Source organism: Pagrus major, chromosome 6 (genome assembly GCF_040436345.1).
Source record: "Pagrus major chromosome 6, Pma_NU_1.0".
Classification (NCBI taxonomy): Eukaryota; Metazoa; Chordata; class Actinopteri; order Spariformes; family Sparidae; genus Pagrus; species Pagrus major.
This window is the reverse complement of record NC_133220.1, coordinates 2704070-2776158: the sequence shown is the minus strand read 5'-3', so window position 1 is coordinate 2776158 and position 72089 is coordinate 2704070. Positions and strand designations below refer to the sequence as shown.

Here is a 72089-nt window from a genome sequence, read left to right as displayed (position 1 = left end):
TATAAAAATGTATAAAAAAAAATGTATCAGTTATTTTTAAACTTGTAACAGCATCATGGCGCGCTTCAGATGAAGTCTGGTAGTTTTGTCTGAATGTAACAATATATCATCACATTGTCCCGACACACTCTGCTGTAAACACACGTCTGTAACAGGAACACTGTTCAACGAGTCGCACCAACAGTTCAGATTACACACAAAAACAAGATCTGTTAACACGTCAGGGTCACAGCTTCACATACATACATACCTACTGTGTGAAGCGTCCTTGGGTCTCCTGAAAGGTGCATTATAAATCCAAGCTATTATTATTATTATTATTATTATTGTTATTATTAAAAACAAAAAAGCCTAAAACAAACGTGATCTGTCAAAGGAATGATTTAGGCCTTAATGTTTAGTTCGGACTGTGACGTGCGATCTCATTACCTTTAGCTGCTGTTTGGTCAAAAGGATTTACATCTTTTAATGTAAATTTCTATTTAAGGATTTTTAACTTGCAGCACTTTGTCTTACTACGCTGAAACATTATGCACCAAAACACAAAGCTAAGTTTCTTGTATGTGAAAACCTCCCTGACAGTAAATTTGATTGTGAAACAGGTGAAAAGTAGTTTGTATATTAGAGATGTTAACTTTGTGACACATGGTGTCTGTTTTTCTACTTATCACCTTTCCATTATTTTATTCTTTAACCGCTATTCAAACAGGATCTTTGTGTAAAACATCACAATAAAGGAAACAGTAATGTCACAGTATCTCTGCAGCGATGCACAGGATTAACCTCCCCTCTCCTCTTCTAATGCAGGTCAACGACCCGCTATCAGCTTCATTTCAGTTTTGCAGAGTGGCGTTGAAGATGTGGCGTTGTTTCGTCGTGGGCTGTTGTTGGTTTCCTTATTGTCACAGGGCCATTGTTGGCTCCGGAGTTGAACCTGCAGCAAATAACACAAAATAATGATGAGAATCTGTGTTTTCTTTCAACGTGTTTCCAATCTAAACATTTACACTGATTTTTTTCCTCGTATAAGATTCTGAAGACACGACCTGCTACTGCATTACTATTGTTTGGTCTTGTAACGTCGCTTTGTGGGTTGAAGTCTGGGTCATTTCTCTCTTATTTGATGAGTGAAGGATCTGTTTAGTTGTCAGACTGAACGGCATCATACCGACACACTTCTGCCGGCTTCTCCATTCACACAGACGCCCTCTCGCCTCTGTTGCGGCTCTGTTACCACCTCCGCTGGCCAATCAGAGGCTGAAGGAAACTGTCCCCACTCTACACCTCTGTAACTTTCATTCATTCATTCATTCATTCCTGCCTAGAAAAGCAGCGTGAACGGGGCTTCTGCAGGTACAAGGTCTCAAGAAAAAGTCTTGGTACCAAAATAAAGGTAACACTTGTGAGATTTGTGCAGAGCTGTAAGCACCAGTGCAGATCTCACTGGGTCGGAGTAAAATGAAGCTGGAACACAGCATAAATAAAATATCTGAGTTCTGCCTGACAACTTTCAGCATTTGTAGAGTCACAGCTCAAAACATTTAGAAAACCACAGCACAACATCTGAACGATCCCTCTGACAGGACTGATGCTAATAAAGTGCAGCAGGGCAAAGTTACAGAGATTTCGTGTTGAGTCATCAGTCATCATGAAGGGTTTTGGTCTCTAACATGACTGAGTGCGTCCTGTTTGTTTGACAAAAACAGATTTAGCGATAACGACAAACTTTCATCAACGACTCGGTGAAAAGGAGGAATTGAGGCCCACTGCAGAGCTCTCTTTACAGGAACATAATCAACATTCACATCTTTATTTACATTTTATTTATTCATTATTAGACCCAGAAGCTTCTTATATAAATATATTGTCAGTGAATTTTCTATAAATCTAAACACCAAAGACAAACACTGTCGTAGACTCTGGAAATGACAGTCACAGTATCTTTTATATTGATGCCGGCACATTATGGATATATTGATTAAAAATATTCAAACTTACCTTCGTTTCTTCTTTTGATGTAGATATAAACGAGCACTATGAGCACTGTAACTGCCAAAATTACTCCAACAACTATAGGTATAATTACAAGGGCTTTGTGTTGTGTTTCCAGCTTGTTACCTGAAACAAAATGCAGAAAAAGCGAATGTAACACTCATGTACAGCAGACTGAACACAGAGTTAACACAGAGAACAGTTAATATGAAAACAACACACGTGAAAATCACAAAAACAGAGACTCACTACTTATAAATGCAAGGATCCCAGAAACAGACAGTTCACCAGTTTCTTCCAGTCTGGCTACACAGTGGTAGAGGCCGCTCTTGCTCACAGTAGTTTCAAGGACGATGGAGTAGCTGCCTTCTCCTTCTGTGACCTCTGTGGTCTTAACAGGGAGGATGTCTCCACTCAGGGTCTGCCACACTACTGTAGGCTTTGGGAAAGTACCTTGAACCTCACACTGCAGCAGCATCTTGTCTTCTTTTTGATCAAGTATTTTGACGTTTGGTTTTGGAGGTGCACCTGTGAACATATTAACAAGAGCTTTTTAAAAGCACCACGAGGAACTTTTAACTGGTCGTGAAACTCGTCTCTAGAGTCAAAGTCCTGGTCAGAGTCGCTGTAAATCACCTCTGTATCGTCTCCTCGGTCTTCAAACTGACCTCGGTCGGTCTCAGAGATTGCTGAGCCCAGCTGCCCGCGGTCCAGGCAAACTGTCAGCTAATGGGGCCACTAAGCTGTATGGCTAACTAAGCAAATAAGCCATCAGCAGCTAGTCGCTACAGCCGAAGATATCTACAGCAAAGACCAAAGTGAGCAGCAGTTAGCAAGTACTCTAGTGATTTCCTATTGGAGCTGCCTTCGACAGGTGCCCACATCTTACGTGTTACACCTTTAAGTGAAGGTGGTCATCAGTACGAGAGTTAATCAGTCCGGCCTCACCACCTTTCAGCAGGACATGACGTCAGTAAAGAGCCACTACCTGAGTGTAAGCTGCAGTATTAACATCGATAAGCATCCGAGAAACGAAGATAAAATAATGTTCAGTCTGAACAGAGAAGGGACGTCTGAACCAGTCACTGTTGAAGAGCTACAACATGGTGTGATAAATTAAATGCTGTACTCTGCAGCCACGCTAGCAGCTCTGAGAGGCTGTACTTAGAAGCTAACTGCTTTGAGCTAAATGCTAACATGCTCAGGAAGACAGATGTGTTCCAGCACAGATACTAAAGGTCCTTTTTGTAAGAAAAGTTTATGTGACATCTTCCAACTGGACGACACTTTGGGGTGACGACCATCCAACTTAACATGAAACTTATTTTTCATCATCTTTTTTTTTAGTAACTGGCAGGAGTGGGAACACTGTTTGAAGCTAGAAAGGTGGCAGGGTCCGCCACATATAAACAAAGTAAAACAGTATAAACTGTGTTGTCCTTTAAGGTCAGTTTGTTTATTCAGTCATGAAAACAAAGAGAGTTTGATTATTTAGTTTGTTTAGACAGAAAAATGAAGATCTTTCTCTTCTCATTAACATTTCTTCATCAAAACTACGGAGCGCTCCTTTAATCATCATGAAAAACTGAGAGGTGTGGCTGCTACCATTAGGTTTCATTTCACAGGAACACACACACACACACACACACACACACACACACACACACACACACACACACACACACATTACATCCAGCATGTTTCCACATTGTTCCGCTGTTCAGATGAAATTGTCAGGATGTCAATGTCAGGACAGAGTCACTCTCAAGCTTTCGACGACAAGACTCACTTGTTCAGACTTCACCTCGACCCCGCATAGCATGACATGACTCCCCCCCCCCAAATAAACAAATAAACAAATAAATAAAAATCATCATATGCACTTGTATGTTCCTAACTCTAGCACTTACATCGTAGCACTTATGAAAGGTATCCTTGTTAAATAGCAGCTACTTTGCTCAGAAGAGGCTTAAATATTGTTTCTATCTTTTCTACTTTATCAACGGTGACATGTTGTGTTTTCTTTCTTTTGACAAATGTACTTATTTGTAAGTCACTTTGGACAAAAGCGTCTGCCAAATGCCCTAAATGTAAATGTAAATATATATGAAATAAAGTTAAAACTATCAGTGAGTGATGATCAGTTTTCTTACCGTCTCCAGCAGCAGACGTTTCTCCAGAGCAGCTCAGCAGACAGAGACACACGAGAGGAAGAAGCTCCATAGTTGTGATGTCCTCTGAGGACTTCACCACACTGATGGTGTCTCTATATGACGGAGCTTCACACACTCCTCAACACCCTGACTGGTTCATCACAACCTGTTTCTGCTTCAGGCTGAGAAACAGAAACAAACACTTGAGACAGAAAGTTTTCAGGAACATCCTCTACACACCTGTAACTCTTGAAATCTGCAGTTTGTTTGTTAAAGTGAGAAACACTTTATAAAAAAAAGTATAAAAGTAAATATAAAAAAACAAACTGCAGCTCCTCAAACATTCACCTTTTCAGCAGAAACGAAACTTTGTCACCAGCTGAGACTTGTCTTTGTTGCAGGTCCTGACATGCCACAGCTTCATCAGGAACATCAGCAGCTAACGTTGTGAAATCAGGTGGCTGAAGTAGAAATAATCACATTTCATGAGAACAGAGCTCAGAAACAGAAGTAACAGCTCATTTGTTTCAGATATTGGATTATTGTACAAATAAACAAGGGGAAAAGGAAAACATGATGATGATTAATATATATTCCTCTGGTAAATCATAATTATGGGATTAAAACAATTTTAAACTCATTTTTTTAATCTCATAATTATGATTTAGGATGAGAATATTTTCTTCATCAAGCTGAATTATTTTATCTTTTCTTATCTCTTGCTGGCAGACGTGAGAAGAAATGAAACTTAACTTTCTCTGGTTTTTATTTAAATGCGGTCACTTAAGTAAAAGCCTGACAAACTTATTTCCACTTCATGAAGTTCATAACATTGTTTCTGTTGACAGTATCAGAAATGTGGAAATTCAGTTGTGTGTTTTTGACGTGAGGTCGCAGTCAAAGACGTGTTTTACTGGACAGATTATTAGAAACACCTCTGAATATGATGCATGTGATGAAAAACCTCTGACACATGTAATCTTTGTTTTGATTTAGTTTTTGTACTTACACTCTGTTTGGTCACTGCACTGTTCATGGAGAGGATGACAACAAAGTCTGCTTTATCTTTTACATTAGTATAAAAAGGATTTTCCCTTGTTCTATATTATGATCCTCAAAACGAAGATGCAGCCTCCTGAAGCCTCCCGTGCTGAGCAGCACTGCAAATTAAATGACTTGACTTGATATTGTTTAAATATATTTTTACTTTGTATACTCTGTCCCAACAGTCATCCTGCTTATCAGGCGTAAAATGTTATGAAACAACTTTAATATCATGAAAATCAAAGTTGTAGATTCAGTCATCAAACAGCTGAAGAGCAGAGAAACATGCTGACGGACTGAAGTCAACAGTCACAACACAGTCTGACATTTCTCCTGTTTTATTCAAACATTTGTACAGAAATAATGAAGCGCTGCCTGAGACCAGACATGTGCATCATCATCATCATCATCGTCAGTAAACAACAGTAATATACATTCAGTCAACAGCAGGACACAGTTCAGTTTATATACCTGACTCTCTTTGCACCTGCAGAACTGAAACGAAGCAACATGCCAACGCAAATATAAAAATAAAATAAAAAAATTAAGTCACATTATATTTTATTGCAGCAACAGAGTGTTCACATTCTTTGACAGCGTTAACAGCAGCCGTACTTTATGTTGTTTTTACGCCCGTGTGGAGCTCAGTAAGGACGTTACAAGCAGAATGATAACATTTGGTAAAAAGACATTATTTATTCAGCACTTTGGTTCTTCATTCATCCGTTCACACACTCATACAGAAACTGTTCGGGGTTGACATGTGGACATGAGAGCCGAGGATTAACAGATGACCTGCTCACGGGTATTATAACTTTTTAACCTGCTGCCTGGACTTTAAATTATCATTACAGAAGACAAACAGTCCATCTTCAGTCTCAGAATTTAAGATTTTGTTAATAATGTTTCATCACTATAAGGACAAAGTCAAGTCTGATTGATTGGTTGACTATCGAGGCTTTTTGGTCCAAACTCCTTAAAAATAAATCACTATAATCTTCTAAATTATTTCTTAAACCTCACTTCTATCAGATGCTGATATAAAGTCAGGTGAAGTCTCGTAGTCCACAAAACATTTCTGGAGCTTCGCAGTAAAACAGCATCGCAGCATTCTGCTAAACACCTGAAGCAGCTGGAGACTTGATTTAAAACAACCACAGAAACATAAAATGTCTTCATACAGCTCGTCTGCTGTGATCCAAGTCTCCAGAAGCCGAGCACGTACATTATAACAGACCAGTTGGTCGGATTTACAGCAACATTTATCAATTATCACCGTCCGTGACAAGATAAAGATACATTTAGAAAATAATAGAAACGAGCTCAGTGACTCCTCTCACATCAGCAATAAGACGATCCTGATTAAAACAACAAAACCCTGGACTATGTTCAGGAATGACTGTTTTAAACATTTAATACCAACATTTTAAAATGATTGTACGTGACAGATGCGGTTTGGTAAATGTAAAGTTAAAGTTAGAAGTACAGGAATGATTAATGCATGTTAATGTCAGACAAACTGTCTGCACCCTGTTTCACTGGAGTGTTTTATATTGTCTCTGATATAAAGGTCCTGAGAGCTGGACGCAGAAAAGATAAATGTAAAGTATTCATGCAGTTATTTTAACATCTGCTTCTCATTCACAGTCACACACTGGTGACAGGGAGCTGTCATGGAGGGTGACCTGACCATCAGGAGTTTAAAATGCTCAGTGTGTTGCTCAAGGGCACTTTGACAGGCTGACATGAGAAGACGAGGATCGAACCACCGACCCTGTGATCAGTGGACGACCTGCTCTACCTCCTGAGTCACAGACCTCCAGGAAAGTAATAAGAAGAAGGGGAGCGATGTACTGACAGCACTCCTGTCACAACTCTGACATAAAGAAGTTTCACAGATGGACTTTAAATACAGAGAGAGTTACATCTTGTTTGTCTTTGAGGACTTCATCCTGTCAGCTGACTGACTATATTGTATATTATTAGAAGAATAATGATTGCAATGGAAGTATAAAGCACTTGGTTTGGATCGGGGACAGATTGTGGTCGTGGTGATCAGAGGAGGAAACCTCTGGTCTGTGACACAACAGCAGAATCCTCTACACGCCCGTCTGCCAACACTGAAACTTGATTTTTTGTCTTTCTCTGATCACATCTACCAAAACCAAAGCCCAGTGCTAACTGTAAACCTGTAACAAGGTCTTATCTTTGAAGTGGCTCTTTTAAGAAGTCTACGCCAGAAGCTGAGACTCGGTTCCTGCAGTGTGGTCATGTTTGTCTTCTGTTGCGGCTGCAGGAGAGAAAACAAATGAACATGAATCAAAATCTGCAGTATTTAGAGCTGTCCAACACAATGGTTGTTTGGTGATGACTGGAGAGCTAATCTGTATAAAAAAGACAGAATCATGTTCTGCTATTTAGAAATTTGGTCACAAACCAGATGACTAAAATCCATTGTTTTAATTAAACAGAGGTCAAGATTATAACATCCTCCTCTCCTCTCTGCTCCACACACAGCTCTGTGACAGAAACACTGTACATTAAATATTACAAACAATCCCCAAAATCAACAAGACAACAATCATGAGTGAAATAAAAGATTACTGAAGGCAACCATCAGTTTTGCAGAAATACGGATGTTATGATGACAAAAACGTTCATTTGTTTAGATAATAAATTGGTTTTAAAGGTCAAATTCAAGTCCACTGCTTTCTAATATCACACACACTCGAAGGGAAAAATATTAAAGTAAATGATGTTCAGAGCTTCATGAATGTAATAGACAGTCTTGATAATGTATTTACAACTGTGCTTGAGGACTCATAGATAAATGAGGTCCTGGATCGTGTATTAGAGGTAAACAACAAGAATCTGGACACAAGAAGGTCATTGTTTGTTGTTGTTTTCTGGACATTATGGACATGTTAATACTTTATTTAAACTTACCATGATTAGTGCCGTTTGTAGCAGCGTTTGAACCTCAAGACCTCCGAGATTTTACACCAAAAATAATTCCACCAACTCCAATAATAGCTCCAATGATTCCAATTACAACTCCGACTGTGCTTGACCCTTTATCTGAAAAGCATTTTACAAAAAGAACATAACTGTTAACAGTTGTAGACTTAAATGGCTTGTGCATATGTGTTTGTTGTTTTTTTTGATCGAATGGCTTTTGTGATTTTGCCCTGCAAATTTTTTGTAGGGCAACTCTGAAGACGCCTCTCTTCACCTACCACCCGAGGGAGCCATGTGGCGCACCTGTTGGTGGTGAGTGGATGACACAGTTACTGTTTGTGAAATGTTAAAAAGACTCAACCCCGCAGCTGAATGACCTTTAAAGTCTGAGCTTTATAGTCCTGTGTGCTGAGTTCACAAAGTGAGAGCTGAATTAAAGGAGGATGCTGCACATCTACACACTCTGAGACAGAAGGTGGTGGTATGCACCTTAAAAGTTGGTTTGTGATCTGCCAATAAACACAAAAAAATATTATGTCAGGTTCACATATACTACAGAGAGGGAACTTATCTGTTATCTTCTTGGTATTGGCCAAGAGAGGCAGGTTATTATCAGTTTTCTGTATTGGCTAAAAATCTAGCAAAGACCTGAATCATTTTCTGGTTCCTGCTTCTTAAATATGAGGATTTGCTGCTTTTTTAGTAAAAGAATAATGAGTCTTTTTTGTTGGTTTTTGCACTGTTGGTTGGACAAAAGAAGCAATTTGAAGACGTCACTTTGGGCTCTGGGAAATTGTGATGAACATTTTTCACATCTTTTTTTTACAGTTTACCAGACAATTAATTGTGAAAATAAACGTCAGACTAATCAATAATGAACATAATTGTTAGTTGCAGCCTTTTGTTCAAAAGCTGCATGGTCACCAAACAGATGAAATAAAAAGTTAAAATCCTGCATTTTGGTGTTTATTTCTCTTACCTAGAGTTGGTTTGTGTTGAGTATTTTAGCTCTTCATTTGTTATCAATGTTTGCTATGTTAAGTTAAAGATCGGATCAGGGACAAACACAGAGAATCAACACAAGACGATTGTTTCTAAGGCACCATTCAGGCCCTGATCCAATCACAGTGAACAGCTCTACATGTTAAAATGACTTACTGGTCATTGTAATAATTCTTCATGTCCATACTGGACCTACAAAGTGGGGCTACACTGTAGATGAGGATGAATCCACAGCCGTTGCTCGGCCCAAAAATGAATTCTGCAGTTTATCTGAAGCTCATTTGGATCTTCAGCAGTTTGACTTCATCCAACACAGTATTATATTAAGACCCAATCAGTCTGAATGAGGAGCTGAAGGATGTTTCAGAGACAAAATCAGAGATCTATATAATCTTTTCAGCAGTGAAAGAATAGAAATGTGTTATAAAATGTAAAACATGTGTTCAGTTGTATCTAAACCACCTGTGACCTGAGAGACTGACCGAGACTGGACTTCTGAGATTTATAAATATTTGTAAGAGGGAAAATTTTTTTGATGAGGATCCTTTAGATCTGATTAATAAAAAGTGTGACTATATGTAATGAGAGGGACTTTTTACAGTGTAAAATGAGCCTGGTGCTGCCCTCTAGTGGACAAACTGTGTCATGAAGACTCTGATTCTCAGTCACAGTCAAACATCAGTAAATGTTGGAGGCGCTGAACATTTCTTCACTCCTGGTTTCAGGCTCAGACAGAAGAGGAAGACTCCTGCTCAGATGTATAAACCACAGTGTTACAGTTCATCTCATGTTTTCATCTTATTTTCACTTTAAGTCAAAACTTAATGCTGGATTTTAAGTTAATTCATCTTGTAATTAACCAACTCTGCTGCAGTTAATGAATAAAGTACCAGGAAGCTGTTTGTCATGTTGGACCTTCACTGCAACACAACGGTTATAATTACAAGTTTACATCGTCCAGTAAAAACTGCAGCTCCACAGCCTTTATGTTCAGTGTCATGAAGAAGTATCTGACTCCTTCCTGATTTATTCCATGTTTGTATATTTGTCACGTTTAATTGTTTCAGATGTTCAAACAGAATCAAATATGAGGCAGAGACAACCTGAGTTAACACAAAATACAGTTTCTAAATGATCAATTTAATTATTGAAGGTAAAAACCAGGACGACAAAGTCTTTTTTAAATTATTGAACACTAAGAATGATGTCACCATTAAGAGGCACATGGGTTTCAGCATGAATGAAGGTTTTCAGGCCCTAAATCACACCCTGCTTCTTCATCTATTTTACTGTCACTGGGACCATAACTGACTAAATGAACATCATGTTGAGCTGAAGAAGACTTGAAACTAGAGACTGAGGCCATGAACTCATCAGGAGACTGTTTACTGAGGGAATAAATCAGGTGAGAAGCAGCTTCCACACAATCACACCTCTTTCTGAGCCCAGTGGAGTCGCCCCCTGCTGGTCGGTAGAAAGACTGCAGGTTTAAGGCACTTTCACACCTGAAGGCTTCGACTATATTTTATACAGTCGATGATCGGGACTGTTTTAAGTTTAAAAAGCTTTAAGTTGATAAAAAAAAGATCACGACTCATTAAAAATTATCTTGAATTGACATCACATGAGATTTGTTGTCTGATATATTTTTTATTTCACTAAAGTCAGAGAAAAAATGTGTTTTAAAATATGAAACATTAAGTGTTTAAAAGCTTTTGTTTGAGTCTCTGACAACAACTCAGATTAACAAACATCCAGAGACAGACGGGTACAAGTACTCAAGTACTGAGCTTATAATTGTACTCTAATTTATGTAACTTTATACTTCTACTTCACTATATTTCAGAGGTAATATTGTACTTTTTACTCCACTACATTAATCAGACAGATAAAGTTACTAGTTACTTTGATCTAGACTCATAAAATATAATTTATGTAGAGTTAAAGTTTGCTCCTAGTTTTCAGTCTGAGTTCAGTTTGTAGTTGAGAAATAAAATAATAAAGTCATCAGTGAGTAAACTCTTCTCTTCCTGTCTGAGTGTCTTCATGGTGTTTGTTGTGTGATTCATGTGTAACTCGGCTGCTGTAACGCTGCAGTTTGTCATTGGGATTAATAAAGTCTCTCTCTAATCTCTCTAATCTGAACAGAGCTCACAGTGACGCCTCTCTGACGGCTTCACTCTGCTGTTGCTGGGCCTGTCTGGTGACATTGTCTTCAAATTATACTTGTCACGATCTATTAGTAAACTGAAATCAAGTATTTATTGACCACAGACTTTGTTAATTCTGTGAATCTAAAAAAAATTTACAATAGAGCTTTATCGATGAAATCACGACTAACCGGTGATGCTTATGTTTGGGTCGGTATCACAGGCTGGTAGACAGACTACATACACGGGTACATGGGCACCATTGAGAGCATCCTGTCAAGCTGTATCACTGTGTGGGGCGGGAGCTGCACTGACTGCAACAAAAAGCCCTGCAGCGGATAGTGAACACAGCTGGAAAGATCACTGGTGCCCCACTCCCTCCCTGCAAGACACATACACCACCCGCCTCACCCGCAAAGCACCATGATGGTGAGCGACGCCAGCCGCCCCGCACAGTCTGTTCAGCCTCCTGCCCTCTGGGAGAAGATACCGGAGCCTCCGTGCTTCATCCACCAGACCCACAACCAGCTTCATCCACCAGACTCACAAACAGCTTCATCCACCAGACTCACAAACAGCTTCATCCACCAGACTCACAAACAGCTTCATCCACCAGACTCACAACCAGCTTCATCCACCAGACTCACAACCAGCTTCATCCACCAGACTCACAACCAGCTTCATCCACCAGACTCACAAACAGCTTCATCCACCAGACTCACAAACAGCTTCATCCACCAGACTCACAAACAGCTTCATCCACCAGACTCACAAACAGCTTCATCCACCAGGCTGTCAGGAAGCTGAACTCTCTCCCACTCCCCAAAAACCTCTGGCCTCTGAACCTTCAGACTGACTGTCTTTTGCATTATTACAAATACATCACAGAAACTTTTTGCTGATTACTGACTGCCTTCTTTTGCACTACATATCATACAGAGACTGGACATACTGTACATACAGAAACAGTAGTTTTTTAATATATTTTATTGTCTATTTAATGTTAGTAAATGTCTTTATTTCTGTCGTGCACCTTATTGATACTTTAGTGTTGGGAAATGTCTTCATCTTGTTGTGCTTGTGCACTTTATTTCTCTCACCGTGGGACAGTGAGAAACGTCTTTTCCATTCCTCTGTATGTCTGCTACATGTGGAGAAATTGACAATAAAAACTTGAAACTTGAAACTAATAAAAACTTCAGTGTGTTTTGGTGAAATAATAATTCTTCAATTTAACAACATTTTTCTTTTGGAAGTTAGATGTGACAGAGTGTCAGGATCAGGCTGCAGCAGACATTTATAAATCTGTTACTGAGTTTGTGGGTGAAGATCAGACTGATCTCAACATCCTGAAGACTGAAAACTTATAAACCAACAAGAATTAAAATGATTGAAGTGTTAATACACTGCTTAGACTGATCTCACCATCAAGAGGCACATACGTCTCAGCATAAATCTTATGGTTGATTTCTTCCTGAGTGACGACACAGCGGAAGTTGTCGGTCTTTGTCAAAGCAGCTTGGAGGACAATGTCGTAGCTGTCTCCTCTTTCTGTGACCTTCACATCTTTAACAGGGAGGATGTTTCCAGAACTGTCCCTCCACTCAACTTTAGGTTTTGGAGAAGCACCTCGAACGACACACTGCAGCACCGTCCCATCATCTGTTTGAATTGTTGTGACAGACGGCTCAGAAGCTGCACCTGTGAAACAAAAGATGACATTAGATTTAATTTCAGCATCAGAAATGTAATATTGGGATGTTTTTTGTTCATCACATCTCTGCTTGTTGATTAGAGCTTAAGAGAGTTTAAGATGAAAGAAAAACACAAGAAAGTAATAAAAAGCATGATGAGGCTCAGTTACAGCTCCCAGCATTATTCAACAGAGGATCATATTTCAGACACATTTAACTTCTACAAAGAGTTTGTAACTATTTACAACTAAAACACTTTTTCTGACTCACATCATGACAGAAACACATCAACAGTGAAGACTTTACAGCAGCTCCTGAACTTTTACACATTTGTTGTGCTTAAAAAAAACATTAAAGGACGTCATGTGAACTTCGTTGTCTATTTACATTAAAGTAATAAAGAAAATGTGTTATGAAATGTGAAACACAGGGTCATTAAGAGCTTGTCCCCTTCTGTTAACAGGGCTCGGGTGTGGCCACTTTAATAGGAACACCTGTACAATCTAAAGCAGGGCTGAGCAACATATACAATATATACTGTTGTCATGATGTGAGACTATATATTGTCTTAGATATTTGATATTCTCACATGGTGATATATCATAACTGTTGTCTGTTCCAACACAACTGTTCTGACTTTAACTTCACTTCTATGATGAATTAATGTTCAGTTTGTGTCGACACTGTCATCGAGGTGTTAATGAAATAAAATCTTTATCACTGAGCTCGTAGTTAGTGACGTGTTGAACTGGACTGTATTATATTCAGACGTGTTTCTAATATTCTGACCCGTCATGTTTGTAAACAGGGAGGACAAAAAAACAGAAACACCTCTCAGTGTGATGTAGTTCAGTACAACACCACCTTTAACAATCCGTTTAACCAACGTTCTTTCGTTTTATCATTTCAAAACCAAATTAAAAAAACGGAAAAACAAGATTGTTGTTATTCTGTTTTAAAACAAAAACAGAATAACATGAAAATTAAGTTTTTGATTTTTATTGTTTTGTTATTTTGATATTCTGATAATTCGGGGAGTGCTGGGAGATGTTTGGGAGTCAGAGGAAGGAAGTGAGCGGGAACTGGTCTGGAGATAAAGCGTCTCTGCAATGGCAAACTGTGTCTTTGTCCGGGGAGTCGCGGCTCAGCCTGAAGCCTGAATGTGATCATTACTGATTAAAACACGTGATACTGAACAGTTACAAGGAGGAAAACAACAGAGGCGAAATAAAAAAGACGAGGAGGTCCGATCCGTTACCTGGCAACCAGAAGATCCTTTGTACCAACTACACGTCCGCTACACTAGCGGAAGACAACGCAACACATTTCTATTTCAAAATAAAAGCATTTGTTATTGTAACCTATTACTATAATTATTAATCCATTGTCAGAGAAAAATATTTACAACAATATGTAGGCTAATGTTTTCATACTATCACATTTATTTTTACCTGTATAGGCCTCAGGCAGCGATGAGGAAAATATATATGGCTGCACATCTGTCAGCTGCACTGTCAGCAGCTGCAGCTGCACCATGCAGACATGTCTCACACTTTATTTTGGAGGCTCAGGACGGACTAGATCATGACTGTATTCAGGCCCGGTTCTAGACTGTCTCGATTGGGGGGCAGTAAGAAATGTTGATGGTCACCAAATGCTACTGTGTTGATGCCATAGGGATTAGTGTTGTTAGTGTCTGATGTATGTAGTCTGTCTACCAGCCTGTGATACCGACCCAAACGTAAACATCACCGGTCACCTGTGATTTCATCGATAAAGCGATATTGACTAATGTTTTTTTTTTGGATTGACGGAAATAGCAAAGACTAATAAATGTCTGATTTCAACATAGTAACAGGTCGTGACAAGCATAATATAAAGACAATGTCACCAAAGAGGCAGTTCAGCACCACACGTGTTTGTTAAACATTAGGCAAGGATGTTTTACACGAACATTGATGAATGTCATTACCCGCTATATCCTGTTCGGCCATGGTGGCGCAATGTAAAACTTATATTTATGTTACTTAACACACACATCCTTAGAACACAACAGGACACAACCACAACACTCGGAACATGTACAGAAAGTAATAAAACGACACATATCTGAACAATAACAGCCTCACGAGTGTCTGACATCACACTCCCATGAGTCATTGCGCCACCTCGCCCTCACTGTCCGTAGCTGGTGCTGCTCCAGTCACTACAATGTTTTCTGTTTAAATGTGAAGCTACAATGTTGTTGGCATTGTAAATTTTAAATTTTAAATCACTAACGTGTGTTGTTTAAAGGGTTGAAGGTTGAAACCCGCTTCACAGCCGGTACGGAGCCTGCAGCTGTGAGTGTTGTATCCTTTGTTCATTATTATTTATTCAGAAATCATTATTTATTTATTTATGGATTCTATTTCATGATTTACATTCAGATAGCTTAAATATATCAGATAGATAATATTAAAATACAGAGTAAAAGTAAAGTTATTTCCACACATGATTTCAGTTGCGTTCAGTATGAGATGTTACACATTTAGACCACAAGGGGGCGCTCGGTCTGTTTAACGTCAGCTGAGAGGAGGTTAAAGTTCGAACCGTAGAAGAAGAAAAAGTCAGTTGGAAAACGTTGGAAGTCAGAGATTGTTTTACTGTTAGTCGTCGTTTTTATTGTACTGTGATCGTCTTTTTCATCAGTAAACACCCGAAAAGACATCGAGAAGTCCTGCTTCGTTTTTTTTTTCATAGAAGCTGCAACTAGTTCCCACAGTGAGGTCCCATGCGGCGGAGCGGGACAGAGACAAACTGCAGCAGCTGCCGATGGGACGATGCTACTACTAGCAGCTGCTAGCAGGCAGGCTAACAGCTGCTAGCAGGCAGGCTAACAGCTGCTAGCAGGCAGGCTAACAGCTAACTAGCAGGCAGCTAACAGCTAACTAGCCTGTGGCTAACAGCTAACTAGCCTGTGGCTAAAGCTGTGTGGAGGTCCCGTGGTATCTGATGTGATGCTAACAGAGAGAAGCTGCTACTGACTGTGTGCAGGGCGCAAGAGAGAGAGAGACCCCGGCTCTGATGGCAGAAGAGCCTGTGATCACTCTGAGCAGCGTTTATGGGAATAAATTACAATATAATATATTTGAATATACTTTTCTCTTTCTTCTGTTCTTCTCTGCATAAGGCTGAAGTGCAGTCATTCATTCTGCCTGGAGAGTCTGCGATCTCAACTTTCCCGCTCACTTCCGGCGCCTCTGACTCCCAAACATCTCCCAACATTCCCCGAAATTTCAGAATATCAAAATAACAAAACAATAAAAATCCAAAACTTAATTTTCATGTTATTCTGTTTTTGATTTAAAACAGAATAACAGGCACAAAATGTGGTTTTGTGTTATTTTCCTGTTTTTTCGTTCTGGGTTTAAAAGGTTTTAATTTGGTTTTGAAACGAAAGAACGAAGGGTTCACGGATTTTTAACTGTGACCTCAGTAATAAACACACTTTCATTTACACATTTCAGACAAAGTCGACACAAACTGAACATTATAAAGTTCATAAAAACAGAGTTAGTGGCAGAGCTGCTGTATTAAATTACAATGTATGTTTCAGGACTGAGAGTTTCTCTCTCAGTGAACACAGTTTCTCTGATTAATGAACTAAATGAACACATGAATCAAGTGTATGTGCTCATATTGTAGTCATGTATCATCACAGTTGTACGTCGTCATATCCAACATGAAGAAGATAATGAATGATGTAAATGATCCTTAAAGGTGAATTCAGACTGAACACAAAAGTTGATTTTATTCCAGTTAATTTAACAGCTGGATAGTTTTTACAGTGAATGTTTCAGCAGCACAAACATGAACTCCACTTCTTCTTCTTATTTCCATCCAGAACACTTTTATCTTCTTTTTCTATTTTAAGTCTCAGAGTTTCTTCAGTTTGAAACATTTTAAACATCAACAGACTTTGAGCTGATTTCCTGTGTGTTCAGTCTGAACTCATATACTTTTAAAATAATAATAATTAGGAAAAAGAGTCCTGCACACTGTCCACCTCACTTGCAATTAAGTTAAATGACAACAACGTTTCGGTATGTAGACCTTCATCAGGTAATCTTGGAAGAAAATAACCTGATGAAGGTCTACGTACAGAAACAGTGTGCTGAACTCTTTTTTTCCTGATTTTGTCGGCCTTCAGTCTTCTCCTACACACCTGTCGATCTTAAGGTCAAAATCTGTAATCTGTAAATAATAATAATTAAAAAGTCTGAAGATTAAAATACCACTGACCTGTCAAGTGCACGAAGGTCACAGCAGCAATCCTATGGCTGATTGTCTCCTGTGTGGCTACACAGCTAAAGTTGTCGGTCTTGGTCACAGTAATCTTGACAGTGATGTATGATCGACCTCCTCTTTCTGAGATATGTGGCTTCTCAGCACGAAGGACGTAACCAGCACTGTCCTTCCACTCTACTGTAGGAAGTGGATCACCATGAGCTTCACACTGCAGCAGAGACCAGTCCTTTGTTTGATCAAGTATTGCGACTGATGGCTTTGGAGCTGCACCTGTGGACTGGGGCGCCGAAAAGGGGGGGTAAAGGAGACGGATTCTAGGGGCCCATGATGGAGGGGGGCCCAGAGAGGCCCCTAATGATGATGAAATTATAATACAGAAAAAATAATGACACTAAGTTATTAACTAACATATAATCACACATGTTTTATTTTCCATGTCCTGGTAACAATACCTTTATTTGTTTTGGAAGCATCAACCCCTGCAGGGCCCCCCCTTTCCCCCCCCCTCTATTTACGTAAAATGGTTCAGTCCGCCTGGATCAGCTGCAGGTAGCGCACCTGCGATTTGTCACAGACAGCGCCACAGCGGGCAAAGCGGAGGAGACAGCAGTATGCCTCAAAAATCAGGCAGCCAAAAAAGAAAGGAAAAGAAATTAAGAGAGGAGAAGAAGTTGAAGGGTCGACAATATGTCACCCAGTATTTCCAAAAAAAAGGTGGGTTTGTTGTGGTGGAAAGTTATGGATATTAACTTTGTCCCTGTCTGTGGTCTATAAGCTAGCTCACTTTTCTCACCATGTTAGCTCAAGAAAACTCTGGATTTTTACATTTTACTGCTATATTAGTTAAATAATCAATCCAGTCAAACATTTATCAAGCTGTTCTTATTCAATAATAGTTGATCTCCCCTCTGTCAAAATGATGCCTCATTCTGAACAGAGTCAAGTGCACCAGAAGCTGCAGCAGCTGTCTGTCAGCCCCAAACTCCCCCTTGCCCTGAACCAGCCCCAGTGCCCCCACATGAGGAAGGAGGTGAGCAGCTGTGTGTGTTGAAATAATAATAATAATAATAATAATAATACATAATATAATACAAAATATAATACATTTTACTACAGTCTCAAAACAATACAATGATGAAGGTAATTCATTAATTAAAATGAATTAAATAAAAGGCATTTTGAACAATTTCAATGGTTTAAAAAGCATAAACCCTTTTAAAAAATGAAATAGAAGACGTGCAGTAAGAACAGAGGAGAACATCTGTGGTGTGTGCAGCAGACTGGGGTGACTGCTCTCAGTCCAATCAGAGAAGTTTACATGTTGGTGACTATGCTATTACAAATAGTTATATTATAGGAAATCCTATATAATGAAAAAAAAAAAAAAGATTTTTTTCTCTCCACTGATTATAATTGCTATTTTTTCATGGAAGAGTTTATTTCCAATTTAAGAATCAGTGGTGCAGCAAATAAATGACTCAAAATGAATTCCATTGTGCTCCAGTGCTCAGTTCTTCCCCTACTGTACATGTCAACTGTCATGCTGTTCTTCTTTCACAAATATGGTAATGATAGTCAAAAATACCATTAAAATGCATAATTGTATGTAAAATAGCATCAAAAAATTTTGCCGCTGTGTTGGGGGCCCTGTAAAGATTCTTTTCATGGGGCCCAAAATCCCTAGCGGCGCCCCTGCCTGTGGACATAATATGAACAACACATTATAATAGTGAAGCACAACATATATCAGCCTGATAAATTATCGCATAATGCCAAATATATCGTCCCTGGTGAGGATGTTTTTTATAGTTTCAGAGGAAGACAACAAGATTGAAATTTGCATTACATGTTCTACAAGTGTTGAGAGAGGAGGGGAAAAGACAAGTTTATTAGAGCTGGAGAATATTAAATCATCCATCTTTTCTCACACCTGAACCTTTGTTATCCTCCACTGTGCATAAACTACAGGTTAGGAACTTATTTTTAACATACAAAAAGGTGAAATTATTGGTAATTATCACATTGACTGAAAGAACAATTTCAGTAATAAAAATATAATATTGGGATTTTTTTTTATACATATTCTGCTGATATAAACAGCTCACAGGGAGAAGAGTAAAACACAGAGGAACTGATAAATAAAAAAGCACAATATAAATCTCCATCATTGTTTGACAGGATGATAGTTCAAACATTTTTAATTACTTCCAAGTTGAGGCAGATTCTGACTCATATCATGGCAGATTCACATTTAAAGTGAATTTCTGCTCAATTTAAAGAGCAAAAATTTTAAAAATGAAAGACTGAATCTTCAAAGTTAACACACCTGATGTGTCATCAGGACTGAATTGTGTTGTTCAGAAAAATTTAATTATTCTGTCTGAATGCAAATTAATCCTAAAATTAGTTGAAATTCTGCTCAGTAGCAAAGAGACGGCTGTGAAATATTAAACTGACGTGTTTTTATATATTTTCATAGTTTAATTCTTTCAAACGAGGGTGACTAAATATAAGAAACACCTCTCAGCATCTCAACACACTACACAGATAATAGTTTAAAAGAAACACAAACTACAGTCTCCAAACTGACAATAAGACTGAATCAACATCTCAGTTCAACACAATCACATCAACAGTTTCAACACAATCTGATCATTAAAACCTTCATGAAGATTAATTCCTGGTCTGTTTAATGAGACTGGTGAGTTTTATCTGTGTTACCTGATAAACTGGAATATTGAGTGTTTATAACTTTGAATGTGTTTTTGTCACTGAGATGATCAAAGCACAATATTTACAGTTTCTATTGACTGTCATTATAAATATAATATAAAGGCAGTTTTCAGTGTAAATCTTTAACACTGACACAAACTGAAACAGATGTTGTTGTCCTCCAGATGTGTAACACAGCAGAATGACACACAGAGGTTCAGCTCAACAGATGTGAGTGTGTTGAATGATACTGAGGCCTGTGGAGCTGATGACAGCCATTTTCTATCAATGAGAGCTGGGGAGTGACGTCATCAGAATCAGGACTCACCTGGGATGTTTTCACCTGTTCTGTCTCTTAATGTTATAAGGTGCGGAGGATGCACGCGACCGCATATTTACGTGTAAAAATAATAAACAAACATAAAACATATTTTCATGTTGACGACAGAAGTCAACACACACATATTACACCTCATCTGAAAGCTGACATGTTCGTTTTTATCAACACATTTAGGAACTTAAAATAAAGATTTACGACATCACAACAGCAGCGTCTCACTTTACGGCAGTAAACAGTTAGCTGCTTACTAGCTAGCCTGTGTAGCCGCAGTTAAAATGTGTTTATAGGTGTAAAAAACAGACATTTATAGACGAACAGCGGCTCGTTTTAAAGACAAAAGTCCACCCGTTAAATCCAGCGCGTTTTAAACGGAAGCGGAAGTTAAAACCACCACAATAAAAAGTCGATTGTGTCCGTCGTTTATTTTTAGCGGCGCTCGTCAAACTTTCCGAACAACTTCATTTTAATCAATTTAAAGTATCGACAACAGATTTGACCAATGATGTTCAGTATCTCTGAAATCAGTAAACGCCCCGGAACAAAACCAACCAATCAGCATCTTTCTACGACCTAAAGGGACGAACCTAACGGGCTTTTAACTGCATCAGCCAATCACAGGGACAGCATCTTTGCCTCAGCGCCACATGTGTGTTATTGACAGCTGCTCTCATCCAATGGTAAGTCAGCACCGTGAAACCACTCTGAGTAAGCAGCCAATTAAATTACCTGTGTCACCATATATGGAAGTGACTGTTGTCGGACTTCCTGTGGTCGCGGGACACCCACATAACAGAGAAACTTTATTGATCTGTTTAAGGAGACATGATTCAATGATAATAAATATGTAAATCTTTATTTAAACACTCACAACATTTTTTTATCGTCAACTTTAACACTGAGGGACATTTTCCAGCATCTTAAAGGGATTTATTATCATCATTTGGTAACTTTGGAGAAGTTTTAGAGAGCTCTGTGGACATCTGCTGGAGATAATCTGTACTGCACTTTCTAAAATATCTCAGAGCCTCTTCTGTCTGTCAGCCTAAAATTTGGTTCAGACATTTTAGACAAGTTGAGGGAGAGATCCTGTGAATTTCAGCCTGATGGCCCAGATTATAGCTTATTCATTTAATTTAAAAAATGACAAAAGAAAAAAAACAAAAACAAGAAAACTTGTACTTTTTCTCTGTTTAATCATTTACCAGTTCAACTGTCTCTGAGCTTTAAATAAGATCAACACAGCTGATAAACCTCAGAGTGTTTGCTTTACAGTATACTGAGGCCTGTGGAGCTGATGACAGCCATTTTCTATCAATGAGAGCTGGGGAGTGACGTCATCAGAATCAGGACTCACCTGGGATGTTTTCACCTGTTCTGTCTCTTAAGACTTGACCTGAAAGGAAAAACAAACACGTTAGATTGTTTTGAAACAGATAGGTAATACTGTGTAAAAGTCATGTTTCATCTACTATAGACGGCTGAAATTTCATTGCACAGAGACATAATCTGCAGTGTGTCTCTGATATCAGGCATGTTTGATACAGAGGTCATCTCTCCAGATGTGGCTGCAGCTCTGTGGACTCGAGGCCCTGCCAGATGTGTATTCAGACCACAACAAAAGTCCATCTGGGACTCCTGAACCAGTCGCAGCAGTAAATGAGCGGACATCTTTAACTGTTTAATGAAAGCACTCACCAACAACAAGCTCAATGATGAATGTTTGTCTCGGCTCAGGATGAGGAAAAATGCAGCTGTAGTTCCCGCTGTCGGCCGTCTTTGTTTTTCTGATCTTTATGGAGGCGTTGCCGTTCATCAGTTGATCTTGAAAATGTGAGACTCGATCTATGAACTGTGGACCTTGATTTGTGTGGCCGGCTGCATCATGAAAGAACACCTCCTTCTGACTTTCATCTTTCTTCCAGTCAAAGGCCTTTCTTGTGATGTCCTCCTTGGGTCTGAGCGAACAGGGTAAAACAGCATCATCATCTTCTTTCACGACCACTTTGACACCTGGAAGATAAAAACATGTGTTACTCAGTATGTTAACATGCAGAGTCACCAGGAAACAAAGTCAGATAACAACTTTACACACCACAACAATAACTCAACACCTGTTTCCTCTAACATAATAGTTTTGGTTGTGTCGTGCTTGTACTAATGTGGCACCCTGGTCATTTTAGTGAGATATTGTTTGCATTGTTAACTGGGTCAGCCCCCTTCATTTTCTGATTAAATTTACCTGTGTAGACACACCTGATCCCGACCGGGCTGAAACAGTTACTACCTTACGCCAGTAGATGGCGGTAGCAACTGATAGCGTGGTGGTTGCTGCTGGCAACCGTTGTCGTGGTAACCGTTGTATCAAGTAAATTTAATTTATATAGCACTTTTCATAGATGAAATCACAAAGTGCTTTACAACAAGGATAAAATGCAATAGAATACAGAGATCACAACAAAAAACACACAATGGCACAAATCCCAGTGGCTTCACAGAGGTCCCAGAACATCATCAGTAAAAAGCCTGTCTAAAAAGATTAAGTTCCCTCTTAAAACCTTCAGTGGATTCTGTGCTACGTAAGGTCAATGGTAGTGCATTGCAGAGGCGAGGGGCAGAGGCCTGGAAAGAGCAGTCACCTCGTGTTTTAAAATGAGTGCAGGGACCATCAAGAGTTTCTGATCTGATGACCTTAAAGAGCGTGAGGGAGAGTAGGTCTCAGTAGCTCTGTGATGTAGGAGGGAGCCTGGTCATGGAGGGCTCGAAGAGTAAGTACTAAAATCTTAAAATGAATCCTAAAATTAATCAGTAACCAATGTAGGGAATATAAAATTGGGCTGATATGATCCCTTTTCTTCGATCCAGTTACGAGCCTTGCAGCTGCATTCTGCACAGTTTGAAGGCGATTTACAGCCTTTTTGTTAAAACACATAAAAAGAGCATTACAATAGTCAATGCGGGATGAAACAAAGGCATAATTATCATCTCCATTTCAGGTCTTGAAATCATGGACCTCAGTTTAGCGATATTCTGCAGATGATAGAAGCAGTTCTTCACCAACTGTTTACAGTGGTGGTCCAGAGACATGTCCTCGTCAAACACAACACCTAGGTTTCGTAAGCTCTGTTGGACAGAGACCTAACTGACCTAAATGCTGCTAATAATCAGTGTTTCAGTTCTGGCATAGTTCAGTTGACCAGTGCAGCTGGTTTACATCCGATTCTGGACACTAATAAGTGTGTGTTTATCTGTTTATGTCTTTTCAGACATCTTTTGTACATAATAAATTCCCCTTAACACCTGAAGTGGACGTCTAAAATTCAGTGTGTTACAGTATACAGTAAGTATATTTAAGCTGTACAGTATAGTTAATTAGGTTTTTTTTATTGAGCCTTGTGTTTGAATTTTACAAAATGTATTCAGCTGGAAACTCTTCAGCTTTATAACACCAGGAGAAGTTGTAGTTTTATTCATGTCAGATCTTGATTTATTGGACTGGATTCAAAGACACAACTAACCACCAAACTATCCTGTTCCTCAGCTGAAACACACAGGTTGTTTTTAACTTTGTGATTCAAATATGTTCACTGTACTTTCTAAAGGACATCAGATTAAAGCTTCACATGGCAAACACACACACACACACACACACACACACACACACACACACACACACACACACACACACACACATTAGTGATGACGCAACATCACATCAACAGAAACCTGTGAGTGTCTGAAGCAGCAGGAAGGAGACGACACGCACGCGCACGCACCAATAGTGAAGACGCCACATCATTATAGAGCATCAATCCAATCAATACTATTAATAATCCATGAGTCCACCAGGTAACTACTTGTTATTATATTTCACTAAAGAGTAAACAAAAATTAAAATAAAGGACAGCACTCAGATTAAACTGTTTATTCTCTCCTCGCTCACTAATGAGTAACTAATGATTAACTAATGATTAACTAATGATTAACTAATGATTAACTAATGATCTGACTTGGTAACTATTCAGTATCCTGTTTCACACTGATTCATATATAACTCATGAATAAAGTGACTCTAACCCACAGATATTTATTTATGTATTAATGTATTTAATGTTTAATTGTTGAGGGACCAGTTTGTGTTAAACCTGCTGCACACTACAGCTTTTATAGCCGAAGCTAATCAGTAATGAACGTCACCATGAACTCATCATCAGCTGATGATTGATCGATAACGTGTCTCCCAGTCTGTCCTGTGGTGACTCATTATCTACTCTATAGTTTATATGTAACTCATTAACGATCCAATAACTATCAAGTCCTTCCTGATGAAGATCTGCGCCACGTCTCTGTTTTATTGAGGGAACTACTTTAGTTCAAAGTGAACTGAACTTTAAGAGTCAAAGTCCAACAATCACAACATCCTGAAGGTTTCATGTCTGCACGAGCGTTTCTGTGAAACCTGTGCGTGTCTGCAGCAGGATGGAGACGACGCACACGCACACGCACGCACGCACGCACGCACACACACACACACACACAGCAGTGATGACGACATCATTACAGAGCATTTCGAGATTAAAACTCAGCATCATCCAGCTGTAATTCTTCTGTAATCGATCCGATCAATACTATCGATGTGTGCTGATGATCAGGGTGCGTGTGTGACGTCACAGCGCGCTGAGCAGGTGTCTTGTACGCACTAAAGCAGGAAGCAGCTGATGAACATCCCGCATGTTTCCGCATTGTTCCGCTGCTCAGATGAAACAAAGTGAGAATTAAAAACTGTCAGTGAGTGATGATCAGTTTTCTTACCGTCTCCAGCAGCAGACGTTTCTCCAGAGCAGCTCAGCAGACAGAGACACACGAGAGGAAGAAGCTCCATAGTTGTGATGTCCTCTGAGGACTTCACCACACTGATGGTGTCTCTATATGACGGAGCTTCACACACTCCTCAACACCCTGACTGGTTCATCACAACCTGTTTCTGCTCCTCAGCCTGAAGCTGCGGCACTTCCGGTACTAATATTTCAGAATAAAAGCGCCATCACCAGGCCTGCAGCTGCCATCGCATTTTGTCTGGGTGTTGGCCACTGAGAGGAGGGAAGTAACGAAGTACAAATACTTTGTTACTGTACTTGAGTAGATTTTTCAGGTTTCTGTACTTCACTGAGGTCTTTATTGTTCTGACAACTTTTGACTTTGACTCCATTAATAACAAATATCTGCAGGTGAATGTTGGTAATCTGGGACATTATTTGAGCTTCAGCCGTCAGCAGGTCTGGATCATGTTGTCTCCTCACAGACTCAGGCCTCGTTACACAGACATGAGGATTTCTTTACATTCAGCTGTAATCTCCATTCATGAAGCTGTCAGTGAGGTAAACTGTCTCTAGAAACCTTGTTTTAACCCTCTAGGCGCCAAAGTCGCATTATTGCGACAGGCAACATTGCTCATTAAAACAGCCCATATCTTTAAATCTACTGCCTTGTGCTGTTACTGCTTGCTACCACTAGATAGCCAATAGATTCAGCTTCAATCCTGACGTCATTTGGGGGTGTGTTTCTATGCAAAATACCTGAGAAAAAAAAGTTTGAAACCCGACACCGGCTGTCGGAGCGGCAGCAGCTAAGCGGGCAGAGTGGGAGAGGAGAGAGCCGCGGAGCGGTGGCGGAAGTGTGCTGGACAGATCGAGAGACAGATAGCGATTTTTGTAATAAAAAACAAAATGCCCAAAAGACTTTACAGTGCGGATGAGGTGCTTGCACAGATCTTTGCTGATCGCGATTCAGAAGCGGACGATTTGCCCTCTGATGACGATCGCTCGTCAGAGACGAGTGACTGACGATGCTGCAGCTGCGCACACTGTCACACAAGCAACACACGCTGATCACGGCGAGAGTTTTCTTTTCTTTTTACAAGCTAGATTAGGACATTTACTCCTATCAGATTCCTGTTCATTTACTCTGAGGATGAGAGGATGAAAAAAAAAAAATCTACTGTGTAAATATGTTCAGAATTCCGTTTTACTGAATTTTACCTGGTGACATACAAATTAGATTAGTAAATTTACTCCAATCAAACTCCTGTTCCTTTATTTTGAGGATGAGATGACAATATAAATATTTTTTTTCTGTGTAAATATGTTCAAAAATCAGTTTTACTGAAAGTTACTTTCAGTCACCTGGTGACGTCACAATATGCAAATTAGATGATTAAATTTACTCCCATCACAAACTTTAGGTCATTATGAATATTTTTCTCATTTACACTATGAATTTATCTCTCACCACTTCCAAGCTACAGCCTTTTGAAATCTTACAATCCAAACGGAATATTTTCCTAAATAAACTCTGGCGCCTAGAGGGTTAAAGAGGATTTATCTGCTCTGTTGTCTCTTTGGTGTCCTGACAGCTGCTGTAAAACACAGATCATCTCAGAATCAGACCCATAAATTAAAATCACTTTTATTTCTTCGATCACAGTTTGAACACAGAAACATCAGAAACAGTCACAACACACAGTTTTGACATGTTTTATTCAAACATTTGTATAGAAATGATGAAGTGCTGCCTGAAGTGACATGAAACACTACAAGTGCATCATCAGTGAACAACAGAAACATACATGAACTCTGATAAATAATAAAAACAGCTGCCAGAATAAGACACAACAGTTCAACAGCTGCACAAACTGAACATTAAACCTTCATGAAGGAGGATTTACTGCACGACTGTTGTATCAGACTGCATCAGCTTCAGCTCGCTGTACCTAATAAACTGGACACTGAGTGTAGAGTTCAGTGTGTAACTGGACCTGACAGACTCTGGATCAGAACCTTAACAAATACAAAGAAGCAGGACAGGCTCGTCCATACAGAAGATCATTTCTGACAGGTGAGGACAACAAATAATGAAAACCAAGCATTCATAAAAATTAAATATTCCCATGGTAAATCATGATTGTGAGATTAAAATTTTAGAGTTTTATCTCATAATTATGATGTTTCCTCATAATTTAGACTTTAATTGCGCAATTACCACAATAATATATGATCTCATAATTTCAAATTTTCTCTCTCATATTTTAATTATTTTTTCATAATTTTGATGTTTTTATCTCATAATTATGATTTAACATGGGAATATTTTTTCTGGCCTTCCATAAGTCCCAAGTAATGACAATAACACTATATTACACTGATGGTTTTAAAGCACATGTGGAGCTCAGTCAGGAGCTTTAAGCACATCAAGCAGTCTGATAATATTTGGTGAATAGACGGCATTTATACAGCACTGCTGCCCTCATTCATCCATTCACTCACTCACTCACTCACTCACTCACTCACTCACTCACTCACTCACTCACTCACTCACTCACTCACTCACTCACTCACTCACTCACCGATGGCAGTGAGCTACCATACAAGGTGCTGGTCTGACCATCGGGAGCAGTTTGGGCTTCAGCCTGTTGCTCGAGGACACTTGGACATGTGGACGGGAGGAGCCGGGGATCGAACCAGCGACATGTGACGGCACTTTTTTGGTCCGAGCCCCTCGGCTCTGAACACGTATATAAAACTTGGACGGTCTTGTTCTGGTTTCATTAAGTCCCTTTTTAACTTGGTCCATTTGAATTCTGCTGTGTGTCACTTTGATTATATTATTTCCATCACTTGTTCTATGATCCTGTGTTGATGTCTCATTATTTATCTGTTTCTATGTGGCTCCATCTTATTCATCAGCTGCTACAGTATCAGGTCCTCAACAACAGTCCAGTGGGACGTTTGATTATGACTCCACATGATGCTACCTGGAATTAAATGAATCTACGCTGACGACAGAGTAAAAATGAAACGCATCAGATAATCAGAATATAAAAATAAAAGAATAAAAGCAACATAGAACAGAGTGAAAGAGCTCGTCTTTGTCCTCAACAACATTAATAACAGAGTCAAAGTTTGTTTGGTCATTTTTTCTCTTAAAGCTTCACAAGAGTGGAACTGAATCTCACCAAATATCAGAATTCAACACAAACTTTTCATTTAATTCTCACTGAACAGAATGATTCATTAATAATCAGCTCTGTCAGCATTAAAGGCCACCTGCTCTCTCCTGTTGTCACCTCGTTAACTCCAATCTGTCTGATAACATTAAACTACTTTAACAACTCCTGACACACAACGACCTCATCAACGACCACGTTCATACAATCTTTCCTGGAAGTTGCACTCTGTTGTACACGGGACATGAAAGAAGAAGTTGTGTGAAGAGTTAAAGAGAAGTTTAAACCCTGCAGACTTTCTGTTTTGGCCAATCACTGCTTGAAGTGGATGTGAAAGTTGGTTTGTTGGTTTCAGGATGTTAGTCGGGTTCTGATGTTGTTCAACCATCAGACAAACGTGTCAGAGCGGACTGATGCATTTTTACTTTGACAGGATTCTGTGTCCTACACTTGACTTGGACACTATGGCTGTGTCCAAATTCAGGGGCTGCAGCCCTCGAAGGGCGCATTTGAAGGCCAATTACGTCACAACGCTGCGCGAAGGCTGTCCAAATTCAAAGGCTCCTTCAAATGCAGCCTTCATTCCCTCTTTCTGGAGGACGCACCGCTACTATGCTTCGTGGCCTCACATATCCCAAGATCCTTTGCGCACCGCTGCTCAGTCCCGAAACAGAAGACGAAGGAAAAGAAAATGGCGACATCAAGTGGCGCAGACATGACATTTAAATTTAAGTAATGGGTTTATACTTGGTTTTCACTCATTTGAACATCCAACACCAGATGTGTTAAACTTCAAGAGACTATAAAACCTCCAAATTTCAACTTTCAGTTAAAATGCGTGACGCTGGTACTGCTGTGGTAAATATAGTTGTTATTCACCAATGGGTTAATGTTTATTTTGTAATGTTGGTAATTCAATTTAGATTTGACACATTGTACACACACACAAATAAATGTACACGTTTGATAGATCTGAACCAAAACAACTCGCCTTCGGAGGCCGCAAAGGCCCCGTTCTTCGAAGGATGCAGCCCCTGAATTGAGACACAGTCTATTTGTGATTGAGTGCTGTGAGATAAAGGCTTCACAGCACATGTAGAGCAAGTTACTTTTCTGGATCAGGTGAACTCTGGTAAATGGTGTTGTTGAATCTGGGTCAGTTCTGGCGCCGCTCTTCTTTTTGTCTGCAGGAAGCAAAACGTACTTACAGTGAAAAAAGTCCCACCTGACCTGATCCTACTCAGTGTCAATACACAGAATAATTAATGTCAGAGAGAATAAAACAACTGTCGAGACTCTGAACATGAGATCCATGTAAAGAATGAGTTGTGGTGTCTGTTAATTATGAACATGTTGATAAAATACATAATTTAAACTTACCTGTCCGACAATTGAGTTTCCAAAGCAGCAAAGCTAGAACAGCAACAGCAACACCAAGAACCACAACGTAACCAATCCAGCAGACGACCCTGAAACAGATGAACAGTGAAGGCATCAGTCAGAGTGTCAGTACAACATTACGTTGTTTGGAATCAAATAAAACTTGACTGAAGTAAATAAAGTTAAAGATAAGTTGAATAAAACAATATAAGAGGAAGAATCTCACCTGGCTGTGTAGCTGCACCTGTGAAGATAACAAGGAGTGACTTATCAGTTATAAAGGACCATGACAGGATTATAAATAATATTACAATGTTTTAGTTCAACACTTCTCTTCACTAGGACAAGAAAAGTCAAACATTTCTAACTCGCAAAAAAAATGTAAACTGTGTTCAACTGCCAACACTATTTCTGACTCATATCAGGATCGTTCAGACGACCTTTGAATATTTACACTTGTTGAGCAGGAAAATATCTTAAAATGACATCACATGAAATTTGTTGTCTGATTTGTCGACAATATTTTTTTTTACATTATAGTTAAATGAATAATGATATGTAATATGAAACATGGGATCTTCAAACCCTTGTGTTGTCAGTGATTCAAACACTCAGTGGCCACTTTATTAGGAACACCTGTACAATCTAATGTAATCCAACACAACGGTTCTGACATTAAGTTAATTTTATGATGCATTAACGTTCACTTTTTGTTGACACTGTCATTGAGGTGTTAATTCAATGGTATGTTTTATCATTGAGGTCTTAGTTAGTGCTGATGGTTTATTGGACATTATCATATTCAGGGATATATTTGTGTTTCCGTCATGTTTGTAAACAGGAAGGACAAAAAAACAGAACAACACCACCTTTAACTGTGACCTCAGTAATAAACACAGTTTCATTTACACATTTCAGACAAAGTCAACACAAACTGAACATTTTAAAGTTCATAAAAATAGAATTAGTACAATACAATGGTACTAATGACAAGTGTTAACTGTCCAGTAAAAACTCAGTTCAAAGCCTCCATGATCTCATATTATTACAGGAACTATCATTGTGTATATTCAGAGGTAAAGTTTGCTCCTAGTTTTCAGCCTGAGTTCAGTTTGTAGTTGAGAAATAAAATAATAAAGTCATCAGTGAGTAAACTCTTCTCTTCCTGTCTGAGTGTCTTCATGGTGTTTGTTGTGTGATTCATGTGTAACTCGGCTGCTGTAACGCTGCAGTTTGTCATTGGGATTAATAAAGTCTCTCTCTAATCTCTCTAATCTAAACAGAGCTCACAGTGACGGCCTCTGATGGCTTCACTCTGCTGTTGCTGTGCTTTCTGTCTCCAGGGCTGCAGACCTGTTGGGAGCTTCATCAGCAGCAGGGGACACACCTGGGCCTGATGTGCTCCATGTATAGAAATCCTTCAGAACATCTGCTCACACATCTTTGTGTCGGGGCTTTTGGTTTCCTTTGGTTTGTTTTTACAGCTCAACATCCACACAGCACATCTTCACTCATCCACTGCTGCACTACTGACTGCACTCACTCCTCCAGCTGTTTGTGTCTTTGTTGTAAATAAATCTCTGTGTTGTTTAGTTCACTGTGTGTCTCCTGGTTTGTCCCAGTCTGAGAGCTGCACTGTGACACTGATAAAAACTTCACAGTGTGTTTTGGTGAAACAATAATTCTTCAATTTAACAACATTTTTTCTTTTGGAAGTTAAATGTGACAGAGTGTCAGGATCAGGCTGCAGCAGACATTTATAAATCTGTTACTGAGTTTGTGGGTGAAGATCAGACTGATCTCAACATTTCCTATAAACTTCAGTTTTTCCTGTTATTTCCCTCCAGACCCTCTCAGTCTTCCTCTGAACTCTGTATATTACTGAACTGGAGGCTCGGAGACTCATTAGGAGAGAATTTAACACTCAGTTTGAAACATTTTCAACTTGTGTTGAAATGAGGAGAAGTGAAGTGTTAATACACCACTAAGAATAATCTCACCACTGATGTGTACATAGGTCACAGCATAAATCTGATGGTTGATTTCTTCCTGTGTGACGACACAGCGATAGCGATCGGTCTTGGTCACAGTAGTTTGGAGGACGATGTCGTAGCTGTCTCCTCTTGCTGTGACCTTCAGATCTTTAACAGGAAGGATGTTTCCAGAACTGTCCCTCCACTCAACTTTAGGTTTTGGAGAAGCACCTCGAACAACACATTGCAACAGAGACCAGTCCTTTGTTTGATCAAGTGTTGTGACAGACGGCTCTGAAGCTGCACCTGTGAACATGATAGAAACAAAAGATGACATTAGATTTAATTTCAGCATCAGAAATGTAATATTGGGATGTTTTTTGTTCATCACATCTCTGCTTGTTGATTAGAGCGAGTTTAAGATGAAAGAAAAACACAAGAAACCAAAAAGAAATAAAAAGCATGATGAGGCTCAGTTACAGCTCCCAGCATTATTCAACAGAGGATCATATTTCAGACACATTTCACTTCTACAAAGAGTTTGTAACTATTTACAACTAAAACACTTTTTCTGACTCACATCATGACAGAAACACATCAACAGTGAAGACTTTACAACAGCTCCTGAACTTTTACACATTTGTTGTGCTTAAAAAAAACATTAAAGGACGTCATGTGAACTTTGTTGTCTATTTACATTAAAGTAATAAAGAAAATGTGTTATGAAATGTGAAACACAGGGTCATTAAAAGCTTGTCCCCTTCTGTTAACAGGGCTCGGGTGTGGCCACTTTAATAGGAACACCTGTACAATCTAAAGCAGGGCTGAGCAACATATACAATATATACTGTTGTCATGATGTGAGACTATATATTGTCTTAGATATTTGATATTCTCACATGGTGATATATCATAACTGTTGTCTGTTCCTGGTTTTAAAGGCTCATTACAGTAAAGTGACGTCATGTTCTGAACTCACCAGACTGTTTGACTTGTTCTGATACTTTCTTTACCCACTGACTCATTATATCCACATTAATGATGATTATTGATCAGAAATCTCATCGTGTTAATGTTCTGTGAAAGTAACAATCGTCATCCCTACAATATTATCACAGTAGGGCCTGTTTGGTCAAACATACTGAGATATTTGATTTTGTGGCCCCGTCCTAACATTTATGAAGCACTTTTGAGAACATTTCAATATATTGAGTTACATATCGTATATCAGGATGTGGCCTAAAAATATTGTGATATAATTTTAAGGCTGTACCTCGCAGCAGTGGAAACTGTCTTTCAACTGGAAAGGAGCCACAAACTTCACAGAAAAGGAGGCTCAGAGTTCAGGACCACTTTCAGTCTGAGCTCCTCAGTGGACCTGAGCTGGTACCAACATCATTCTTTCATGTCACTGAGACAAAGATTTAGTGATGAAGATCCTGTGGCATCAGAACCAGAAGCAGCACCAGTGTGACTTGAGGAGACAGAGCTCAAATGTGTTTCAGGACTAAGAGTTTCTCTCTCAGTGAACACAGTTTCTCTGATTAATGAACTAAATGAACACATGAATCAAGTGTATGTGCTCATATTGTAGTCATGTATCATCACAGTTGTACGTAGTCATATCCAACATAAAGAAGATAATGAATGATGTAAATGATCCTTAAAGGTGAATTCAGACTGAACACAAAAGTTGATTTTATTCCAGTTAATTTAACAGCTGGAGAGTTTTTACAGTGAATGTTTCAGCAGCACAAACATGAACTCCACTTCTTCTTCTTATTTCCATCCAGAACACTTTTATCTTCTTTTTCTATTTTAAGTCTCAGAGTTTCTTCAGTTTGAAACATTTTCAACATCAACAGACTTTGAGCTGATTACCTGTGTGTTCAGTCTGAACTCATAATGTTTGAAACACATGGATAGTTAAAATTGTTCAAAATACCACTGACCTGCCAAGTGCACATAGGTCACAGTAGCAATCTGATGGCTGAATTCCTTCTGCGTAGCTACACAGCTGTAGGTGTCGGTCTTGGTCACAGTAGTCTTGACGGTGATGTATGAATGACCTCCTCTTTCTGAGATATGTGGCTTCTCAGCACGAAGGACGTAACCAGCACTGTCCTTCCACTCTACTGTAGGAAGTGGATCACCACGAGCTTCACACTGCAGCAGACGCCAGTGCTTTGTATCAGCAAGTATATCGATATTTGGCTTTGGAGCTGCACCTGTGAACACATTATAAACAATAGATTATAAAGAGACAGTTTCAGCATTATTAATGTAACATTGGGATTTTGTTCATCCAAACTCTGCTTGTATCCAGTTTACAGTGTGAAGAGAAAAACACAATAAAAGCCTCCAGCATCATTTTATGGGACGATATTTCAAACATTTTAAACTGTTTCCAGTTTGAGGCAGACACACAAATACAGTGAACTTGTTAAACTGAACTATAAAGATTGTAATAAAATATAAAACATAGTGTTCAAAGGTAAACACACCTGATGTGTCACATGTTAGTGAGAACTACTCTGGAACTGCTTCTTGAAAGATGTTGTTGTATAACTATAATATAATAAACGTGTCCACCTTTAAGTGACGAGTGATCCCAGTCAGTTCAACACAGAGAGGTTCAGGCCCACAGATGTTAGTGTTTAGACTGACAGGCCTGAGAAGACATTTACAGAAACACCTGCAGAGGTGGAGAGTGACGTCATCAGAATCAGGACTCACCTGGCTTTTCACCTGTTCTGTCTCTTAAGACTTGATCTGAAAGGAAAAACAAACACACGTTAGATTGTTTTGAAACAGACAGGTAATACTGTGTAAAAGTCATATTTCATCTACTATAGACGGCTGAAATTTCATTGCACAGAGACATAATCTGCAGCGTGTCTCTGATATCAGGCATGTTTGATACAGAGGTCATCTCTCCAGATGTGGCTGCAGCTCTGTGGGCTCGAGGCCCTGCCAGATGTGTATTCTGACCACAACAAAAGTCCATCTGGGACTCTTGAACCAGTCGCAGCAGTAAATGAGTGGACATCTTTAACTGTTTAATGAAAGCACTCACCAACAACAAGCTCAATGTTGAATGTTTGTCTCGGCTGAAGACGTGGAAAATCGCAGCTGTAGGTCCCACTGTCGGCCATCTTTGTATTATGGATCTTTATGGAGGCGTTGCCGTTCTTCAGTTGATCTTGAAAATGTGAGACTCGACCTTTGAACTGCTCATCTTGACCTGGACGGCCGTTATTGTAATGAATGCCTGAATCATACATGAACACCTCCTTCTGACCGTCTTTCTTCCAGTCAAACAGCTTTCCTGTCATGTCCTCCTTGTTGCTGAGGGAACAGGGTAAAACAGCATCACTGTCTTCTTCCACGACCACTTTGACACCTGGAAGATAAAAACACGTGTTACTCAGTATGTTAACATGCAGAGTCATCAGGAAACAAAGTCAGATAACAACTTTACACACCACAACAATAACTCACACACCTATTTCCTCTAACATAATAGTTTTGGTTGTGTCGTGCTTGTTGTAGGTTCCTAATCAGTGAAGCCATGAGCTTGACGCTCTCCTCAATTTTTGCGATTTTTAAACCAAAAACATCCACACATTTTTAAGTGAAATGAATTAAGTACTAACTTATTAATATGAACTGTTCACCTGTAAATGATGTAAATAACCTCTTTTTTATCATAATTAACAACAATCTTTTTTCACATATCAACTTAAATTATTATTCAAACACTTATCAACAAAAAATAGCATTTAGGCTCCTATATTACCGGCCCCTAATTGTTATCAATGTCCTTGAAACAATTACTCCAAAAGTGTCAACTTAAATTAAAGGAGCCTGAATAACATTACTTATCACTTAGTGAAAGAAGCTTGGTGTTCTTAGTCCCATTCAAGATGAGATCTTCATAACAGTCCATCAGTTATCCTCTGATTCTTGAAGAAGACATAGCTTCGTTACAGGGCGACAAAGCTCATTGGTCTTGGTCTTCACTTTAACCTGACGAACGAAACCATTTCTATCAGGAAAAGTCTCCACCATTCTTCCAAGTGGAGTTTCTGGGTGATGTATCGTCCACGATCAGCACCACGTCGCCGACACAGAAGTTTCTTCCAGGTGAAGACTATCGCTGACGTTCTTGGAGCTGTGTCAGATACTCTTTGCACCAGCGTTTCCAGAAGACATCCGCAAGGTATTGAATCTGTCTCCATCTGCGGTTGACGTACTGGTCATCTTCATGAAATACTCCTGGTGGTAACTCGGGCTTGACTTTGAGCAACAACAAGTGGTTGGGCGTGAGGGCCTCTAAATCGTTGAGGTCTGATGATGCCTTTGTGATGGGCCTGCTGTTTATGACCGCCTCAGCTTCACAAAGTAGGGTGTGGAGACCTTCTTCATCCAGCAGTTGCTCCTTGACCGTGATGTTCAGGATTTTTCTTACTGAACGAATTAACCGCTCCCAGCTGCCTCCGTGGTGAGAACCCGCTGGCGGATTGAAATGCCACTGAACACCTCTCTGTTGCAAATGTTTCTCGATCCTGTTGGTCCATTCCTTGATTGATTTCCTCATCTCACTGTCAGCTGACCGAAAGTTGGTTCCATTATCTGAATACATCTCTCTGACTTGTCCTCTTCTGGCAAGAAATCTTCCGATTGCGTCGAGACAGGCATCAGTGTCGAGAGATGAAGCAACTTCCAGATGCACTGCTCGTATAGCAAGACACGTGAAGATAACGCCATATCTCTTTACTTGGACTCGTCCTCTCTTCACTAGGAACGGACCAAAGTAATCTATGCCAACTCTTGTAAAAGGAGGGTCGTCTGGCAAGACCCTGCATATTGGTAGATCTGCCATGAGCTGCTTGCCAGCTGCTCCATGTAGCCTTTTACAGATGACACACTTGGACAGGAACCTTCTGATAGCTCCACTGGCTCCAGGGATCCAGAATCGTTGCCGTAGCTGAGCCAACATGTGATTCCTTCCGGCGTGAGCTGTAATGTCATGAATGTGTCTCAACACAAGCCTTGTGATGTGTGAATCCTTAGGCAAGATGACTTGCTGCTTGGAGTCATCAGGCATAGCCGCGCGACTCAACCGTCCGCCAACTCTCATAACTCCGTCTTGGAGCACTGGATTTAACTTAAAGAGCGAGCTACTTTTCTTCACTCTTTGATGCTCCTTTAGCATAGCCAAGTCTTCTTTGAAGCTTTGTTTCTGACAGTATTTCACAATTTCTGTTTCTGCTTCAGTCAAGTCATTACAAGTCAGATACTTTCTTTTAACGGCTTTCTTGAACTCTGTCATCCGGCTTTCTCCGTCTACTGCTCGTAGCTCCTTTCTCTTTTCCTTTAGCTCTTTCAGCAAATCCTTAAGTTTCAGAAACCAGCCTACAGCGCGTTTCAACGCCGTCCAGGAAGAGTAGTGGTTCATCCACTGATCCATGAAATCCTCAAGTTCTTGTGCCTGAATGACATGCACTTGAGTCATTCGTTTGACCTCTGGGTCGTCGATATCCAGCATGCCCGGATATGGATTTTTAGGCCACTGGTCTTGTGAGCTGAGCAAGAAACTTGGTCCTGAAAGCCAGCTCTCATTTTTCAAAAATGCTTCCACAGTCTGTCCTCCTGAGACAACGTCAGCGGGATTCAGAGTGGTGTTGATGTATCTCCACTGAGATGTCTGAGAGTGATCCAGGATTGCTGAAACCCTGTTAGCAATGAACGTCTTGAATCTGGTGCTCTCACTGTTCAAGTACTTTAGCACAGCCGTGCTATCGGTCCAAAAGATGGATTCGTGAGCTCCAACTCAAGCTCTTTCCTCAGAAGCTTGTCCATTTTTATTGCGACTGTGGCCGCTGTCAGTTCCATTCTGGGAATAGTTGGTGACTTTAAGGGAGCGACCCTTGTCTTTGCCAGGATCAAGGTGGATTGAGCTGCACCCGTTGAAAAGCGCAGCAGTAAGTAGCTTGTGGTGCCGTAGGCATCTTCACTAGCGTCAGCAAAGTGATGAAGCTGCGCAAAGACTGGCGCACCAAACTGCTTCGACTTGACACATCTGTCAACTCCAAATTTCTCAATCTGTTGCAAACTTGAGATCCACTTAGTCCAACCTTTGACCACAGTGTCTGGCAGGTCTTCGTCCCAGCTATACTTCTGCCAACATAAATCCTGCAGGATTCTTTTGGCGGGCAATATTACTGGAGCGAGAAAGCCCAGTGGATTACAAATTGAGCTGACCAAGGAAAGCAGGCCTCTCCTAGTGTGTGGTCGATCTTTGAGATTGATCTTGAACCTGAACTGATCTGATTCGGCACACCACTGGATACCCATTGCTCTCTCCATGGGCAAGTTGTCCTCATCTATGTCCAGATCTTGAAACCCTTGAGCTTTTTCCTCTTCTGGGATTGAGTAAAGCAACTTCCTGCTGTTGCTTGACCACTTTGTCAGCCGGAATCCTCCTTTTGCCAACATGCTTCTCAACTCAGCACACAGTGTGATGGCTGTATCTTCATCAGAAGCCGATTTAAGACAGTCGTCCACGTAAAATTTTTCCTGACTGTTTTATCCGTCTCTTGTCCAAACTCCTCTGCGAAATCTGTTGCGCATTTCTGGAGCGCAAAGGTGGCGACACTTGGCGATGATGTTGCGCCGAAGATATGCACCAGCATCTTATGTTCAACGAGATCCTGCTCATAGTTGCCGCCAGGCCACCATAGAAATCTCAGGAGATCCGTGTCTTCATTACTCACTTTGACTTGGTGGAACATGGCCTCCACATCTGCCATGACCGCCACAGCCTCCTGGTGGAACATGAGGACCCCCACCAGCGAGCTTGTAAGGTCCGGACCCTGTAGGAGCTGCTGGTTCAATGATATTCCTTGGAAGCTTGCGCCGCAGTCGAACACGACGCGCAACTTCTGCTTGGTTGGATGTCTGACTCCGTGGTGAGGCAAATACCATGTTCGCCCCTCAGTAGGTTCACACTCATCACCTACAAGCTTCACGGCGTAACCTTTCTTGAGCACGTCGTCCATGAACGCCACATATTCTCCATAGAACTTGCCGTCCTTTGAGAACCTCTTCCGTAAGTTCAGTGCACGTTGCTCCGCAACTGCTCTGTTGTTCAGCATACACAAACATTTTTTCTTCACTGGAAGACAAACATTGTAATGACCGTCTTTAAGTACAGCAGACTGTGACACCATGCTGATAAACTGATGGTCCTACTTAGACATCTCGATGTCTTCGTCTTGTCCAGCATCTGGAAAGTCCTGCTTGAATTGTAGCTGCCAAAGTTCTTCAAGCTTGGCTACTGAGATTCTGTTTGCAGTAATTCCTGTCAGTGTGTTTGCCTCCAATGTGTCACTTCCACCTCTGAGTGGTCCGTTCACTGTCCAGCTTAATATTGTCCTCACGGCTTATGGTCCATTGTCCACGCTGTTGACCACTTGTAGCAGTTCCATCGCCTTGGGAACATTTGCTCCAATGAGCAATCCAACTTCTGCTTGGATAGTGGGGATTGTCACCTCTTTTAGGTGGGGCCAACTGTCAATATCCTCTTGGCGGGGAATATTGTCCTTAGCTACAGGAATGTAGCTAAGGACAATAGCTACAAATATGTTCACTGTACTTTCTAAGGACATCAGATTTAAGCTTCACAACACACACGCGCGCGCGCACACACGCACACACATTAATCAGTAATCATGAAGGAAACAAAAACCAGGAAACATTTTAAGAACCTGTTGGTCTGACTTCTCTTATCATTTATCAGACGATATCTCCTCACCAAGATTAAGTACAACCACACAAACAGGTGTTACTACATTGTCAAAAAAAATGAGTGTGAGTTTCAGAGAGAGGAGGACTACAACTAAGCTCCTATACTTGTACTGACATATTTTAAGTATATTTAAGCTTACAGTATTGTTTATTAGGTTTTTGTTATTGAGCCTTGTGTTTGAATTTTACAAAATGTATTCAGTTGGAAACTCTTCAGCTTTATAACACCAGGAGAAGTTGTAGTTTTATTCATGTCAGATCTTGATTTATTGGACTGGATTCAAAGACACAACTAACCACCAAACTATCCTGTTCCTCAGCTGCAACACACAGGTTGTTTTTAACTTTGTAATTCAAATATGTTCACTGTACTTTCTAAAGGACATCAGATTAAATTCACATGACACACACACGCACGCACACACACACGCACACACACACACACACACACACACACACACACACACACACACACTTGGTGCAGGTTGTTAATCTTGAGGCTGATGTACAGTTAAGTTTTCTGTCTGTTTGGGTGAATAAACCTGCGATCAGCTCTTATCATTTATCAGACGATGTCTCCTCACCAGTACTGACTACAACCACACAAACAGGTGTTTGTGAGTGTCAGAGAGAGGAGGACTACAACCAAATAATAAAAATAGTTTATTAGGTTTTTGTTATTGAGCCTTGTGTTTGAATTTTACAAAATGTATTGAGCTGGAAACTCTTCAGCTTTATAACACCAGGAGAAGAAGATGAACATCCAGCATGTTTCTGCATTGTTCCACTGTTCAGATGAAATAAAGTGAGAATTAAAAACTGTCAGTGAGTGATGATCAGTTTTCTTACCGTCTCCAGCAGCAGACGTTTCTCCAGAGCAGCTCAGCAGACAGAGACACACGAGAGGAAGAAGCTCCATAGTTGTGATGTCTTCTGAGGACTTCACCACACTGATGGTGCCTCTATATGACGGAGCTTCAGACACTCCTCAACACCCTGACTGGTTCATCACAACCTGTTTCTGCTCCTCAGCCTGCAGGCAGTGAGAGCTGCAACACGTCCGGTACAAACCTTCACAATAAAACAGTAAAAGCGTCATCACCATATATTTACACTATGACTCATGCACACAACTGCACTTTGTCTTCACACTAACATTAAAGCTGTGTATAAAATAATCAACTTTACAGCCTCAAATTCAGCTTCACTGTTAATGTGTCAAAGCTGCTTCTCTTCCTGACCTGTTGCGACCTGATCAGCAGCAGTGAAACATCTCTGCAGTTCCTCCAACACAAGCAAATAAAAGATCCGCTCCAGACGTGTTGAAAGAAACAGGCTGTAATGAAGAGTGTAACTCAGCCCCAAGTTTCACAGTCCACAAAACATTTCACACAAAAACACTAATGTAGAAGAAATTCCCAGTTTCCCTCCTCATATTCAGGCAACACAAACATCACAGTGGTTTGTTGGAAATACAGTTAAAGGAACAGTTCACTCAAATAAAACAGAAACTCAGTCATCATCTCCTCCCTCATGCTGATGTGAAGTCAGGTGAAGTTTCATAGTCCACAAAACATTTCTGGAGCTTCACAGTAAAACTCTCCTCAACAACTGAAGTAGCTGGAGACTTGTTTTAAAATGGAAAAGCAACAGAAATAAAACTCCATTAAAACTTTGCCGAATTAGCTGTTAGTAGTTCCTGTTTGCAGTGAACCTGTTGATGAACAGACAACTATCAGTGGATTACTTTGAGACTGAAGGAAACTTAAAAACAGGAGATTTCTCAGGCAAGTTCTGCACATGTAAGAAGCGTCTGTTTTCAGGATTTGTCAGCAAATTTCTGGAGTCATTATCTCCCCCAGTTCAGCTGTAAAAAAATTGCTGCAGTTTTCAAACTGATATTTTCTATATTTAGCTAATTTTCTTCACATCTGAGACAAATTGTTAAAAAATTAAAAGTGTTAAATCTAAATATTAATTGTAAATGTTAAATCTAAATAGTACAGGTGACCCATTAAGATGCAACATTTAACTAACAAATCCAACAATTATGCCTCAGATTTGAGGAAAATGAGCTAAATATTGAAAATATATGAGTGAGAAAACTGCAATCAAGTTTTTTACATTTGGTTTTATGTCCCAGACAACCTCTGTTTAGTGTTCACTCCTTTTTAATACACATAAGTGGGTTTTTAATCCAAATGAGTTATTTACTGATGTATTTTATGTTGTGGAACAAAACATACAAATCTCTTGAGCTCATGTGTTAACCACAGACAATGTTTCAGCTATTTAACCAAAAGCCCATTGACTTTGAGAAGAGGGGACAAAATGTATCATTATGATTAATAACGAAACTTATTTCTGGGTTTAAAGACTCATTCCTGCAGCACTATGTGGAGGCTGTTTAACAGGGAAGACAACAACTCCCAAGTTCCCACGCTGCTTCACAACACCGTCAAACTAAGTCTTTATCTCACTGGTTAGATTGAGAGATTCCTCGTGGCAGAAGTTAATACTGTGTGTTTAAACTCAGTTCAGTTGAACACATTGACACAAGATGTTGATACATTTGCATTTACATTTTACAAGTGCATATGATGTTTGGGGTTTTTTTGTGTTTTTTTCGGGGGGGGGGGGGGATTGGGGGGTGGGGAGGGAGTCATGTCATGCTATGCGGTGTCGAGGTGAAGTCTGAACAAGTGAGTCTTGAGTCTTTTGCAAAAGATGGCGAGTGACTCTGCTGTCCTGACATTGGTAGGGAGTTCGTTCCACCACTGAGGTGCCAGAACAGAGAAGAGTCAGGATTTCACTGGGTGGTCTTTGTTTGCTCTTGGCGATGGCGGTACCAGCCGGCCAGCTGATGTAGTAGAGTGAAGTGCTCGCGCAGGGGCGTGTGGTCTGATTAGTGTTTGGAAGTAGATGGGTGCAGTTCGGTTGACGGCCTTGAAGGCCAGCACCATGGTCTTGAATCTGATGCGGGCCACAACAGGAAGCCAGTGGAGGTCACGGAGGAGGGGGGTCACATGGGAGAGTTTGGGTAGATTGAAAACAAGTCGCGCTGCAGCGTTCTGGATACGTTGCAACGGTTTAGTCGCAGAGGCTGGGAGTCCAGCCAAGAGCGGGTTGCAGTAGTCGAGGCGGGAGATGACCAGCCATTGAACCAGGAGTTGCGTCGCTTCCTTTGTGAGGAAAGACCGGATCCTGCAGATGTTGTAGAGGGCAAATTTGCAGGATCGGGCCACCGCGGTGATGTTGGGGGTGCAGGGTAGTCCGTCATCGAAGATTACACCCAGGTTCCTCGCAGTCGATGAAGGCGATACCGTGACGTCCTCAACAGTGACTGACAGGTCCAAGTGAGGGCAGTCTTTCCCCCGGGATGAAGAGGAGTTTAGTTTTACTAAGGTTGAGCTTGAGATGATGGGCAGTTGTCCAAGCGGAGATGTCTGCCAGACATTCTGAGATGCGCGTGGCAACATAGGTGTTGGAGGATGGGGGAAAGGAGAGGAACAGCTGGGTGTCGTCAGCATAACAGTGGTAAGAGAATCCATGTGATGCGTTTGCAAAGCCTGGTGATCTAGTGTATAGTGAAAACAGAAGCGGTCCTAGTACTGAGCCTTGAGGGACACCAGTTTCCAGGGAGCAGGGTTTGGACAAGGAGCCATTCCACATGACCTGAAAGGTTCGTTCTGTCGGGTATGATGCGAGCCAGGTTGAAGCAGAGTCAGCGATGCCAAGTTTGGCCAAAGTGGAGAGGAGGATTTGGTGGTTGACTTTGTCAAACGCAGAGGATAAGTCGAGGAGGATGAGGACTGACAAGTGGGACAAGGCTCTGGCGGCCCGGAGCGACTCAGTCACTGTGAGGAGGGCCGTCTCAGTGGAGTGAGCAGTCCTGACGCCTGACTGATTAGGGTCAAGGAGGTCGTTTTGCAAAAGGTAGGAGGACAGTTGGTTGTAGACGGCACGTTCCAGGGTTTTAGAGAGAAATGAGAGAAGGGATACAGGTCTGTAGTTTCGGATGTCAGCCGAGTCTAGAGCGGGTTTCTTTAGGAGTGGCTTTACTGTAGTTGTTTTGAAAGGAGCTGGAAAGGAGAGCTGGTAAAACCAACAGTGAGACTCCAAAGGGCAAAACTGCTCTTTACCTCTGCCCACACTGCCCTCAGTTAACACACACCTTCCCACAGTGGGCAGGCATGAGCATGTTGGAACCACTGAGCAGCATTTATGAGAACCATTACAATAAAATAGATACTTTTTTATTGGTTTACTTTCAATCCTTATCTTCTTACAGTGAAACCACGAGGTAATGTTTGCAGGAGACGAGTTTCTGGGAATATAGCAGCCTTCTCAAACAGGAACTGACTCACACTCACCCACACACACACGGCCTATTGGGACGAGTGACAAGTAGAACAATGGGAGGTAAATCCAGCAAAATCCCAGGAAGCTGGCGTAGGAAACCTATTCTATTTTAGCCTACTTTCCTATTTCTTAACTTGTTTTAATGTTTTGTTTTAATGTTTTTTAATTGCTTTTTAGGTTTTGAACAGCACTGTAACTTTTATTTTATTTTAGCCTACTTTCCTATCTCTTAACTTGTTTTAATGTTTTTTTAAAATGCCTTTACTGTAACTGCCTGTAAAGCACTTTGAGTTGCCTTGTGTCTGAATTGTGCTATACAAATAAACTTGCCTTGCCTTTCAGCTTTTCATTGAAAAATACAAACAAACACATTCAGACACCTCACCCACATTTTCCTCGGAAATATGAGTCACGTAATCGCCGATGTGTTGCAACAGTCAGGTCTGATTAGAAAGAAAACAGTGACTTCAGGTGCAGGTTAGAGCTGGAGCAGCTCACCATCACAACCCCTCCTCTGCAGCCTGAATGCAGCCAGATCTTATCACCTCCAGGTAAACGAGCCAAATCTTATCACCTCCAGGTAAATGAGCCAAATCTTAACACCTCCAGGTAAACGAGCCAAATCTTACCACCTCCAGGTACACGAGCCAAATCTTATCACCACCAGGTAAATGAGCCAAATCTTATCACCTCCAGATACACAAGGTGTGACAGTTCAGGTAAAGAGGGAACAGCTGACACACCGTACAAGACAAAACAATTACAATTATGTACACACATGGAGCCATAAAGGTAAAACTCAAAACAATCAAATAAATGAAATAACATAACAATGTCATACAGAAAGTTCACCCTTTTCTACCAACAGACACAGTTTTGTCACTGGTCTCTCAATAATATTCGTCTTTATTTGAATTTGAACAGATCTGATGATGCCTGATTTGTCAGGGAAAGTTTTGATTACTTTCCCAATCATCCAGGAATTTCTGGTGGCAGTGGCATCCGAGATCAAAATAATGTTCCCTGTTGCAAGATTACATTTTGGTTCGCTCCACTTTTTTTTTCCCTTTATCTTTTTTTTTCTTGTTTTCTTTTTCTCCACTTCTTGGTTTCTGAATGGCAGCTACAAACCGTAATGTCCATCTTGCAACTTCACAGATTGCTCCATAATTTCAATGAATTTTGCCTCCTCTCTTCATATTTCTTCTTGGTCCTCATCAACTCTCTCATTGAAATCATGTTCGTACTGCTTCTTCAACAGCTGCTCAAGTGACTTGACAGTTATTCTGTTTAAAGTGGCAAAATGACAGCAGTCATCATCAAGGTCGCCTTTCCAGTCCTCACATGTGCCACTAACAACCCACCTCAACAGGGTTTTAACAGCAAAGGGTCCCTCGCCTTGGCTGTTGACTTCCCACAGTTCCAGCAACTTTGAAGCATTCGTACCAATTATGCTCTCGTAAATCTCTATATGACGGAGCTTCACACACTCCTCAACACCCTGACTGGTTCATCACAACCTGTTTCTGCTCCTCAGCCTGAAGCTGCGGCACTTCCGGTACTAATATTTCAGAATAAAAGCGCCATCACCAGGCCTGCAGCTGCCATCGCATTTTGTCTGGGTGTTGGCCACTGAGAGGAGGGAAGTAACGAAGTACAAATACTTTGTTACTGTACTTGAGAAGATTTTTCAGGTGTCTGTACTTTATTTTAGGTATTTATTTTTCTGACAACTTTTGACTGACACAAATATCTGCAGGTGAATGTTGGTAATCTGGGACATTATTTGAGCTTCAGCCGTCAGCAGGTCTGGATCATGTTGTCTCCTCACAGTCTCAGGCCTCGTTACACAGACATGAGGATTTCTTTACATTCAGCTGTAATCTCCATTCATGAAGCTGTCAGTGAGGTAAACTGTCTCTAGAAACCTTGTTTTAAAGAGGATTTATCTGCTCTGTTGTCTCTTTGGTATCCTGACAGCTGCTGTAAAACACAGATCATCTCAGAATCAGACCCATAAATTAAAATCACTTTTATTTCTTTGATCACAGTTTGAACACAGAAACATCAGAAACAGTCACAACACACAGTTTTGACATTTTTCATGTTTTATTCAAACGTTTGTACAGAAATGATGAAGCGCTGCCTGAAGTGACATGAAACACTACAAGTGCATCATCAGTGAACAACAGAAACATCAGTGTGTAACTGGACCTGACAGACTGCCTGAGCACCTGGAAACATAATAAAGAACCAATACAGGCTCGTCCCAAATAATGGCAACAAATATAAAAGTCACATTATATTTACTTGTAGCTACAAAGTGTTCACACTGACTGACAGTGTTAACAGCAGCTTTAGTTCAGTGAAGTCTGATGGTTTTAAAGCACATGTGGAGCTCAGTCAGGAGCTTTAAGCGCTACAAGCAGTCTGATAATATTTGGTCAATAGACGGCATTTATACAGCACTGCTGCCCTCATTCATCCATTCACACACTCACTCACTCACTCACTCACTCACTCACTCACTCACCGATGGCAGTGAGCTACCATACAAGGAGCAGTTTGGGCTTCAGCCTGTTGCTCGAGGACACTTGGACATGTGGACGGGAGGAGCCGGGGATCGAACCACCGACCCTGTGATTAACTGACCAGCTGCTGGAGACGCATCAGATAATCAGAGTATAAAAATAAAAGAATAAAAGCAACATAGAACAGAGTGAAAGAGCTCGTCTTTGTCAACAACGACCTCGTCAACGACTACGTTCATACAATCTTTCCTGGAAGTTGCACTCTGTTGTACACGAGAAGTGAAAGAAGATTTAAAATACAGTTTGTGAGAGAAGTTCAAACCCTGCAGACTTCCTTTTTTTGCCAATCACTGCTTGAAGTGGATGTGAATGTTGGTTTGTTGGTTTCAGGAAGTGAGTCGGACTGATGCCTTTTTACTTTGACAGGATTCTGGGTCCTACACTTGACCTGGACACTTTTTGTGACTGAGTGCTGTGAGATAAAGTCGAGGACTGTATATGTGTATATTTTGTATATTAATTGTGAGTCAGCTCTGTAGATCATCGAGCAGACATGCTGTTATAATACTCTCCTCAATACTTCTGATAAGGTTCAGATTGTGAGGTCAGAGTATAAAAACAGTTGGTTTAGTTCAGGGACAGATTGAGGTCGTGTTAATGAGAAACATGCACATCGACAAACAACCTTCCATCTCAACTATCTGCCTCAACACAACCTGAACCCTAAACCTCAACCTGACATTAATTTAAACTTTAAAACCAAGTTTAATCCTCAAACTGCCTGAAAAAAGAGAAGACCAGACAAAATGTCCTCACCATCATCCAGCATGGTGGAAACACACACAGCAGAGAACGTCACAGCACATGTAGAGCTGGTTACTGTTTGGATCAGATGGATCCAGTGGTCAATGGTGTTGCTGAACTGGGTTGAGACCGTAGGTGTCTTATCTCCTCATCTGCAGGAAAGAAAACAAATTTATATTCAAGAAAATCACAAATGTAAATACCAACAAGATGATTAATGTCTGAGAAAATAAAACAACTGTCAAGACTCAAAACATGAGATAAATGTAAATAATGAGTTGTATTGTCGCTCATCGTGAATCTGTTGATACAATATTTAAACTTACTTTTCTTCTGATTTTCTTTTCTGAAATGGTTGATGCAAAGCCCACTGACAACACCACCAACAACAGCAGCAACTAAAAGGAGGCTGAGAACTACAAAACCAGCAATCGCTCCAGCAGAAAGTCCTGAAACAGATACAAAGTGAGTGCATCAGTCAGAAGGTCAGTGCAGATGATAAACAGCAGACTGGACCTCACAGCTCACACAGAACAACTAAAGGTGAGTCTGCTCCTGAAATCTGAACTTGTTTCACATGAAAACTCCACTGGGATGAATGTGAGCAGGAACAGTGATGTGAGCTCTGATCTCAGGTCCAGTTTCCTCCTGCTGGGCTCCACAGCTCAGAGGCTGCTTCTGGTTCTGGTCCCAGCAGTGAAGAAATAAATGGACTTAGTTACAGTCCATCACTTTGATCTGACAGTAAAAACACAGGATCATCTGATAAAATATAAAACTTCTTCACAATACTTTTACTGATACTTTTACACTTTTACTCAAGTGGACTTTTACTTGTAACAGAGTATTTTTACTTTGTGTTTCTGCCTCTTTCACTTCAGTAAAGTATCCGAGTACTTCTTCCACCACTGACTACTGTCCAGAAACATGAAGGTTAAAATCACTGTGAGCTTCTTGGTGCTGGTCGGCTCCACAGTTATTGGGCCTGATGGGAGCAGATCAACACACAGTCTGTAGATTATTGAAGTTGAGTCTCAGTAGAAGACTGAAGTTTTCACTCAGTTTGAAACTTTTTTAACATTTTAAAAATCTGATGAGGATCCTTTAGATCTGATTAATAAAAAGTGTGACTTTATGTAATGAGAGGGACTTTTTACAGTGTAAAATGAGCCTGGTGCTGCCCTCTAGTGGACAAACTTTGTCATGAAGACTCTGATTCTCAGTCACAGTCAAACATCAGTAAATGTTGGAGGCGCTGAACATTTCTTCACTCCTGGTTTCAGGCTCAGACAGAAGAGGAAGACTCCTGCTCAGATGTATAAACCACAGTGTTACAGTTCATCTCATGTTTTCATCTTATTGTCACTTTAAGTCAAAACTTAATGCTGGATTTTAAGTTAATTCATCTTGTAATTAACCAACTCTGCTGCAGTTAATGAATAAAGTACCAGGAAGCTGTTTGTCATGTTGGACCTTCACTGCAACACAACGGTTATAATTACAAGTTTACATCGTCCAGTAAAAACTGCAGCTCCACAGCCTTTATGTTCAGTGTCATGAAGAAGTATCTGACTCCTTCCTGATTTATTCCATGTTTGTATATTTGTCACATTTAATTGTTTCAGATGTTCAAACAGAATCAAATATGAGGCAGAGACGACCTGAGTTAACACAAAATACAGTTTCTAAATGAGCAATTTAATTATTGAAGGTAAAAACCAGGACGACAAAGTCTTTTTTAAATCATTGAACACTAAGAATGATGTCACCATTAAGAGGCACATGGGTTTCAGCATAAATGAAGGTTTTCAGGCCCTAAATCACACCCTGCTTCTTCATCTATTTTACTGTCAACGGGACCATAACTGACTAAATACGGAAGAGGATTAGGGCCACATGTGAAATTTTTTTTTTAGTTCTGACTTTAAAGTCAGAATTCTGAGATTAAAGTCAGAATTCTGAGAAAAAAGTCAGAATTCTGAGATTAAAGTCAGAATTCTGAGAATAAAGTCAGAATTCTGAGAAAAAAGTCAGAATTCTGAGATTAAAGTCAGAATTCTGACTTTAATCTCAGAATTCTGAGAAAAAAGTCAGAATTCTGACTTTTTTCTCAGAATTCTGAGAAAAAAGTCAGAATTCTGACTTTAATCTCAGAATTCTGAGAAAAAAGTCAGAATTCTGAGATTAAAGTCAGAATTCTGAGAAAAAAGTCTGAATTTTGACTTTAATCTCAGAATTCTGAGAAAAAAGTCAGAATTCTGACTTTAATCTCAGAATTCTGAGAAAAAAGTCAGAATTCTGAGATTAAAGTCAGAATTCTGAGAAAAAAGTCAGAATTTTGACTTTAATCTCAGAATTCTGAGAAAAAAGTCAGAATTCTGACTTTAATCTCAGAATTCTGAGAATAAAGTCAGAATTCTGAGAATAAAGTCAGAATTCTGACTTTAAAGTCAGAATTCTTTAATCTCAGAATTCTGACTTTTTTCTCAGAATTCTGACTTTATTCTCAGAATTCTGACTTTAATCTCAGAATTCTGACTTTTTTCTCAGAATTCTGACTTTATTCTCAGAATTCTGACTTTTTTCTCAGAATTCTGAGATTAAAGTCAGAATTCTGACTTTTTTCTCAGAATTCTGACTTTATTCTCAGAATTCTGACTTTAATGTCAGAATTATGACTTTTTTCTCAGAATTATGACTTTAATCTCAGAATTATGACTTTTTTCTCAGAATTCTGACTTTATTCTCAGAATTCTGAGATTAAAGTCAGAATTCTGACTTTTTTCTCAGAATTCTGACTTTTTTCTCAGAATTCTGACTTTATTCTCAGAATTCTGACTTTTTTCTCAGAATTCTGAGATTAAAGTCAGAATTCTGACTTTTTTCTCAGAATTCTGACTTTATTCTCAGAATTCTGACTTTAATCTCAGAATTCTGACTTTAAAGTCAGAACTCAAAAAAAAATTTCACATGTGGCCCTAATCCTCTTCCGTAGTTTTAAGTTTAAAAAGTTTTAAGTTGATTAAAAAAAATCAAGACTCACTAAAAAATTATCTTGAATTGACATCACATGAGATTTGTTGTCTGATATATTTTTCATTTCACTAAAGTCAGAGAAAAAACGTGTTTTAAAATATGAAACATTAAGTGTTTAAAAGCTTTTGTTTGAGTCTCTGACAACAACTCAGATTAACAAACATTCAGAGACAGACGGGTACAAGTACTCAAGTACTGAGCTTATAATTGTACTCTAATTTATGCAACTTTATACTTCTACTTCACTATATTTCAGAGGTAATATTGTACTTTTTACTCCACTACATTAATCAGACAGATAAAGTTACTAGTTACTTTGATCTAGACTCATAAAATATAATTATATGCAGAGTTAAAGTTTGCTCCTAGTTTTCAGTCTGAGTTCAGTTTGTAGTTGAGAAATAAAATAATAAAGTCATCAGTGAGTAAACTCTTCTCTTCCTGTCTGAGTGTCTTCATGGTGTTTGTTGTGTGATTCATGTGTAACTCGGCTGCTGTAACGCTGCAGTTTGTCATTGGGATTAATAAAGTCTCTCTCTAATCTCTCTAATCTAAGTTGGGGACAGGAGAATAAATAAAAAAAACACTGACCATTCATATGAACATAAATCTCAGCATCAGTCTGACGGTTGATTTCCTGCTGTGTCACAACACAGCGATAGCGGTCGGTCTTGGTCACAGTAACGTTGAGGACGATGTCGTAGCTGTCTCCTCTTGCTGTGACCTTCAGATCTTTAACAGGAAGGATGTTTCCAGAACTGTCCCTCCACTCAACTTTAGGATTTGGAGAAGCACCAAGAACTTCACACTGCAGCAGAGACCAGTCCTTTGTTTGGTCAAGAATTGTGACAGACGGCTTTGAAGCTGCACCTGTGAACGTGACAGAAACAAAAGATGACATTAGATTTAATTACAGCATCAGAAATGTAATATCGGGATGTTTTTTGTTCATCACATCTCTGCTTGTTGATTAGAGCGAGTTTAAGATTAAAGACAAACACAAGAAACCAAAAAGTAATAAAAAGCATGATGAGGCTCAGTTACAGCTCCCAGCATTATTCAACAGAGGATCATATTTCAGACACATTTCACTTCTACAAAGAGTTTGTAACTATTTACAACTAAAACACTTTTTCTGACTCACATCATGACAGAAACACATCAACAGTGAAGACTTTACAGCAGCTCCTGAACTTTTACACATTTGTTGGGCTTAAAAAAAACATTAAAGGACGTCATGTGAACTTTGTTGTCTATTTGCATTAGGCTATATCCACATTAAAGATGATCCTAATGTTTATGAAGCGCTTTAGAGAAGATTTAAAATATCCAGTTACATTTCGTATATCAGGATGTGGCATAAAAATATCATGATATAATTTTAAGGCCGTACCTCGCAGCTCTAATCTAAAACAATCCAACACAACTGTTGTGACTTTAACTTTAACTAGGACTTTAACTGTAGTGACGTGTTGAACTGGACTGTATTATATTCAGACGTGTTTCTAATATTCTGACCCGTCATGTTTGTAAACAGGGAGGACAAAAAAACAGAAACACCTCTCAGTGTGATGTAGTTCAGTACAACACCACCTTTAACAATCCGTTTAACCAACGTTCTTTCGTTTTTTCGTTTCAAAACCAAATTAAAAAAACGGAAAAACAAGTTTGTTTTTCTGTTTTTCTCTTTTAAGCCCAGAACGAAAAAACAGGAAAAACAGAATAACACAAAACCACATTTTGTGCCTGTTATTCTGTTTTAAATCAAAAACAGAATAACCTGAAAATTAAGTTTTTGATTTTTATTGTTTTGTTATTTTGATATTCTGAAAATTCGGGGAATGCTGGGAGATGTTTGGGAGTCAGAGGAAGGAAGTGAGCGGGAACTGGTCTGGAGATAAAGCGTCTCTGCAATGACAAACTGTGTCTTTGTCCGGGGAGTCGCGGCTCAGCCTGAAGCCTGAATGTGATCATTACTGATTAAAACACGTGATACTGAACAGTTACAAGGAGGAAAACAACAGAGGCGAAATAAAAAAGACGAGGAGGTCCGATCCGTTACCAGGCAACCAGAAGATCCTTTGTAGCACTTAACGTCCGCTACACTAACGGAAGACAACACAACACATTTCTATTTCAAAATAAAAGCATTTGTTATTGTAACCTATTACTATAATTATTAATCTATTGTCAGAGAAAAATATTTACAACAATATGTAGGCTAATGTTTTCATACTATCACATTTATTTTTACCTGTATAGGCCTCAGGTAGCGATGAGGAAAATATATATGGCTGCACATCTGTCAGCTGCACTGTGAGCAGGTGCAGCTGCACCATGCAGACATGTCTCAAACTTTATTTTGGAGGCTCAGGACGGACTGATGATTGTATTCAGGCCCGGTTCTAGACTGCCTTGATTGGGGGCAGTAAGAAATGTTGATGGTCACCAAACGCTACTGAGGGTTGAAGGTTGAAACCCGCTTCACAGCCGGTACGGAGCCTGCAGCTGTGAGGTCCCATGCGGCGGAGCGGGACAGAGACAAACTGCAGCAGCTGCCGATGGGACGATGCTACTACTAGCAGCTGCTAGCAGGCAGGCTAACAGCTAACTAGCAGGCAGCTAACAGCTAACTAGCCTGTGGCTAAAGCTGTGTGGAGGTCCCGTGGTATCTGATGTGATGCTAACAGAGAGAAGCTGCTACTGACTGTGTGCAGGGCGCAAGAGAGAGAGAGACCCCGGCTCTGATGGCAGAAGAGCCTGTGATTACTCTGAGCAGCGTTTATGGGAATAAATTACAATATAATATATTTGAATATACTTTTCTCTTTTCTTTTTGATTTTCGGAATGAAGCGGGGTCGGTTTGGGGGTAATAACGGGTGTGTGGTGTGTTTGTGCTCCATGAAAAACCTCCTCCTCATTATGGAGCATTGCGAGGCTCCTTCGCGCTGCAGGACGTCTCTGATCTCCGAGTGTCTTCCCACTTTCAATCAGTTCGCAGATTAGATCTGCACAAGGCTGAAGTGCAGTCATTCATTCTGCCTGGAGAGTCTGCGATTTCACCTCTCCCGCTCACTTCCTGCGCCTCTGACTCCCAAACATCTCCCAACATTCCCCCAATTTTCAGAATATCAAAATAACAAAACAATAAAAATCCAAAACTTCATTTTCAGGTTATTCTGTTTTTGTTTTAAAACAGAATAACAGGCACAAAATGTGGTTTTGTGTTATTTTCCTGTTTTTTCGTTCTGGGTTTAAAAGAGAAAAACAGAAAAACAAACTTGTTTTTCTGTTTTTTTAATTTGGTTTTGAAACGAAAGAACGAAGGGTTCACGGATTTTTAACTGTGACCTCAGTAATAAACACACTTTCATTTACACATTTCAGACAAAGTCAACACAAACTGAACATTATAAAGTTCATAAAAACAGAATTAGTGGCAGAGCTGCTGTATTAAATTACAATATATACATAAACATATTTATGCTGCTGTACATACTGTATATATGTGATCTATAGTGTGAACACTGTGTTCATATCAAACCTCCAGCTGTTTATTCTCTATATAACGTCTCACTGACGTTACTTTGCTCTGATACCTGCATTGTATATTTTGCCTTCTGTGCTGCTGCACGTGTTCACACTGTTTATATCTTAGTGTCTTCATCCCTCACAGTTTATTCTCTTTATTACACCTGAACATACTGTATGTACACAATCTGCTCACAGCTGCTTTTTACACCTCTGGTTGGACGTTAAACTGAATTTCTTTGTCTCTTTGTTAATTTACTCAGTGTAAATAAAGATGTATTGAATCTGATCTCATCAATAGATTGTACAGGTGAAACTGATAAAGTGTCCACTGAGTGTATTTGATCAACAGTCTCAAGCTGCCAGAACAGAAAACTGATCATCACATCTGTTATAATTCTTCTGTCGTATTCAACAGCAGCTCAAAAAGGAAGAAGAGCGTCATCATTTATTTTTATTTAAACCTGCAGGTTTGTTCATGTTTTATCATTTAGATTCATCATCAAACATCAAATCAAACAACTACAACAGCTGCAGACTGACTGACAAGAAATAAGTTATAAAGCACCAAGTGACATTAAACTGAGCTGCTGATACGGTGTAAAGGTTCAGCAGCTGTTGTTTTGTTTTGTCTTTCTAGATGCAGGAACGTGTTTTATAATAATATATCAGAGTAACAACAACAACAGAGATAACCGGCACATTAAGTGTCACATTATTATTACAATAACTTATAATTCTAGCTATATTATATAATCTTATAAAACATAACTCAACAGCACTAAAAGTGATTTATTGTCTTTAACGTTTCATGAATATTTAGTCAGAGTGAGTTTAAAATCTGTGCTGATGTTTAATGACTCATGTTGTTATTATCACTCATCATAACTCATCATTTCAGATCAGTGTCAGTCACATTATCTTCTGTTTCCTCTTCTACTCACTCAGCAGCTCATATTCTGTGGTTCTGTACTGAACCGGTTCTGTCAGCTGGTTCAGTCAGTGACTCAACAGTTACACCTCGTAGTTATTATGTGGTGAACAACAAGCTCAGCTGTGTGTGAGACTCAGTTTGTGTGCTGTGATTCATTTTAGTCTGGCGATGCAGAAATCTTTGTTCAATAACCACCTGTATGCACATTTAACTTGTCCAGGTGTGAACTCACAAACAGTCGGTGTAAAGGATTTAAACAGTCAGCAGGCAGAAGAGGCAGCCTGTGCAGCTTCACTACAGGCCTGGTTTGTGGAAACTGTCTCTCAACTGGAAAGGAGCCACAAACTTCACAGAAAAGGAGGCTCAGAGTTCAGGACCACTTTCAGTCTGAGCTCCTCAGTGGACCTGAGCTGGTACCAACATCATTCTTTCATGTCACTGAGACAAAGATTTAGTGATGAAGATCCTGTGGCATCAGAACCAGAAGCAGCACCAGTGTGACTTGAGGAGACAGAGCTCAGATGTGTTTCAGGACTAAGAGTTTCTCTCTCAGTGAACACAGTTTCTCTGATTAATGAACTAAATGAACACATGAATCAAGTGCATGTGCTCATATTGTAGTCATGTATAATTACACACAGACTAACAAACACACTGTGGCCACTTTATTAGGCCCACATTAATGATCTGATGCAATCCAACACAACTGTTCTGACTCAAACTTCACTTTTATGATGAAATATGAAGTAAAATAAAGATTTGTGTATGGTGCAGTTTGATACTATGAGATTCATGATTCATAATCCCTGGTGATTGATGAACTAATGTCATCATTTCTATGAAGAAATTTTTAAAATTTTAAGTTTAAAACATTTTAAATTATTTACATATTAAATCACAATTAGGAAGAATCTCACCTTGGATATGCACAGGGATCACAGCAGCAATCTGATGGCTGATTTCCTTCTGCGTAGCTACACAGCTGTAGTTGTCGGTCTTGGTCACAGTAATCTTGACAGTGATGTATGAATATCTTCCTTGTTTTGACTCCTTTCGCTCCTCAGCATCAAGAGTGTTGTTATCACTGTCCTTCCACTCTACTGTAAGAGGTGGATCACCATGAGCTTCACACTGCAGCAGACGCGAGTCCTTTGTATCAGCAAGTGTCTTGATATTTGGCTCTGGAGCTGCACCTGTGAACACATTATGAACAATAGATTATAAAGAGACAGTTTCAGCATTATGAATGTAATATTGGGATTTTGTTCATCCACACTCTGCTTGTATCCAGTTGACAGTGTGAAAAGAAAAACACAATAAAAGCCTCCAGCATCATTTTATGGGACGATATTTCAAACATTTTAAACTGTTTCCAGTTTGAGTTTCTATCTGGTCAATTTTCTTAATACCCATATTTATTATTTGTCCTTTGGCTGCTGTGGGACAACGGGCAAATTTCCCTGTTGTGGGACAATAAAGGAATACTGATTCTTATTCTGATCATTACTGAGATTAAAAAAAAAGAATAAAAAGGAATATTGTGATGTTGGGACTCAGAAGGATTGTGACATAAATATTAAACATGAAGTTAAAATTCATGAACCCAGAATGAACCTGGGACTAAACTACATTAATAAAGTAGATTACATTATTCTGTCACGTCAGTAAAAAGACTTTATATGGAGGCTTTTTGGGAAATGCAGTAATTAATTATTTAACTAACACAATAACTTCTTTATGTAATTAGACAATCTGAATAAAAGTATTAGATTTAATAACACACAGGCTTCTTGGATTAAAAGATGTTGTTGTATAACTATAATATAATAAACGTGTCCACCTTTAAGTGACGAGTGATCCCAGTCAGTTCAACACAGAGAGGTTCAGGCCCACAGATGTTAGTGTTTAGACTGACAGGCCTGAGAAGACATTTACAGAAACACCTGCAGAGGTGGAGAGTGACGTCATCAGAATCAGGACTCACCTGGGATGTTTTCACCTGTTCTGTCTCTTAAGACTTGACCTGAAAGGCAAAACAAACACATGTTAGATTGTTTTGAAACAGATAGGTAATACTGTGTAAAAGTCATATTTCATCTACTATAGACGGCTGAAATTTCATTGCACAGAGACTTAATCTGCAGCGTGTCTCTGATATCAGGCATGTTTGATACAGAGGTCATCTCTCCAGATGTGGCTGCAGCTCTGTGGGCTCGAGGCCCTGCCAGATGTGTATTCTGACCACAACAAAAGTCCATCTGGGACTCTTGAACCAGTCGCAGCAGTAAATGAGCGAACATCTTTAACTGTTTAATGAAAGCACTCACCAACAACAAGCTCAATGTTGAATGTTTGTCTCGGCTCAGGATGAGGAAAAATGCAGCTGTAGTTCCCGCTGTCGGCCATCTTTGTTTTTATTATCTTTATGGAGGCGTTGCCGTTCTTCAGTTGATCTTGAAAATGTGAGACTCGACCTTTGAACTGCTGATCTTGACCTATGTTGCTGTTATCGGAATGAAGGCCTGACTTATAAAAGAACACCTCCTGCCGTCTTTCATCTTTCCTCCAGTCAAAGGTCTTTCCTGTGATGTCCTCCTTGTTGCTGAGCGAACAGGGTAAAACAGCATCACTGCCTTCTTTCACAAGTATTTTGACACCTGGAAGATAAAAACATGTGTTACTCAGTATGTTAACATGCAGAGTCATCAGGAAACAAAGTCAGATAACAACTTTACACACCACAACAATAACTCAACACCTGTTTCTTCTAACATAATAGTTTTGGTTGTGTCATGCTTGTACTGATATATTTTAAGTATATTTAAAGTCTACGATTTGAAAGATTGACCAATAGGAGCCATCTGGTCCAAATGGCTCCTATTGGTCAATTTTTCAATCCAATCCCCTCGCTCACTCTCCTGCTCCTGGTCACGACTCGTCCCGACCCACTTCCGCATTTGAAACTATGAGGGAAAGCAGAGCGACAGTAGCAAGCGGCCTCTGCTTGCCCCACCGGCAAAGGCTGAAAGAAAGCGCAAGTCTGTCACTGAAAAGGCAGAGACAAAGCGGAGATGTGACATAAAGAAGGCTCAAACCCGAGTAAACATCGGGTCATCGTTTGAACGGTGTCAACACTTGTTTACTTGTTCGACAGAGACGTTAGCTTCTATGTTAGCATTGTAAGCTAACATTGCTACCATGTTTACACCAAATCAGCCTATTTATTTGCTCGTGGCAGCTAAATGAAGCAGCAAGTGAAAAGTAAATGAAACCCTCCGCTTCACGTTGGGGTTTCATTCATCCTGTCCGGATTTATTTCTCCATAAAAACCTCCTCCCGGTCACTACTCAGCTGTTTTGCTGACCCTCCTCCCGGTCTTGTCCGTTTGTTTTCAACAAAGCCTTTGCTAAATCAGGATGATGGATTATCATATACGTGTTACGATGTGTGTATTTGTGTGTCTTATCTGTCATAAACAAGAGATTACGGTTTAGGGGCACGTTTGTGTCGCAATCGTGGCGCTAATGATGCTAATGACATTACGCTAGCTTGGCTGTGGACATTGTAATGACTTACAAGATTTATGTTAGTTTCAACGTGCATTGTTGTAATTTTCCCTATGAATCCGACATCATTACTCCACATTCAAAGCTGTATTTGGTTTCTGCCGGCTTGTTGCGGGAGGTTGTGTGTGTGTGTGGGGGGGGGGGGTGGTTTTTAAAATATTTTAGGTTTTTGTTATTGAGCCTTGTGTTTGAATTTTACAAAACGATTCAGCTGGAAACTCTTCAGCTTTAAAACACCAGGAGAAGTTGTAGTTTTATTCATGTCAGATCTTGATTTATTGGACTGGATTCAAAGACACAACTAATGACCAAACTATCCTGTTCCTCAGCTGGTTGTTTTTTTACTTTTTAATTCAAATATGTTCACTGTACTTTCTAAGGACATCAGATTAAAGCTTCACATGACGCACACACACACACACACATACACAGTACACGTACACAAAATACACACACGCACGCACGCATGCACGCACACACACTGCTCCACCCACCACATCCGCCCGACCACACACTAACTGAAGAAACTCGAGCTGCTACGCTTCATCGATTACTTCTATAACAATTATATTAATCATCAATTATTTTTATAATCGACTCGAGTTCAGACAGAAAGTCAGAATTCACACACACACACACGCACCAATAGTGAAGACGCCACATCATTATAGAGCATCAATCCAATCAATAATATTAATAATCAATGAGTCCACCAGGTAACTACTTGTTATTATATTTCACTAAAGAGTAAACAAAAATAAAAATGAAGGACATCACTCAGATTAAACTGTTTATTCTCTCCTCGCTCACTAAAGAGTAACTAATGATTAACTAATGATTAACTAATGATCTGACTTGGTAACTGTTCAGTATCATGTTTCACACTGATTCATATATAACTCATGAATAAAGTGACTCTAACCCACAGATATTTATTTATGTATTAATGTATTTAATGTTTAATTGTTGAGGGACCAGTTTGTGTTAAACCTGCTGCACACTACAGCTTTTATAGCCGAAGCTAATCAGTAATGAACGTCACCATGAACTCATCATCAGCTGATGATTGATCGATAACGTGTCTCCCAGTCTGTCCTGTGGTAACTCATTATCTACTATATAGTTTATATGTAACTCATTAACGATCCAATAACTATCAAGTCCTTCCTGATGAAGATCTGCGCCACGTCTCTGTTTTATTGAGGGAACTACTTTAGTTCAAAGTGAACTGAACTTTAAGAGTCAAAGTCCAACAATCACAACATCCTGAAGGTTTCATGTCTGCACGAGCGTTTCTGTGAAACCTGTGAGTGTCTGCAGCAGGATGGAGACGACGCACACGCACACGCACACACACACACGCACACGCACGCACACACAGCAGTGATGACGACATCATTACAGAGCATTTCGAGATTAAAACTCAGCATCATCCAGCTGTAATTCTTCTGTAATCGATCCGATCAATACTATCGATGAGTGCTGGTGATCAGGGTGCGTGTGTGACGTCACAGCGCGCTGAGCAGGTGTCTTGTACGCACTAAAGCAGGAAGCAGCTGATGAACATCCCGCATGTTTCCGCATTGTTCCGCTGCTCAGATGAAACAAAGTGAGAATTAAAGACTGTCAGTGAGTGATGATCAGTTTTCTTACCGTCTCCAGCAGCAGACGTTTCTCCAGAGCAGCTCAGCAGACAGAGACACACGAGAGGAAGAAGCTCCATAGTTGTGATGTCCTCTGAGGACTTCACCACACTGATGGTGTCTCTATGTGACGGAGCTTCACACACTCCTCAACACCCTGACTGGTTCATCACAACCTGTTTCTGCTCCTCAGCCTGAAGCTGCGGCACTTCCGGTACTAACATTTCAGAATAAAAGCGCCATCACCAGGCCTGCAGCTGCCATCGCATTTTGTCTGGGTGTTGGCCACTGAGAGGAGGGAAGTAACGAAGTACAAATACTTTGTTACTGTACTTGAGTAGATTTTTCAGGTGTCTGTACTTCACTGAGGTATTTATTGTTCTGACAACTTTTGACTTTGACTCCATTAATAACAAATATCTGCAGGTGAATTTTGGTAATCTGGGACATTATTTGAGCTTCAGCCGTCAGCAGGTCTGGATCATGTTGTCTCCTCACAGACTCAGGCCTCGTTACACAGACATGAGGATTTCTTTACATTCAGCTGTAATCTCCATTCATGAAGCTGTCAGTGAGGTAAACTGTCTCTAGAAACCTTGTTTTAAAGAGGATTTATCTGCTCTGTTGTCTCTTTGGTGTCCTGACAGCTGCTGTAAAACACAGATCATCTCAGAATCACACCCATAAATTAAAATCACTTTTATTTCTTTGATCACAGTTTGAACACAGAAACATCAGAAACAGTCACAACACACAGTTTTGACATTTTCCATGTTTTATTCAAACGTTTGTATAGAAATGATGAAGCGCTGCCTGAAGTGACATGAAACACTACAAGTGCATCATCAGTGAACAACAGAAACATCAGTGTGTAACTGGACCTGACAGACTGCCTGAGCACCTGGAAACATAATAAAGAACCAATACAGGCTCGTCCCAAATAATGGCAACAAATATAAAAGTCACATTATATTTACTTGTAGCTACAAAGTGTTCACACTGACTGACAGTGTTAACAGCAGCTTTAGTTCAGTGAAGTCTGATGGTTTTAAAGCACATGTGGAGCTCAGTCAGGAGCTTTAAGCGCTACAAGCAGTCTGATAATATTTGGTCAATAGACGCATTTATACAGCACTGCTGCCCTCATTCATCCATTCACTCACTCACTCACTCACTCACTCACTCACTCACTCACTCACTCACCGATGGCAGTGAGCTACCATACAAGGTGCTGGTCTGACCATCGGGAGCAGTTTGGGCTTCAGCCTGTTGCTGGAGGACACTTGGACATGTGGACGGGAGGAGCCGGGGATCGAACCACCGACGTGTGACGGCACTTTTTTGGTCCGAGCCCCTCGGCTCTGAACACGTATATAAAACTTGGACGGTCTTGTTCTGGTTTCATTAAGTCCCTAATGACAGGATTCTGGGTCCTACACTTGACCTGGACACTATTTGTGACTGAGTGCTGTGAGATAAAGTCGAGGACTGTATATGTGTATATTTTGTATATTAACTGTGAGTTAGCTCTGTAGATCATCGAGCAGACATGCTGTTATAATACTCTTCTCAATACTTCTGATAAGGTTCAGATTGTGAGGTCAGAGTATAAAAACAGTTGGTTTAGTTCAGGGACAGATTGAGGTCGTGTTAATGAGAAACATGCACATCGACAAACAACCTTCCATCTCAACTATCTGCCTCAACACAACCTGAACCCTAAACCTCAACCTGACATTAATTTAAACTTTAAAACCAAGTTTTAATCCTCAAACTGCCTGAAATAAGAGAAGACCAGACAAAATGTCCTCACCATCATCCAGCATGGTGGAAACACACACAGCAGACAACTTCACAGCACATGTAGAGCAGGTTACTGTTTGGATCAGATGGATCCAGTGGTCAGTGGTGTTGTTGAACTGGGTTGAGACCGCAGTCGTTTTATCTCCTCATCTGAGGAAAGAAAACAAAGTTATATTCAAGAAAATCACAAATGTAAATACCAACAAGATGATTAATGTCTGAGAAAATAAAACAACTGTCAAGACTCTAAACATGAGATAAATGTAAAGATTGAGTTGTGTTGTTGCTCATCGTGAATCTGTTGATACAATATTTAAACTTACTTTTCTTACGATTGTTGATGCAAAGCCCAACACCACCAACAACAGCAGCAACTAAAAGGAGGCTGAGAACTACAAAACCAACAATCACTCCAGCAGAAAGTCCTGAAACAGATAAACAGTGAGTGCATCAGTCAGAACGTCAGTGCAGATGATAAACAGCAGACTGGACCTCACAGCTCACACAGAACAACTAAAGGTGAGTCTGCTCCTGAAATCTGAACTTGTTTCACATGAAAACTCCACTGGGATGAATGTGAGCAGGAACAGTGATGTGAGCTCTGATCTCAGGTCCAGTTTCCTCCTGCTGGGCTCCACAGCTCAGAGGCTGCTTCTGGTTCTGGTCCCAGCAGTGAAGAAATAAATGGACTTAGTTACAGTCCATCACTTTGATCTGACAGTAAAAACACAGGATCATCTGATAAAATATAAAACTTCTTCACAATACTTTTACTGATACTTTTACACTTTTACTCAGGTGGACTTTTACTTGTAACAGAGTATTTTTACTTTGTGTTTCTGCTACTTTCACTTCAGTAAAGTATCCGAGTACTTCTTCCACCACTGACTACTGTCCAGAAACATGAAGGTTAAAATCACTGTGAGCTTCTTGGTGCTGGTCGGCTCCACAGTTATTGGGCCTGATGGGAGCAGATCAACACACAGTCTGTAGATTATTGAAGTTGAGTCTCAGTAGAAGACAGAAGTTTTCACTCAGTTTGAGACATTTTAAACATTTTTAAAATCTGATGAGGATCCTTTAGATCTGATTAATAAAAAGTGTGACTATATGTAATGAGAGGGACTTTTTACAGTGTAAAAATGAGCCTGGTGCTGCCCTCTAGTGGACAAACTGTGTCATGAAGACTCTGATTCTCAGTCACAGTCAAACATCAGTAAATGTTGGAGGCGCTGAACATTTCTTCACTCCTGGTTTCAGGCTCAGACAGAAGAGGAAGACTCCTGCTCAGATGTATAAACCACAGTGTCACAGTTCATCTCATGTTTTCAGCTTATTTTCACTTTAAGTCAAAACTTAATGCTGGATTTTAAGTTAATTCATCTTGTAATTAACCAACTCTGCTGCAGTTAATGAATAAAGTACCAGGAAGCTGTTTGTCATGTTGGACCTTCACTGCAACACAACGGTTATAATTACAAGTTTACATCGTCCAGTAAAAACTGCAGCTCCACAGCCTTTATGTTCAGTGTCATGAAGAAGTATCTGACTCCTTCCTGATTTATTCCATGTTTGTATATTTGTCACATTTAATTGTTTCAGATGTTCAAACAGAATCAAATATGAGGCAGAGACGACCTGAGTTAACACAAAATACAGTTTCTAAATGAGCAATTTAATTATTGAAGGTAAAAACCAGGACGACAAAGTCTTTTTAAAATCATTGAACACTAAGAATGATGTCACCATTAAGAGGCACATGGGTTTCAGCATGAATGAAGGTTTTCAGGCCCTAAATCACACCCTGCTTCTTCATCTATTTTACTGTCACTGGGACCATAACTGACTAAATGAACATCATGTTGAGTTGAAGAAGACTTGAAACTAGAGACTGAGGCCATGAACTCATCAGGAGACTGTTTACTGAGGGAATAAATCAGGTGAGAAGCAGCTTCCACACAATCACACCTCTTTCTGAACCCAGTGGAGTCGCCCCCTGCTGGTCGGTAGAAAGACTGCAGGTTTAAGGCACTTTCACACCTGAAGGCTTCGACTATATTTTATACAGTCGATGATCGGGACTGTTTTAAGTTTAAAAAGATTTAAGTTGATAAAAAAAGATCACGACTCACTAAAAAAATTATCTTGAATTGACATCACATGAGATTTGTTGTCTGATGTATTTTTTATTTCACTAAAGTCAGAGAAAAAATGTGTTTTAAAATATGAAACATTAAGTGTTTAAAAGCTTTTGTTTGAGTCTCTGACAACAACTCAGATTAACAAACATTCAGAGACAGACGGGTACAAGTACTCAAGTACTGAGCTTATAATTGTACTCTAATTTATGTAACTTTAAACTTCTACTTCACTACATTTCAGAGGTAATATTGTACTTTTTACTCCACTACATTAATCAGACAGATAAAGTTACTAGTTACTTTGATCTAGACTCATAAAATATAATTACATGTAGAGTTAAAGTTTGCTCCTAGTTTTGAGTCTGAGTTCAGTTTGTAGTTGAGAAATAAAATAATAAAGTCATCAGTGAGTAAACTCTTCTCTTCCTGTCTGAGTGTCTTCATGGTGTTTGTTGTGTGATTCATGTGTAACTCGGCTGCTGTAACGCTGCAGTTTGTCATTGGGATTAATAAAGTCTCTCTCTAATCTCTCTAATCTAAACAGAGCTCACAGTGACGCCTCTCTGACGGCTTCACTCTGCTGTTGCTGTGCTTTCTGTCTCCAGGGCTGCAGACCTGTTGGGAGCTTCAGCAGCAGCAGGGGACACACCTGGGCCTGATGTGCTCCATGTATAGAAATCCTTCAGAACATCTGCTCACACATCTTTGTGTCGGGGCTTTTGGTTTCCTTTGGTTTGTTTTTACAGCTCAACATCCACACAGCACATCTTCACTCATCCACTGCTACACTACTGACTGCACTCACTCCTCCAGCTGTTTGTGAAACAACACGACTAGAACAGAATCTCACCTGGTTCTGGAGCTGCACCTGTGAAGATAACAAGACATGTAGTGAGACATCAGTTATAAAGGACAATTACAGGATTATAAATGAAACGTGGTGATGTTTCCTGTTCATCACTTCTCTGCTTGTACATGAGGATTACAGTGTGTTTAAGAAGGAGAGAAACATGAAGAACAGAGAAACAGAAGCCTTAATTACACCTCGTTACATTGTTAGATAGAACAAGACGAGTAAAACTTCTCTAACTTCTCTTTTTTCATCAACTAAAACACTTTTTCTGACTCACATCATGACAGAAACACATCAACAGTGAAGACTTTACAGCAGCTCCTGAACTTTTACACATTTGTTGTGCTTAAAAAAAACATTAAAGGACGTCATGTGAACTTTGTTGTCTATTTACATTAAAGTAATAAAGAAAATGTGTTATGAAATGTGAAACACAGGGTCATTAAAAGCTTGTCCCCTTCTGTTAACAGGGCTCGGGTGTGGCCACTTTAATAGGAACACCTGTACAATCTAAAGCAGGGCTGAGCAACATATACAATATATACTGTTGTCATGATGTGAGACTATATATTGTCTTAGATATTTGATATTCTCACATGGTGATATATCATAACTGTTGTCTGTTCCTGGTTTTAAAGGCTCATTACAGTAAAGTGACGTCATGTTCTGAACTCACCAGACTGTTCGACTTGTTCTGATACTTTCTTTACCCACTGACTCATTATATCCACATTAATGATGATTATTGATCAGAAATCTCATCGTGTTAATGTTTTGTGAAAGTAACAATCGTCATCCCTACAATATTATCACAGTAGGGCCTGTTTGGTCAAACATATTGAGATATTTGATTTTGTGGCCCCGTCCCAACATTTATGAAGCACTTTTGAGAAAATTTCAATATATTGAGTTACATATCGTATATCAGGATGTGGCATAAAAATATGGTGATATAATTTTAAGGCCGTACCTCGCAGCTCTAATCTAAAACAATCCAACACAACTGTTCTGTAACTTCAATAATCTTTAATTCTAGCAATATTATATAATCATAATGTTTAATGAATATTTAGTCAGAGTGAGTTAAAATCTGTGCTGATGTTTAATGACTCATGTTGTTATTATCACTCATCATAACTCATCATTTCAGATCGATGTCATCATGTGTGAGACTCAGTTTGTGTGCTGTGATTCATTTTAGTCTGGTGATGCAGGAATCTTTGTTCAATAACCACATGTATGTACATTTAACTTGTCCAGGTGTGAACTCACAAACAGTCGGTGTAGAGACCTTAACACCTGAAGTGGACATCTAAAATTCAGTGTGTTACACCTGGTTTGTGGAAACTGTCTCTCAACTGGAAAGGAGCCACAAACTTCACAGAAAAGGAGGCTCAGAGTTCAGGACCACTTTCAGTCTGAGCTCCTCAGTGGACCTGAGCTGGTACCAACATCATTCTTTCATGTCACTGAGACAAAGATTTAGTGATGAAGATCCTGTGGCATCAGAACCAGAAGCAGCACCAGTGTGACTTGAGGAGACAGAGCTCAAATGTGTTTCAGGACTAAGAGTTTCTCTCTCAGTGAACACAGTTTCTCTGATTAATGAACTAAATGAACACATGAATCAAGTGTATGTGCTCATATTGTAGTCATGTATCACCACAGTTGTACGTAGTCATATCCAACATGAAGAAAATAATGAATGATGTAAATGATCCTTAAAGGTGAATTCAGACTGAACACAAAAGTTGATTTTATTCCAGTTAATTTAACAGCTGGAGAGTTTTTACAGTGAATGTTTCAGCAGCACAAACATGAACTCCACTTCTTCTTCTTATTTCCATCCAGAACACTTTTTTCTTCTTTTTCTATTTTAAGTCTCAGAGTTTCTTCAGTTTGAAACATTTTCAACATGAACAGACTTTGAGCTGATTACCTGTGTGTTCAGTCTGAACTCATAAGCTTTAAAACACACGGACAATTTAAATTCTTTGAAGATTAAAATATCACTTACCATTCATGAGAACATATGTCACAGTAGCAATCCTATGGCTGATTTTCTCCTGCGTAGCTACACAGCGATAGTTGTCGGTCTTGGTCACAGTAATGTTGACAGTGATGTATGAACGACCTCCTCGTTCTGAGACATGAGGTGTATCAGCATTAAGAGTGTTATTATTACTGTCCTTCCACTCTACTGTAGGAAGTGGATCACCATGAGCTTCACACTGCAGCAGAGACCAGTCCTTGGTTTCATCAAGTATCTTGATATTTGGCTCTGGAGCTGCACCTGTGAACAAACAAGAGGCATTAAGGGACAATTATAGCATAAAAAAGAATTTGGGATGTTTCTTCCATCTATACTCTGCCTGTATATACAATTTAAAGAGTGAAGAGTAAAACACAGAGGAACAGAAAGATAAAAAAGCACAATATAAACCTCCATCGTTTTACAGGATGATTTTACAGATTCACACATACAGTAATTTTCTGCTAAATTTGAAGAGCTACACTATAAAAATCTTCAAGCATCTTTAAATGTTTGCACTTGTGATGTGTCAATGGATCTTAACTGTGTCAGTAAGAAACATTTTAATGAAGCTACTTGAATGGAAATTAACCATACAATCTGTCTGCATGGTTGGTGACTGAAGTTTGTGACAGATTTAATGGGCATGTTTATTTATTTAGTATATTTTTATAGTTTAATTCTGTCAAACGAGGGTGGACTAAATATTAGAAACACCTCTCAGTATCCAAACACACTACTCAGACAATGCAATTTAAAAGCAACACAAACTACAGTCTCCAAACTGACAATGAGACTGAATCAACATCTCTCAACAGTTTCAACACAATCTGATCATTAAAACCTTCATGAAGATTAATTCCTGGTCTGTTTAATGAGACTGGTGAGTTTTATCTGTGTTACCTGATAAACTGGAATACTGAGTGTTTATAACTTTGAATGTGTTTTTGTCACTGAGATGATCAAAGCACAATATTTACAGTTTCTATTGACTGTCATTATAAATATAATATAAAGGCAGTTTTTAGTGTGAATCTTTAACACTGACACAAACTGAACAGATGTTGTTGTCTCCATATGTGTAACACAGCAGAATGACACACAGAGGTTCAGCTCAACAGATGTGAGTGTGTTGAATGATACTGAGGCCTGTGGAGCTGATGACAGCCATTTTCTACTAATGAGAGCTGGAGAGTGACGTCATCAGAATCAGGACTCACCTGGGATGTTTTCACCTGTTCTGTCTCTTAAGACTTGACCTGAAAGGCAAAACAAACACATGTTAGATTGTTTTGAAACAGACAGGTAATACTGTGTAAAAGTCATATTTCATCTACTATAGACGGCTGAAATTTCATTGCACAGAGACATAATCTGCAGCGTGTCTCTGATATCAGGCATGTTTGATACAGAGGTCATCTCTCCAGATGTGGCTGCAGCTCTGTGGGCTCGAGGCCCTGCCAGATGTGTATTCTGACCACAACAAAAGTCCATCTGGGACTCTTGAACCAGTCGCAGCAGTAAATGAGCGAACATCTTTAACTGTTTAATGAAAGCACTCACCAACAACAAGCTCAATGTTGAATGTTTGTCTCGGTTGAAGACGTGGAAAAAAGCAGCTGTAGTTCCCGCTGTCGGCCATCTTCGTATTTTTGATCTTTATGGAGGCGTTGCCGTTCTTCAGTTGATCTTGAAAATGTGAGACTTGACCTATGAACTGCTGATCTTGACCTGTTATGCCGTTATTGTGATGAATGCCTGAATCATACATGAACACCTCCTTCCGACTTTCATCTTTCTTCCAGTCAAACAGCTTTCCTGTGATGTCCTCCTTGGTGCTGAGCGAACAGGGTAAAACAGCATCATCATCTTCTTTCACGACCACTTTGACACCTGGAAGATAAAAACATGTGTTACTCAGTATGTTAACATGCAGAGTCATCAGGAAACAAAGTCAGATAACAACTTTACACACCACAACAATAACTCACACACCTGTTTCCTCTAACATAATAGTTTTGGTTGTGTCGTGCTTGTTCTGACATATTTTAAGTATATTTAAGCTGTACAGTATAGTTTATTAAGTTTTTGTTATTGAGCCTTGTGTTTGAATTTTACAAAATGTATTCAGCTGGAAACTCTTCAGCTTTATAACACCAGGAGAAGTTGTAGTTTTATTCATTCATCTTGATTTATTGGACTGGATTCAAAGACACAACTAACCACCAAACTGTCCTGTTCCTCAGCTGCAACACACAGACACACAGACACACACACACACACACACACACACACACACACACACACACACTCGGTGCAGGTTGTTAATCTTGAGGCTGATGTACAGTTAAGTTTTCTGTCTGTTTGGGTGAATAAACCTGCGATCAGACTCAAGTGAATAACGTGAGCTGAAAGTTGCTTCTCTGTTTGTGTGAAGTCTGACAGCTCGATCTCTGAGTTCACTGCTCTCCAGTGATCATGAAGGAAACAAAAACCAGGAAACATTTTAAGAACCTGTTGGTTTGACAGCTCTTATCATTTATCAGACGATGTCTCCTCACCAAGATTAAGTAAAACCACACAAACAGGTGTTACTACATTGTCAAAAAAATGAGTGTGAGTGTCAGAGAGAGGAGGACTACAACCAAATAGACTTCTCTGGTTTTTATATGAATGTGGCAACTTTAAACCTGTCAGTGAGGATGATGTGAAAATACTGTGAGTTCACATTCATACAGCTCAGGGCGGATGATGGACTGAGTCACGTCTCTGTTCAAGTTCTTACTACGTGAGTTTATTCAGAGAGTCCAAAGTCCAACAGACATCCAGAAGGTTTCAGTTCAGAACAAGAGATGATCAGAACCACCAGTGTCTGCAGCAGGAAGGAGGTGACGCACACACACACACAAAGTACACACACTACACATACACACACACACAAAGTACACACACACGCACGCAGTAACTAATGATTAACTAATGATTAACTAATGATTAACTAATGATTAACTAATGATCTGACTTGGTAACTATTCAGTATCATGTTTCACACTGATTCATATATAACTCATGAATAAAGTGACTCTAACCCACAGATATTTATTTATGTATTAATGTATTTAATGTTTAATTGTTGAGGGACCAGTTTGTGTTAAACCTGCTGCACACTACAGCTTTTATAGCCGAAGCTAATCAGTAATGAACGTCACCATGAACTCATCATCAGCTGATGATTGATCGATAACGTGTCTCCCAGTCTGTCCTGTGGTAACTCATTATCTACTATATAGTTTATATGTAACTCATTAACGATCCAATAACTATCAAGTCCTTCCTGATGAAGATCTGCGCCACGTCTCTGTTTTATTGAGGGAACTACTTTAGTTCAAAGTGAACTGAACTTTAAGAGTCAAAGTCCAACAATCACAACATCCTGAAGGTTTCATGTCTGCACGAGCGTTTCTGTGAAACCTGTGCGTGTCTGCAGCAGGATGGAGACGACGCACACGCACACGCACTGACGCACGCACACACAGCAGTGATGACGACATCATTACAGAGCATTTCGAGATTAAAACTCAGCATCATCCATCTGTAATTCTCCTGTAATCGATCCAATCAATACTATCGATGTGTGCTGATGATCAGGGTGCGTGTGTGACGTCACAGCGCGCTGAGCAGGTGTCTTGTACGCACTAAAGCAGGAAGCAGCTGATGAACATCCAGCATGTTTCCGCATTGTTCCGCTGCTCAGATGAAACAAAGTGAGAATTAAAGACTGTCAGTGAGTGATGATCAGTTTTCTTACCGTCTCCAGCAGCAGACGTTTCTCCAGAGCAGCTCAGCAGACAGAGACACACGAGAGGAAGAAGCTCCATAGTTGTGATGTCCTCTGAGGACTTCACCACACTGATGGTGTCTCTATGTGACGGAGCTTCACACACTCCTCAACACCCTGACTGGTTCATCACAACCTGTTTCTGCTCCTCAGCCTGCAGCTGCGGCACTTCCGGTACTAATATTTCAGAATAAAAGCGCCATCACCAGGCCTGCAGCTGCCATCGCATTTTGTCTGGGTGTTGGCCACTGAGAGGAGGGAAGTAACGAAGTACAAATACTTTGTTACTGTACTTGAGTAGATTTTTCAGGTTTCTGTACTTCACTAGAGTTTTTATTTTTCTGACAATTTTTGACTTTGTCTCCATTAATAACAAATATCTGCAGGTGAATTTTGATCATCTGGGACATTATTTGAACTTTTGACTCTGGAGACATTTGTACGGTGGCCGGGAGGTGCAAACCAAGATTACAAAATGTGAAACACTTTTACAAAGCTTGAGACAAATTTACATTTTAGAAAACATTTTTACTTATCATTTACTAAATTACATTACCATAACACATTTACAAGTCCCGAAACAAATTTACATTTCAGAAAACAAATTAACAAGACACGAAACACTTTTACAAACGGCAAAACAAATTTACAAATATCAACCATCAACCAGAAAGGGAATGTGCCAACTCCAACCCTGAAGATGTTTTAAGATCACACCAGAAGAAAACATGTAGATATCAAACCCAGAGGAGATCTGCCTCATCTATCAGTGAGCATTGTGCAAAATAAAAAAATAAAAAATAAAATGTGCCTGAATTTGATTTGATAATCTGGGACACTTAAAATTTAGGTTTGCTAAACTCAATATCTCAATTTTTAAAGCATTATAAAAAATGACATGGACTGAAAGCTAAATAAGAAAATGTATCATTTATAGACATGTCATGAATTCACAAACATTCAGGAAAGAAAGGGCATAAATGTTTGTGAATGAATAAGTTCCATATTGGAATAAGTCAAACTGAGCAGATTTACTGTGATTTTCATCTTTCTCACGACCTTTTCTGAGCCCAGTTGGCTCCATGTTGGTGTTGGTGACGTGTGTTGATGAGACGATGTAGTTCACTGACTCTGCAGTCAGCTGAGGACAGGAACAATCCCTGTCAGTAGTTTTCACACTGTGACAGACACACACAGCTGTCTCTCTGTAATAATCTACTAAAGGTCCTTTGAGATGAGCAGTGAAACTTCGATCTGTTGAAGTCTTCTGAGAGCAGCCTTTGTTTGTCAGAGTATTTCATCAGCCAGAGTTATTCAGTCAGTTCTGTGTTTCAGCTAACATCACCCCTCTCTACAGAAGAGAGCTGTGTGAGGCACAAACACCAAACACACACTCAGACACACACATCTGCAGCAGCAATGATGCCACAACAACACACATCACAATCAGTTCTCCATAAAAGTGTAAAACAGCCTCACTGAGTGTGTTTGTCCTCCTGAGATTCATGTCATCAT

The 72089-nt window shown here is 39.8% G+C and overlaps 3 protein-coding genes and 1 long non-coding RNA gene across 4 annotated transcripts; all 4 read right to left on the bottom strand.

Annotated features, from left to right (window-relative positions):
• Nucleotides 1-5511: 5511 nt before the first annotated feature.
• On the bottom strand, nucleotides 5512-8267 carry LOC140997883 (uncharacterized). The gene is made up of 2 exons (XR_012179407.1): nucleotides 8136-8267; nucleotides 5512-7479 (listed from the first exon to the last, which is right to left on the bottom strand). It is a non-coding gene; the product is annotated as an uncharacterized lncRNA (long non-coding RNA).
• Nucleotides 8268-11535: 3268 nt separating this feature from the next.
• On the bottom strand, nucleotides 11536-25311 carry LOC140997601 (CD276 antigen homolog). Its single transcript, XM_073467547.1, has 6 exons — nucleotides 25145-25311; nucleotides 22031-22345; nucleotides 21690-21728; nucleotides 17278-17553; nucleotides 12725-13000; nucleotides 11536-11681 (listed from the first exon to the last, which is right to left on the bottom strand). The coding sequence occupies exons 1-6, from the start codon at nucleotides 25212-25214 to the stop codon at nucleotides 11536-11538; spliced, it is 1122 nt and encodes a 373-aa protein (XP_073323648.1). The 5' UTR covers nucleotides 25215-25311.
• Nucleotides 25312-26851: 1540 nt separating this feature from the next.
• LOC140997854 (CD276 antigen homolog) lies at nucleotides 26852-40424 on the bottom strand. The gene is made up of 8 exons (XM_073467910.1): nucleotides 40349-40424; nucleotides 34764-35090; nucleotides 34424-34459; nucleotides 33640-33915; nucleotides 31715-31993; nucleotides 29941-29958; nucleotides 29715-29803; nucleotides 26852-29518 (listed from the first exon to the last, which is right to left on the bottom strand). The coding sequence occupies exons 1-7, from the start codon at nucleotides 40416-40418 to the stop codon at nucleotides 29748-29750; spliced, it is 1062 nt and encodes a 353-aa protein (XP_073324011.1). The 5' UTR covers nucleotides 40419-40424; the 3' UTR covers nucleotides 26852-29518; nucleotides 29715-29747.
• Nucleotides 40425-46424: 6000 nt separating this feature from the next.
• LOC140997600 (butyrophilin-like protein 2) lies at nucleotides 46425-70704 on the bottom strand. Its single transcript, XM_073467546.1, has 12 exons — nucleotides 70545-70704; nucleotides 68300-68629; nucleotides 67957-67995; nucleotides 66722-66997; nucleotides 64702-64719; nucleotides 62034-62135; nucleotides 57026-57355; nucleotides 56683-56721; nucleotides 55616-55891; nucleotides 50824-51102; nucleotides 47523-47645; nucleotides 46425-47348 (listed from the first exon to the last, which is right to left on the bottom strand). The coding sequence occupies exons 1-12, from the start codon at nucleotides 70612-70614 to the stop codon at nucleotides 47281-47283; spliced, it is 1950 nt and encodes a 649-aa protein (XP_073323647.1). The 5' UTR covers nucleotides 70615-70704; the 3' UTR covers nucleotides 46425-47280.
• Nucleotides 70705-72089: the final 1385 nt, after the last annotated feature.

Bases quoted from the DNA above. Each gene is read 5' to 3' on its own strand.
- LOC140997601 (XM_073467547.1), bottom strand. From the start codon at position 25,214: ATGGAGCTTCTTCCTCTCGTGTGTCTCTGTCTGCTGAGCTGCTCTGGA. The intron at 22,346-25,144 runs GTAAGAAAACTG...TTTATCTTCCAG, and splicing joins AACGTCTGCTGCTGGAGACG to GTGTCAAAGTGGTCGTGAAA. The intron at 17,554-21,689 runs GTGAGTCCTGAT...CCCAGTCCACAG, and splicing joins AACAGGTGAAAACATCCCAG to GTGCAGCTCCAAAGCCATCA.
- LOC140997600 (XM_073467546.1), bottom strand. From the start codon at position 70,614: ATGGAGCTTCTTCCTCTCGTGTGTCTCTGTCTGCTGAGCTGCTCTGGA. The intron at 68,630-70,544 runs GTAAGAAAACTG...TTTATCTTCCAG, and splicing joins AACGTCTGCTGCTGGAGACG to GTGTCAAAGTGGTCGTGAAA. The intron at 57,356-62,033 runs GTAAGTTTAAAT...TTTATCTTCCAG, and splicing joins CATCAACAATCGTAAGAAAA to GTGTCAAAATACTTGTGAAA.
- LOC140997854 (XM_073467910.1), bottom strand. From the start codon at position 40,418: ATGGAGCTTCTTCCTCTCGTGTGTCTCTGTCTGCTGAGCTGCTCTGGA. The intron at 35,091-40,348 runs GTAAGAAAACTG...TTTATCTTCCAG, and splicing joins AACGTCTGCTGCTGGAGACG to GTGTCAAAGTGGTCGTGGAA. The intron at 33,916-34,423 runs GTGAGTCCTGAT...ATGTGTTCACAG, and splicing joins CAGAACAGGTGAAAAGCCAG to GTGCAGCTCCAAAGCCAAAT.